At 39.9% G+C, this 72,089-nt stretch overlaps 1 long non-coding RNA gene and 2 pseudogenes across 1 annotated transcript; all 3 read left to right on the top strand.

The window, feature by feature from the left end:
* Positions 1-8,692, top strand: part of LOC140516002 (structural maintenance of chromosomes protein 6 pseudogene) — a 10,408-nt pseudogene extending 1,716 nt beyond the window's left edge.
* A 22,656-nt stretch (positions 8,693-31,348) lies between these two features.
* On the top strand, positions 31,349-36,804 carry LOC140516015 (uncharacterized). The gene is made up of 2 exons (XR_011971240.1): positions 31,349-31,823; positions 35,795-36,804. It is a non-coding gene; the product is annotated as an uncharacterized lncRNA (long non-coding RNA).
* Positions 36,805-53,982: 17,178 nt separating this feature from the next.
* LOC140516231 (structural maintenance of chromosomes protein 6 pseudogene) lies at positions 53,983-63,504 on the top strand (annotated as a pseudogene).
* The last annotated feature ends 8,585 nt before the right edge of the window (positions 63,505-72,089 follow it).

Here is a 72,089-nt window from a genome sequence, read left to right as displayed (position 1 = left end):
CAAATTGAAGATCTAAAAAACAACATAGAACAAGAAAAGTTTGAAAAACAGGAACAACTTTTCACATTGAGGGAAAAAATAAAAAACTTTCAGGATGAAGAAGAATCACTTGCTCAAGCGATGGGACACCTTCAGCAAGCTATCCAAAAAGACAATGAAGAACGGTCTCGACTTAGGGAAGAAGTATCCAATATACAACAAATACTGAACAACGAGCAGCAACAGCTAAACCGACTAAAAGACTGTAAAACTGATCCGCTGAAACGATTTGAACCACAAATGACAGCCCTTCTTGAAGCAGTAGACAATGCCCATAGTCAAGGGAGCTTTGCTTGCAAACCCATAGGCCCACTGGGAGCTTACATTCGTCTCCGAGATCCGGAATTTGCTTTGGCTGTTGAGTCCTGCTTAAAGGGCCTTCTTCTTGCCTTTTGTTGTAACAGCCACCAAGATGAGGAAGTACTTCAGGGGCTAATGGAAAAGTTTTATCCACCAGGCTCTCCACGACCACAGATAATTGTGGCACCATTTCAGCGTGAGGTACATGATGTAACACATAAAGCAGCCTTTCACCCAGAGTTTCCAACAGTTCTGTCAGCTTTAGAAATAAGGGAGGCAGTGGTGGCCAACGCTTTGATTGACGTGAGGGGCATAGAGTCAGTGCTGCTCATCAAAAATAACGCTTTGGCTCGTCGAGTAATGCAGGCTCAGAGGCCGCCCAAGAACTGTAGTGAAGTTTTCACTGCTGATGGTGACCAAGTGTTTGAGAGACGCTATTACTCATGTGAAAAATTGAGACCTACTTACTTGATTGATGCAGAAATAGAAATAAGTCATTTGGAGAAAGAAATTGGAAATAAAATGGCACAGTTGTCTGTATATCAACAACATGCATATACACTGGAGAATGATATCAGAAAGAATCAAGAAATTTTGAAGGATCATGATATACATTTAAAAGAAATCAAGATGAGAGTTAAAAAAATCAATATAGAAATGAAAGATCTGGAGAAGGAAGAAAACCAAGCAGGAGATATCTCCATTCTGGAAAAAGAAGCAGAAGAAATTAAAAAGCAGATAAATGTGGCTAAAAAAAGGGTGAAGACGAGAAAGAAAGAGATGAAGAACTTAAGAAAACAGAAAATGAATGCTGAACAGAGATACGAAAACATTAAGATAGCAATGTGCCAAGTTTCAGAATCAACAGAATCTTTGAAGCAAGAACTACAGAAGGCCAATTTAGAAATGGATACTGAAAAGCAATGCATGCTTCATTGTCAAGATAGGCTTAAACAGCACGTGGATTCTCTCCAAGTGACAAAGGACGAGTTGTCTACGAAAGAGAGGAATCTGGAGATCGAGCTTGCCCAAGCCAGATACCTCTGCTCAGAGCGAAAAGATATTAAGGAAAGCCCCTCTTTCCTTGAAAAAATACTTAGTGCGTTAAAGCTGAAGATAGCATCAGAAAACAAAATTTATGGAAGCAGAGAAGAAATAATACAGCAGTTCCAAGAAGTAAAAGACAGACATCAGAGTCTAGATGTTAAAGTGAAGAATTTGAAAGAGTGTGTTAAATCACTGGATCAAGCATCAAAACAAAAATATCAACTGTGCCAGCAATTTAGAAGAAGTTTTGCTTTACGATGCAAGTTATACTTTGATAACTTACTATCTCAGTGGGCCTACTCCGGGAAAATGAGCTTTGATCACAAAAATGAAACCCTTTCTATAAGAGTCCAGCCGAAAGAAGGAAATAAAGCTGGTTCTGGTGACATACAATTCCCAGCACGGAGTGAAAACTCTTTTGCAAACTTTGTTTTCATTCTTACCTTATGGTCCATCACAGAATCTCCTTTCAGATGTCTGGATGCATTTGATATCTACCTGGAACCTGTCAGTAGAAGAATTGCTATGGACATGATCCTCAAGATTGCACATTCCCAACAATATCAACAGTTCATCCTGCTCACTCCACAAAACCTGGGTGTTCTTCCCATAAATCCTCTGACTAGAATACTCATATTGCCAGATGCAGCAAGTGGCCAGAGAACCCTGCCTCTCCAACCAATTAGGCAAGAGGAAGAAGACTGAAGCTGATTTATAATTTTTACAAGTAAGTTTTTATTGATATTTCCTGTTTTCTGTTTGCATCACTATAGTGTTCAATGTATACTTCCTTGTCACTTCTCAGACAGCCATACCATATGACAAATAGTATGTTTTGTAGAGGAAAAAGAAGAAAAAAGGTAGCACAATTGATTGATGCATGTCTGCAAAAAGATGGGTAATATTTAGTACCTATACGCTTTCCACCTCCATGAAGGGCTGTCTCTTCATTTGAATCCCAATAGCTTTTTATAATTTTGATTTGTGTGTGTGTGTTCTTTCTGTTTACATTGTTGTAGTTGCTGTGTATATTGCTTTTTCTTACATCACTCTGCACATCATTTCTTACAGCATAGTCATATGCTATTACATTCAGGCATTCCCCAATTGATGGACATCTACTTTGTTTCCAGTTGTCAACAATCATGAAAAAATGTTGCTGTAAGTATTTTGGAGTATGTGGGGACAGTTTATTCTTATCGAAGGCTTCTTTGAGAAAGAAGCTCTGTGATCCTGTCTCTAGTTCAAAAGATATGGACATTTTAGTAACTTTATTTGCATAATTCCAAATTCCTTTAGAAGACTGCTGTATCATTTCACAATTCTGAAAATGTATTACTGTGCCTGTCTTTCATGGCCTCTATGACATTGACTTTTGCCACGTTTTGTCATTTTTGCCATTGTGCAGAGTGCGAGGTAAAATGCTATGGTTGTTTTAATTACATTTCTCCTTTATTAGTCATTTGGAGCGTTTTTCATGCAGTTGTGAACACTTTGGAGTTCTTTGGACAACTGTTCAAATCCTTTAAGCATTCATCTGTTGAGAAATGGAAATATGAGATTTAAGGTACTTACTCTGATCAGAGAAATTTGCTATAAATTATTTTCCTCATTTGACCACTTCCCTTCTTATCTTAGAAGCATTAATTTTGTCTGTGCAGAAGCTTTTCAGTTTCAAGTTTTTTCTTCTGCTGCAAACACAGTATTATGTTCTTTTCAGTTACTTTACTGCATTTGCTTGGAAACCTCCCTGTGTCCATGTTCTCCCACTCTTCCAGGTGCTAAATGACCCAGATGTCCCAGTTCCCCCTCAATCCCTCCAGCCCCTGTCCCAACGTAAGTGGCCATTTGAAGTACAAAATTCCTGGGCCTTATCGAGTGTAAAATGCTAATCTGCCTTCAGTCATCAGAGTATTCACCAGTTGAACCCCATCTCAGTTCTGAAATGAGGTTTCCTTCCTTTCCCCTTCCTTTTCCTTTTCAGTCTTTCTCCCCTCCCCTCCTCATCCCTTCTCTTCCTGAGATCATAGATGTCCCCTTCCACTCATTTCTAGCCCTTGATTTGACCTTGAGGTATCACTGTTCTCTTACCCCTGACCTCCTCTCCCTTTTTATGTACCTTCCCATATTGTAACCTAGTCACACTAAAGAAGTATTTATCTGACGACAGTGTTGCCAAGTTCTGTCCATAATGCCCCCATCAGCAGCTTCATTTTTACCTCTACAAAATTTCCACTTCACCTCTGTCTCCTTCTACACATTTAGAAAAAGTCTTGCTGATCTCCCTGTTGTCACTGAGTTGCTGTTACTATCTTTGCCTCATGCATTTATTCACTCCTGTATTTCTGTTGCTTGGGGTGTTGGAGAGGTAAATAATCTCTTCAGTTCTGATTTTCTTTCTCAAAATGTTTCATATTCCTTGTTTTTGTCGTTTTTTGCCTTTGCCATTTTCTTACTTGATTTCTCTGCTTAAGTTGAGATTTACAGTGTAGTGTAACTGTCCTACACAGAACCTCATCCAGAGTTCCATTACTCTTCAAAGTACAATAAATTATTCCATTCGTTTCTCGATTTTCTGTTGGGCACAGAATAATCTTGTTATCTTTGAATGTTTTTTCCCTTGTATTTGAAGGTCCTTCTTCTGATGACTTGCAGAACTTCTTATTTCTGAATTAAATGTAATTTAATCATTATGTGATTATCTTCTGGAAGCACTCTTTGAATTCTTTCAGCTGGAATTTTCATGTTCTGTGTTCAGAAGTTCTGGACATTTCTATTATTTTCTTCATTGAAGTGTTAAGATTTTCTGCCCTGTTTCATTGCTCTGGAGATGTATGATCCTTATGTTGTCACTGCACATCCTGCCTAGAAATCCATATTTTGCTGGCATAATGATCATGTTTTTATTTAATATTTGGACTACTTTTTTTTAGGTTGCTCACCTCTGTGTATTTACATTCCTAATTTATTGTTATCTCTTTTCTTTCTTTGGTAATGCTTGTTATTCATTGCACCTTCAACTTTTCTATTCCATTCATTGAGAAGGCTCTGGAGGAGAAGTGAGGCTGGTGACCTAGCACAGCCCTCCCTCACTCAAAACAAAGTCACGTGAAAGTCATGTCGTCATTTCTCTGATGGCATGGTCTTCTTCAGCTACGAAGGACAAGCACAGTCCTGTGAGTAGATGCAACTGCCTGAATGGGAACCCAGCTAGATGGGTAACTCAGCTCCTCCTCTCCTGTCTGCCTCCCCTTTCCCTTCCTTCTCCTCTACAAAGGAAGGTAAATTTGAATGGCCGAAAGATGCCTCGTTAACTTGGGTTTTACTGACTAGTTTCCTTCCCTTCTTTTCCCTTCTCTTCCCTTCCCTTTCCTTCCCTTCCTTTCCCTTCCATCCCTGTCCTGTCTTTTCCTTTCCAAAAATCTTAAACCCAGTGCACTCTGAAGCTGGGACGCCAATGTGCCCCTACTAAGGGCTCTTCTGTATGCTCCTGGCTTTACAGCGATTATCAGTAGTAACTGTGGCAGTTTCTTTCGCAGCCTAACATTTTTCTTTTTCTTGGTCTCAATAAAGGGGCCGTCTCCTGGCTAGATTCTCAACAGGCCTATTCAACGGACTCTTTGCATTATCCTCAAATGAATCCAAAATCCTCCTGCTATGTCAACATTCACAAGACAAGATGAAGCTGACCTGGAGCATTCTCCTGTTTATGATAAGGACCAGACACCTTGAACTTGACACTATCTTGATTAATAGCACTTCTCTTATCTTGTGGTTTTATGAACATTATCCTGTTGATATTCATGTTTTATGACATTCCCTTGTTTATGTCTTACAGAATGCCAGACTTTCTGGGGGCATCCTCCTTTACTATGGAAACCTTAATTTTTCTCTGAAACAGGCATCCTGAGTCAGCAAGGGAGTTGGGGGGAGGCACTTCCTTGCTCAGTGGGCATATGGTCTTTTCAACTGTCCTATCATTGAGCCCAGCAATCTGATTCCTATGCATGCATGTTTCCCCAGCTTATACACAATGAACTACATGCACATGACCTAATTCAGTTTGTCCCTTCTAAGACCAAGCACTGAAGATTGGCCTCTTTCCATTTATCTCTTTTATACCAAACTCTGAAGGTTGACAGTCCACCTGGAAGTTTGGTTAAAAGAGGCAAACAACCTGGGTATATAAATTCATACTGTTTATTCCCTTAAACCTAGCAAAGCTAGCTAACGTGTACATGGGTAGCCAGATTCTAATTCTCACTATCAGATTAAAGAATGAGAAGTCTTAAATACGTTGTGGAACAATTGCAACTCAGGATGTCTGTGTCACTCAAATTTATAAGGATGTATATGTTTAACCATGGTATAAGCTTAACTGAATAGGTTGTAAATATGATAAGATAAGAGAGTTGACAAAGTGTAAATTGAAAATATAACCCAGGATATTTGTATTTCCTTTACCATTAACATGACATGACATGACATTTAGTGTATGTCCATAAAATAGTAAGAGAACAAAAGTCCCATTATTCAAGATAGTGCCTTGGATAAAGGCACCTCAGCCTTTATGGCAATAAAGAGGAAAATCTTCTTAATTCCATCTGGCCTTGTAGCTATTGGCACAAGAAGAGACATTCTCTGGGTTTACCCAGAGAACAAAGAAGAACATGTCATTTATAACCCAAGGCATTCCTCCTGATTGATTATTTCAGGCTTTGGACCTTATTGGGGTTCAACTGATTTGAAATTATCATCAGCAGTTTTGATAGTGTGATGAGGATGGAACTGAATGATTAGAGAGGCGACACCTCACACCAACAATACTAGTGACTCGAGCACCTCAGGATCTATTTTCCTGGAGTATTAACTTTTGTGGAAGTAGGTAAGTCTCTCTCTTTTCACACCTTCCATTCTGGACTCTTACTTGTTTGGTCAAAGTCCTCATTTCTCTCTGAGGTAGCTCTGGGGACAGGGATCATATTGCTCTGCATTGTGTAGGTCTTCTCTGTAATCATGATTCTGCAATTCCATCCTTAAAACCCCCACCAAGACGTCTAAGAAAGGGTGAGATCCCAGAATTTAACCTAATTGAGAACTGTCCCTTTAAATCTGCACACTTACGGGTACTCTGAGGAATGTTTATAGGATCCAGTTGCTATCTGGCCCTCTTTGCCCTTTTCTCAACTAGGAAACCTGTATAGTGCCAACCCATTGCAGCCTTGGTGGACACAGGGTCTGGATCTTGCATCCTTGCAAATTCCCCACCTCACCCATTTCTTTGTAGTAATAATAGACTATTTGTGATGAGGGTTTCATGAAGCCCCTCTAGTTTTTCAGAATTCTCCTCTCCTTGTCATCCTAAGAATATTGGTCTCTGTCAGTGTCTATGTTGTAAAAAGGCTATGTTGTGTTCATGCTGTGAGCTAGATTCTGCTACCTTGAAAGATTTAAAATTCGGCCAATCAGAAAAACTGTTAAGGGCTGTAGCTAAAGAACACCTTGTAAAATGCTAATGTAGATTCTGGAGGCTTTGAGATTCCTCATTAAGGGGTTTGAAAATTCATCATTTTAATATTGCAATAGAAACCTCCTGGGACTTTGGGGTCATTCCTGGAATTTACCCCCTGCTGAAACACCTCTCCACAATCCAGATTACTCAGCATTCCCCACTCCCTCTCCCAATCAAGGGTGTATCTCCTTGTGGGAATAGTTGACCACTCACGTTTTCTTGTTAACCGCTCTCATCACAGATCAGACTGAGAAGAGAATCCTAGAGAATTATACGGGAAAATTTAATCACCCTTTCCCCCCTGATGGAAGGCGTGAGGGAGACAGCAGCCACAGTGGGAGGTTGAGGGGAGGCAGCACTTTCAGTGGTCCCAATGACCTTGTACCTCTGGGCACCCTGCAGCCCACCCCTGTAGTCAAAACATGGGAATATCAGTCAGGTATAGTATAAACTTCGGATCCTGCCCCAGCAGCACCAAACTGCCTCAGCCTCAGCAGCACTTGTATATGTGAGGAGGAGGAAAGGGGGACTGGTCAGGCCCCAAGGGTAGCATTCATTCAGCCCTGCCACGAAGAATTATCACTGTTGGGAAGGCCCTGGCAACAACGACCTCAGCCCCTAGGCAGTGCCCTGTGACACACTCCCCTCCTCCAGCTCCCAGCTGCCGCTTGAGAGGATCCAGATGTCACTGGTAGAGCGTGGTATAGCTCTACAAGGTGCAGGAGGCAACCAGCCTCTGCCCTTTGTAAGCCCACCCTTCTATGTTCCAATTGCAGAAATGTATCATTTTTGTAATTGATGGAAAATTCTTTTATCTCCATCTGCACCATTTCCTGATTTGTAAAGGGAAAAATAACAATAGTGTTTGTTGTGGGATCAAAATTATAAAACGATTTTAAAGTGATTAACGCAATGACTGGCACATGCTAAATGTTACATTACTGTTCTCTAATTTAATGAATTCTTCCCTACCTGGTAACTGTAAAGTGCTTTTAAAATACCAAAAAAAAAAAATTAGATCAATAATTTCTATATATGATCATTTGGAAATGTAACTGATGTCATTTGAAATTTATTGTTTGTGTTATATTGTATTTCTCAATTTTTCTGTTTCTAAATTTCCCTTATATTGTAAAACTTGAGAGACCAAACATTTCTGTTGTAAAATAGAAATGGTGTTAGACAAAGCAAATTTTCATCTGGATTTTGTGATATGTGAATTGATCTTTAAAAAAAGTGTGAAAAAATTACGTAATTGGAAACTGTTAAATATTTAATGAGGTACATTTAATTATAAGCAGATAATAGTAATGGTATTTACTATAATAGCAATTTTCGTTTGATAGTCTTCAATATTGTAAAAGTATATTAGATGCTTTAAAAATGTAGCTTCAATGTATTCGTAGTGAGATAAATGATTTTCTGTTCATGGTATTTGGGAAGTGCATTTACCTAAATTGATAATGGGTTTGCTTCAAGTTTTAAATATTTAATATTATTGAGGGTTTTGTCTTTCTAAATTTCTTACCTTGTGTAATTTGGTAAACAGTTGAATCAGCTATATTTGTAGGAAAGCATCGGCTCTTATAAACTGCATATTAGATTAAGAATTGTACTATTAAAAAAAGGAAGGAAGGGGCGAATGAATGAATGAATTAGGAATCTATTAGGTCGTTCTATCAGCCCTGCTGACCATGTGTTGCAATATTTTCATGAAGTGTAACTGAAATAAAATTATAAATCCCCAAGTTTTGTCTACAGTTAAAATGAATAAAGGAATTTAAAGGAATTAAACATTTTAAGCAGTCCTTTCAAGAATTTTCTCTGTTAGGGAATTTTTACTGGATAAATGGGAAACCTTGAACAAAATAAGGATGTGACTTTTAAGCCTGCTTCAGCTAGGGATATATGTGTGTGCATGTGTGTGCATGCGTGGGAGTGCATGTGAGTGTTTGTGTGTTTAGATAGATGTATTTCTGTGTGTATATGTATATATGTATCTACATATATACATATATGTATGTATATACATATTTATATCTGTGTACACACAGACACACACACACATCTCTGTGTGTGTGTGTTTCTGTGGTGAAGTAGAATTTGTTACCGCAATAAGCCCAATTCAATTGGGTATGTTCTTCATGGGTTTTTAAAAACTGAATCTCCTCCCCACTACAAACATCTTTTGGACTAAAGGGAGGTGGGAACTAGAAATTTTGTGGTAACTAGGAATTTAGTTTGCCATAGTACGTTGGGGATTTATTTATGTTACTTGAGGACTATCAGACAGATAAACACACAGGACAGCTGCTAACACAGGTTCACTCGATGTGGTCAGACAGGAAAGACAGGAAGACACCTTGGAGGGTTTAATGATCGTATTTTATTCTAATCTAATCTCAGTGGGATTTTGCTGATAATGAGAACACCAAAACTCCTACAGCATTCCGTAATCTCCATTCTTGCAGGGACCAATAAGAAGGGGGAGGCTACTACCTCTACCTCTTGACAGGGTCAATCCAGGTAGGCACAGCTTGTGCTTTCCCCTAAATCCTCTCAAGCTTCAGTTGGGGCCAGCTGAGGCAAAAACAGATTCCCCAAAAACCTTGATAGGGGCTGATCAAGCACAAACAGCATTCCAGGTTGTACATTCAACCCTAAGGATTTCCCACTCACTCAACAGTGACCACCTGCTTCATAGGTAAACAAACGTAGAAGTCATATTGCCAGCAACAGCCTCACAAGTTTACATTATCACACCATTATATCTCTCTGCACAGTTGCAGTGGATGTTTACAATTTAAGCACAAATGTTTATATAATTTATCATTACATAATGCTGCACAAGTGTGGTGGAGATGTTTACAAGTCATCAGTCTGGGAAATAAGGATTGTTATGTCTGTGGATTCTGGGTAACTAAGCTCTAAGAAAGAATAACAAGAATCCACCTTACACACAAAGCCATGCCATCAGAGAAATAATGACATGGCTTGCGCTTGACTTTGTTTTGAGTGAGGAAGGGCTGCGCAGGTCACCAGCCTCACTTCTCCTCCAGAGTCATCTGAATTCAGTGACCAGATATTCATCAGGATGACTGAAGATGTCCCAGGATGAGGCAATTGAGGTTAAGTGACTTGCCCAAGGTCACACAGCTAGTGAGTGTCAAGTGTCAGAGGTGAGATTTGACCTCAGGTCCTCCTGATCCTTGCATTAGTACTCTATCCACTGCATCACCTAGTTGCCCTCATTTCATATACGTATTAGATAAAAGAATTTGGAATCTTTATTTAGGAGAAGGTGAGATTTAGCACAGACACAGTCACCTGTGGAGAAAGGATCAGACTTCCTTTGCTTGGACTAAAAGGATAAACTTAGGAGCAATGTGTTTAAGTTGACTGAGCTAAGAAAAAAATTCCTAACAATTAGAGCTACCCCAAAGTGGAACAGGTTTTCTTCGAAGGTTATGATGTGGCTACAAACAGCGCCTGCAGGGTTGAAAATAATATTAAGGGTTGCTTTTGCAATACTTTCTGAATCCCCTAGTTTATTCTGTAATGTGAAGGTGCCCTAAAGTCCTTTTCCCTTTATCTTGACCCTGTACCAAAAGACTTGCTTTTGTGCCCCTTATCCTGCATTCCCTGGGTCCTTTAATTTTTAAACTGTATCCTCCTGCCCTGCTCTTAAATCCTTAAACCATAAAGAATTCCTTTTGTCTCCCTCATCCTACCTATGTCATTCTGTCCTATCTTTAATCTTTAACCTCCATAAAAACCTCTAAAATGCCATCATCATGCTAAACATAACTCCCCCAAATATCGAAGTCTGTCTTAGCTTTCTCGCTAAGGAGGCCCATGATGCTTTTTCACATAAAATGAAAAGCTCTCCTTGGCTAAAAGTGAAGGCCTAAGTGAATTCTTTCACACATGAACCAGTTCTCCCAATTCTAAACCTCATCAGTTGCGGCTAAATAAGAGTTAGTGAGGTTTCCTTCACTTGAGATATTTAAGCTGAGGATTGTTTGAGCCCCACAAAGCAGGACAAAACCCAGGTTAAGCAACAAGAAGCAGCACCCTCGTTGGCATAGCAAACATGCCTTGTGTGCTCTCTGAGTAAACGTGATGCTCTCCTGAATTTAGCTGACTGGGAACATTCTTCTGACAAGAACCAGGTGTCATCGGACATTTCCCTTATCTTATTATTTTAGGAAATATGTTTAAACATTATCTTGAGTGAAGAAACCCCTCTGTAGCAGATCATTTGCGTGTGTGTGTGTGTGTGTGTGTGTGTGTGTGTGTATTGCGTTTTGGTTTGTCAAATGATTTCTCTCCCTCATTTTAACTCTTCAACACAGCATGACTGTAGTGAAAATGTATTTAATAGGAATGTATGTGTAGAACCTACACAAAATTATATTCCGCCTCGGGGAGGGAGGGGAGGTAGATGGGAGGAAAGGGAAAATAATAGTCTAAGTTATATGGTAGTTATTGTAGAACATTGAACATAAATAAAATTAATTAATAAAAAAATAAAACACAGAGACACTCAAAAATTCCTGAACCCACTTCGAAGGTAGAGTTATGACAATGTTGTTTGTGTTCTGGATGACCTAATCGTGACTAGAACAATGGTTTGGTAAAAGAAAGATAGAATGCATTAAAAAAAAAAAAACACAGTATGCTTCAAATATCCCTAGTTTGAAATCACAATGAGTCTGACTCCCATAGGTATGATTCTCTAACTTAAAGAGAATAAACAGCACATATTCAACCTAATTCCGTTTTTTTTAACCAAACCTCTGATCAGGCTGACAAAGAAAAATATTTTTTCTTTCTATTTTTATTTAAACTTCTCTATGATTTCCCTTCCCTCATTCAGTCATTCATTTATTTATGTATTTGTTTATTTATTTATCTATTTACAGTTTCCAACATTCACTTTTGGAAGAGTTTGAATTTCAAATGTTCCCCCTTTCCTCCAAGCCCCTTCCCAAAATGGCATGCAATATGTGTTCATTCATATGAAACATAGTTCCACTTCAGTCATGTCGTGAAAGAAGAATCAAAAAAGAAGGGAAAACCAAGAGAAAGAAAAGAGAGAGAGAATTGTATGCTGCAATCTGCATTCAGATTTCACACTTATTTCTCTGGATGGGGATCGCATTTTCCATCATGAGTGTTTTGGAATTGTCTTAGATCACTGTATTACTGAGAAGAACTAAGTTTATCAAAGTCAGTTTCTCCACGATGTTGCTCTTACTGTGTACAAAGTTCTTCTGGTTCTGTTCACTTCACTCAGCACCAATTCATGCAAGTCTTTCTAGGTTTTCCTCAAATCTGCCTAATCATTCTTTCTTTTAGCACAATAATATTCCATTACATTCATATACCACAATATGTTCAGCCATTCCCCAATTGAGGGCATACCCTCAATTTTTAATTCTTTGTCATCACAAATAGAGCTGCTATAAATATCTTTATACATGTGGGCCCTTTTCTTTTTTTTATGCTCTCTTTTGGATATCTTGTAGTGATATTGCTGGATCAAAGTGTCTTTTCTTTGATAACCCTTTGGCATAGTTCCAATTGCTGTCCAGAATGGCTGGATCAGTTCACAACTCCATCAACAATGCACTAATGTCACAATTTTCCCATATTTCTCCAATACATATCATTTTCCTATGTTGTCATATTAGCCAATCTGATAGGTGTGATGTGTTTTAATTGTTTTAATTTGCATTTCTCTAATCAATATTGATTTAGAGTACTTTTATAGGAATATCAACAGCTTTAATTTCTTCATCTGAAATCTGCCTGTTCATGTTCTTTGACCATTTCTAAATTGGGGAATGACCTGTATTCCTATAAATTTTACTCAGTTCTCCCAGTGACTTCCACCTATGATCCTCAGCAATTCTAACTGGGCAAGTCTAATTGCAAACCCATAGTACACTGGCACTGTTGTAATGACTGTTACTGCTAGTCCAGCTGAAGGACTGCCCTTGCTCCCATGTTGTGCATACAAATGAAGCAGCCGTCATCATAATTTACAACCTTCAACAAAAGAGTGGGGAAAGTGGGCCCTTCTTGGATACTAGGAAAACTATGCTTTGTCATCACAAAATAATTTTTTTGAATGCATACTTTTTTATCTTTTTAAATTTATTTATTTAACTTTTAACATTCATTTTCACAACATTTTGGGTTCCAAATTTTCTCCCCATTTGTCCCCTCCCCCCATCCCAAAACACCGAGCATTCTAATTGCCCCTATCACCAATCTGCCCTCTCTTCTATCATCCCTCCCTTCCCTTGTCCCCATTTTCTCTTTTGTCCTGTAAGGCCAGATAACTTTCTATACCCCATTACCTGTATTTCTTTTTGCCTAATAGCAAGAACAGTACTCAACAGTTGTTCCTAAAACTTTGAGTTCCAACTTCTCTTCATCCCTCCCTCCCCACCCATTCCCTTTGGAAGGCAAGCAATTCAATATAGGCCATATCTGTATAGTTTTGCAAATGACTTCCATAATAGTCGTGTTGTGTAAGACTAACTATATTTCCCTCCATCCTATCCTGCCCCCCATTGCTTCTATTCTCTTTTTTGATCCTGTCCCTCCCCAAGATCACAAAATAATAATAATTTTAAAACGTTTAGTCCCCATTTAATCAAAATAAGGGATTAACAAAACTGAAAAGGAAAACAAATTTTATTACTAAACATACCTATGAGCTAGTTGTGTTTTGTTTGGGGGAGGTAGGAAGGGAATAAACCATTTGCTAATTCTGTTAAAAAGAAAAACACATTACCAAAGTCAAATTTCAAAGGAATTTTTAAAAATAAAGCAACAAGAGAAATTATTACAAAACCATTTCACCCAATCATCTGCCAATAAAATTCATATTGCAATGAAACGAAAGAATATTTTTAACAATAAAAAGGCTCAGATTAATGTAAAAAGTAAAAGAGTGTTTATAGTATCCATTTTTAGAAAAACAAATTAAACAAGACGTTCACAAAACAGCCTGAAGGATAAGATGGATTTAAAAGAAATTTCCATCAAACATTTAAAGAACAGTTAGTTTCAATATTACATTGGCTGTAAAGAAAATTAGGAAAAGAAGGTGTCCTACAAAATTCCTTCTGTCATGCAATATGGTCTTCCTATCTTAACAAGCGACAGTAAGAAAAAAAAGAAAATTATACCAGAAGAATATATGATGTAAAATTTTTAAATGAAATATGACAACCGCAACTTATCACAATAGTTATGAGCACTACAGGGCTGACTCAGTATTATAAACATAAGTGATGAGAACAACAACAAATCATATAGTGTATCAATATACCAAGAAAAAGCTTTTTCATGAGATACTACATTAATTCCTGTAAAAAACATAAGAAGCGCATGAATAATTAGTATTGATCTAAAACGAAGAGCTAGTATTTCATGTAATGGGAATAAACTGGAGTCCCTTCCTGTAAGATAAGAAGTATAACAAGCAGCTTTACTATTTGGTACAATGCTGGAAGTGCTAGAGCTTCAGCAACAAGACAGGGAAATCCAAGTGAGAGAATAAACACAGTCAAAAAGCAAACAAAATTACTACGTTTTCCATACCAATTGATGGTTTACTTAACGAACAGTAGGGAATCAACTAATAAATTAATTGAGACTTCAACAAAGCTAGAGAATTTTAAAAAAATTCACATGAATCATTAGCATGATTGTATATCATCAAAAAGCCCATCAGGAAGAGATAGACAAAGAAATTCCATTTAAATTGATACCAAATGTATGAAATACTGAGAAAAAGTTTATTTTATTACATTAATACCCACTTTTATATATGGAGCCCAAAGATCCACTTCTTGCTTGCTCATTCAAAGCCCTGTTTCTCAAGGGCATTTCTGACTTCGCTTGCAAATTCACCCCTCCAAGATCACGTTTTCTAGGTTGAATTCTTACTGAGAAACCCTTCCTCTGTTCAAATTCCAGTAGGACTGGATAGAGAACAGATTACTTTGTATAGAATGCTGTTGTAGGATGATTTAGGAGTGCCCACACGATCAAAGTTACATCCCTCAGTCACTCACTTCTCATGACTGTATTCATTCTCTCATTAACTGATAACCACTCAGAGTTAATTTTCACCCTCACGACACCCCCTTAGAAGTCTCTGGCTGCCTGCATTTTGGATCTTACAAGATAACAGACTCATTCAAAGAAGATATGATACAGACAGAGGCATACACTGACAGACAATTTGGCAATTAATGACAGGACAAATACACACAGAACTCACTACAACAGAGAAAGGAGGAATCAGAAGCTTGTGAAAAATCCCCGTCATGAATTGATTATTATTTTCCTAAGGAAAGTGGGTTGCAAGGATTGAAGACCTGACAGAATAAGGGTAGATCTTGCACCCTTTGCTCAGAGCACCCCTATTGTCGTTGGAAGGGTGGGGAGCCTTGATGCTCCCAAAGTTCCTGACTTTCTTAAAGGGACAGGCCCCATGGGAATATGATTAGGCTTCTAGTCTGTAGGTGAATTATAACTGTCCTCCTCAAGACCAGAGCCCTTAAAGGACAACGGGAGGGAGCAGGTGGAGAAAGCAACTGAGGCAGAAAAAAGTTGTCCTCCTCAGCGCTAAAGCAGGTAAGGGAACATGAGGAAGGAGGAGATAAAGGTTAGGTGCAATCACTCTCCCCAGATCAACGTCTTTAAGGGAAGGTAGAGGAAGGAAGGGGGTGAGGAATAGGGCAAGTATAGGCTGGGGCTCTTGGGGTAAAGGGAGCTAGCTAGTACTTGCCTGCTGCTGAAGCAGCTTTGGGAGCCTTAAGGGAAGAGAATCCTGCCTTTTATTCTTCCTCAGTTATGTCAACAAGCCCAAGATGAAAACATTTCCACTGCTGGCTAGATGTTTTCCTCACCCTTGAATTAATTTGGTTTAAGATAAAGTTACTTTGACCAGTTCAAAAAGGCTCTATCTTGCCCAACATAATTTAGCCCATCTTTATTTAATTGTCACTAGTACTAGCAATACTTGTACTAATTTTCCTAGTATTGACTGTCAAATTCAGTGTTCGACAGTGTTTTCAGTGTTCTACAATCACTTCCATAAATCTTAGAGTATTTCCCCTCCTTCCCCCTTTTCCCCACCTATCTCCCCACTCCCTCGCTGAGTCAACATAGAGTTTTATATAGGTTCCACACATACATTCCTATTAAATACATTTTCACCTTAGTCATGTTGTATAGAAGAATTAAAATGAAAGGTAGAAATTATAAAACAAACCAAAATACAAAACAAAAGGAAATGATCTGCTTCATTCTGCAATCGAATTTCACAGTTCTTTCTCTGGATGTGGAAGGCATTTCATGTTTAGAGACCACTGAAAATTTTTAAGTCCTTGCATTGCAATGAAGTATTAAGTCTAACTGAAAAATTCCTCGCCCACTGTGGTTGTTGCTGTGTACAACCTTCTCCTTGTTCTGCTCCTTTCACTCAGCATCAGTTTGTATGTCTTTCTAGGCCTCTCTGAAGTCTTCCTGTTCACCATGTCTTATAACACAATAGTATTCCATTCCATTCATATACCAAATTTATTCAGCCAGTGTGTCAGAAAGAAGATATCAATCAACACCTGATACCACAGACAAAAATAAAGAGGAACTTAATCTTTAGTCAATCCCCCCTTCTCCAGCTGCCACAAAGGGAAACTTAGCCTTTCAAAGTCTTATGGTCCCATTGATGCTTTATTCTCTCAAAGGAGTGAATTCTAAGCAACAGCGGACGGCTGATAAAAAGACATGAAGGCAGCAGGTGTGATGTTTAGAGGAACCACACATAGGACAGTTTGACTAGAAATAGGTTGCAGGGAGGAGAGAAATGTGTAAAAAATCTGAAAAGGAAGGCAGAAGCGAGAGTTTTCCTGTGCTTGCATATGTCAAACTCAGGAGTTTGTTTTTGACTCTAGATCCCACTGAAACTTTTTAAACGTCAGAGCTTCATGGTCACACCTATAACCAGATGAACTGAAGAGGAGAAAATCTTGAGCCAGGGAGACTAAATCTGAAGGCTTCAGTTCTGCAAGTAGTCTAGCAAAGAGGTCCTAAACTGTCTTTAATTTAAAATCAGTCATTTCCAGCCACACCCCTTCCTGCCCACCTCCCCAGTGAGCTTCTTCTGGTAACAGAGAAAAAGTTACAGAAGAGCAACTGATTTAGCAATAGCACACACAACATTCCAAACCGAAAGTTCCCCACCACTCCAATGGAAAGAATCTCTTCTCCTGGGCCAGCTATAATTGGCCATTATAATTAGCTGCTTGAATATTGCTTCTACACCCACATCATCTCTCACAAGACTCGGCAAATGATTACATTTTGGGGGTGAGGAAGGGTAAATATTCAAGGATGGTTCTTAAGCGTCAAACCTGAGGTGAAGAGAAGGATGGTGGTATTCTTGTGTGATAGAATGAAATCTGTTTTAGGAAATTAATCTATCTGGATTGAAGAAGGGATGAGATGGCTATATAGGGAGAAATGTGTTGTCTAAAGGGAACGATTATTTTAAATGAGTTACAACTTTTTTCACAATAGTACTTCTTTTTTCAATCAGAGAGGTAGACATGTCCCTGGAGATTTACAATCAATGTACACGGAGGTCTGCAATATCTATCACCCTTTTAAAAGACCCAGTGTTTCACAATATTACTAAATTGCTTAGTTTTATTTTCTAGCACTTATTTTCTTCATTTCACAACAGGCCACAACACAGGAAGCACTTTTGCAAATCAACATGGGGTGGCCAAGAAAAACTTAGTACGTCTTAACTTCCAGTCTCAAGTGTTCCAAGCTGCTTTTAAGAAAAATCATCTCTAAGAGAGAGACAATGCAAATGATGTTCTTTGGCTGCTTTCTTTTAAAAGACCAAGGGAAAGGTGACGTAAGAGCATTCACCAACTGATGAAAGGTCAGTGGCTGCAAGGAAGCAGTTTTCTGCAAGGGGCAGAAATCCAAGTAATCAATGGACATAAGAAAAAAGCAACACTCCAGCTCAGGAAGTGGTGAAACAGAAACCAAAACAAAGGAGAGTTCACCTCCCTGGCATGGACTGGAAAGATGAGAAAATTGGTTGATGACAAATGTTGGAGGGGCTGCAAGAAAATGGGCAAACATATATTATTGAGTGTGGTTGTGGCTTGCTCCAGCTATACGGGAAAATAATTTAGTATCAAGCCCCCAAAGTCACTCAACTGGGAATATTTAATATTCTATAGGTATTACCCTTAGGCCTACATTCCAAAAGATGTCAAAAAAATGGAGAAAAGTACGTAGTTTGTGGCAAGGAAGCAGAAAATAAGAGGGTGTTGACTAATTTGGGAATGGCTAAACAAATTTCTTTCATTTGTAAGAAATGAAAGGGGAGGTTTGAGAAAGTGGGAGGATTTGTATGAAGTGAGCAGAGTGGAGTGCTAAGTAGGTGAATCATTTACACAATGACATCATTATGAAAAAATAACTTTGAAGGGCCATTTTTCTCCCGCATTAGGCAATGCCCACAGTTCCAGAGGACCCATGATGACGTAAGCTACCCATCCTCTGGACGGAGATGCTGAATAAGACATACACTTTTGGATGTGGCCAATGCAGGTTGTTTCACTTGACAAAGAATTTTTTTCTCCGTTTCTTTCTTTCTTTATTGGGGAATGGGGACAGGTGAGAGAGAAAATGTAAGTGAAATGAATAATAAAACTCCAAGTCCTACAAAATATTGAGGGGGTAGGGCTGTGGACGCAATACCTCTGCCAACACTCCCGAATGCAGCCAGAACCATATTAATGTATAACTCCCATGTATAACTAGGAGATGTTTAACAAAATAAGTAAAAATACAATAAAACATAGAGGATGTTAATGTGTGGTGCTCTAAGTCAATAAGAGTCCCACGCGGACAGAGGTCTCGGCTTCTGTTTCATGCCAGTGAGACCACCCTCAGCCAGGGGTGTTCAAGGGAGGATCCTTCTCGCCAGTGCCCGAAGCCCCATGACAAGTACAAATTAGACCCTTCATAAATGCAGGAGAAGATGACAAAAGTGGCGGTGCAAGGGGAGCAGCTGGATACGACACTTCACCCCCTTCCTACTCTCCCTCCCCCTCCGCCCCCCGTGGCTTTGTGTCCTCATGGGGACAGGTGTGGGGTTAAGATGCTGGACAGCGACGGAGCTACAGTGTACCCCTAGTACATGGCCGACGACTTCCCGCCCACCGCGCTACCCGTCTGATCCCCTCCTAGGAAGTCCAGTCTCTCTGCGCGCACGGTGCTGCCTTCCCTATACCTTCAGGAGGACTTCGAGACAACGGGAACCCAGACGGCACGGGAACCCAGACGGCGCTGGTACCGAGGGCAGAGCGCCTGAAGAGGATGCTGAGCCTGCAGGTGACTAGAGCACCCTTGAGCAGGGCCGCCGCCCCGCCCCGCCCCAGGACCCGCCTGACTTGACCGGTCCTCGGACTTGGCCGCTTCCCCTGCTCCGCTGGGATTCTTCACTTGAAACTCTCCAGATGGCATGATGTGACTCCAGTGACGCACAGTCAAGGAAAGGATACTCTACTGTGGTATTCACTGTGATTCCCCACGTCTACTGGGGATTCTGCCAGATTGTCTCATTTGTCTTTGTCCCTGGTGTGTTTGATGTTTCCCACATTACCTTAGGCAAATGAACATCCCGAAGTAAACGTGTTTAGAATTTGAGGTTTAAAAGATCCTGAAATTCAAGGTTGGAACTGGATGGAGGCAGGGGAAATTTCTGTTCTACAGAGATTCACCCACTGACAAGAGGGTTGGGCTCGTCAAGCTGCTGTGTTAGCAGCCTGCTTTTCTGATGGTGCAAACTGGGTTTAAATGGAAAGTGCCTAATCAGCAATCCCACTAACTGCTTTGTGTTCTGATGGAGTTTATATATCACCTTCCTACCAGTTGTTACAAGTTAAGCTGGTGCATCCTATTCTGCACACTAAAGGGTATTTGTAGTGTTTTGCTTTTCTTATGGGTATAGGAATAGTACCCATTCATAGATTACATTGAATCAAAGTTTTTCAATCCCTCACTCCCTTTTTGGAGTACTCCAGAGATTTGGGACCTATGTGCTAATTTCCTGATTACAATTTGCTGACTGAATTTGAAGCGGGTGGGGATTTAATGAGCTAATAAACATTTTAAAAAGACCCCCACCCTTATCAGTCACAGTCCCTATAGACAAGAACCTTGTCCACATTATATGGCTAGTTAGAGAGCTGTGAGAGGTAATTGCCACAGTATTTGGAGCCCAATCCGAGGGTGTCTAAATAAAACTATTTAACCGTCAGACAGATAGATACAGAGCTGTATAGATAGAAGACAGATGAATAAAGGGCTAAATAAAAAAAAAATATGAGAATGGTATGCACATGAGTATCACTGATGCAGATATTGAACTTTCAAAAATAGTGTTCTACAGTAGATTGCATTTTTACTGTCAGACAATAGATTCAGGGATTCTGAGAATATGAAATGCTGTTTTTTTCTGTCATTCAGTTTTGTCTCACTGTATGTGACTCCACGGATTTTGTGCATGGAATTTTCTTCAGTGGTTTGCCAAATCCTTCTCCAGATAATACAAGATCCTCCTGCACTTTTGTTGTTTGCTATCTATAAAGGAAAGGATCAGATTTGGTAGATCCAAACCTCTCTTTTCATTAGGTTGTTTCCCATATATCTATCAAAACTACTGAAGAGTCCTTTGAATCATATAACAATACAGACAACTTTCATATCCCACTGACCATCAATGTCAGGTGAGGTCCAAAATGGGGAGAAATATGATCACCAAATGTGATCACCACTATGATTGAGGAAATTTATCTTAGAGTGTGATTTAAAGAGAGTATTCACGTGAAATGAAAGGACAGGAAATAAAGTCCCCAGAAAACTCAGAAGCTCCCCTATGGGGAAGTAATGGAGGACAGGGACCAAAGTCACCTAAGATTTTCAGAAAACATTATATATTTTTAACATTATTTTCTTTAAAGTGAAAAAAAGTTTTATTTTGAGTTCCAAATTTTTTCCTTCCTTCCCCCACCCTCTTTCACCCACTGAAAAGGCAAACAATATAACAACTGCACATGCCAAATCACAGGAAACAGTTTCATATTAATCATATTGCAAAAAAATGGAAAAAGTGATAAATTTATACTTAAATTTTCACTAGAGTTCATCAGTACTGTCTCGGGAGGTGGTTAGTTGGAATTGTCTTGAATCATTACATTGATCATCATTACAAAATTACTGTTACTGTGTACAATGGTCTCCCAGTTCTCATTTCATGTTGCATTAGTTAATGTAAACCTGGTCATCTTTCCATTTTTTCTAAGATCACCCCAACATTTCTTGAACATCCCCTCAATTTCCAATTCTCTGTCACCATAAAAAGAGCTGACATAAATATATTTTGTACATAAATGTATGTCCTTTTCTCACCTCCTTTTCTTCTGTCTGGGATACTGATCTGGTAGTGATATTGTTTGATCGAAGGGTATACGCAATTCTAAGACACTTTGGGCATAGTTACAAATTGTTTGCCAGAATGGTTGGATCAGTTTATATCTCCACTAACAGTTCACTAGTGTATCTATTTTTCCCTCATCCCTTACAGTATTTGTCATTTTTAAATAGTTTACATTGCTGGATGACTTAGTAAGTTTATGAGTAATAAAAATTAAAATCCTTGATATATTTTTACATCACAGATTCTGTGTCAGATCAGTAAGCAAAATTCAAATATTAAGTACACTGCAATAGAATAAGAAAATTTAAAACTGAAATAGCTTTTATGGATAAAATGCATCTCCAAATAAAAAAAAACTGATATTTATAAAACTGGCTATTCTCTCTAACGGATAACAAAACTCTACTTTTAGAATCATTTGGTCAGTAAAACGGCAGCATATTATTTGCACTTAAGAAGGTGGTTTAATGTTTTCATCCATAGCTTAATTTGCATATCCAATCAGAGAATGTATACAGATGATGAAATTATGCACTTGTCTCTAAAATATTAGTTCCATCAATTACTGAGAAGGAAGGAGAGAAAAATACATACATTTCTGGTCTTTCTGGTCACTTTCTAAACATTTAAAATTGGAAATATCAATTTTGTTGCCTGCCCACAATGGGAAGGCTACAATTTTCTTAAGGTGAGCCTTTATTTTAATGTCTATATCATTCTAGGTGGAATTCTGCGGTGGAAAAATATTAAATAATTATAGTATATGCTTCACTTTTATTTCCACAATTTTGTATAAAACAGCAAAATTATTAAAAGAGTAGGTTGAAACTAATTGAGGATGCCTAGTGATAATCACTTTCAAAAGATGCACCAGGACTTTAAGCAAGGCAAAATATGAAAGATATAAAAATCAGAATAATAGCCAACATTTTATGATTATATTCTAGTGACATACAGCACAAATGAAAATTTGCAAACACCTTCTTTTGTAAGTAAACTAAAAAGAATTTTTTTTATTGTTCAAAAAACCCCCTAAGAATTAAAATTCAGACTAATGGAAGACAGAAACAAACCAAAAAGAAAATTATGACTATCAAAGAAATAGACTAACTGTAAATTATTTTTTTAGCTTTTGCTCAATACAGATCATTGACTTTCTTTTTTTTCGATAAAGAAACTTTTATTGTGACATCTCAATAAGTGTTGACTCCTCAGGTCATGGCCTTTGGCATCTGTAGAAAGAAAGAAAATGCTTATAGTACTGACATGGACCAACACAAATGGGAAACAGTTGCAAATCAGTGAAGGAAACCGAGAAACCCATGACAAAATATGCCAGTATTGTCTTTATAATAGAACATACAGTCATGGAAATAACCGTATTTTTTCAAGGTTTTTTCAAAATGCTTTATACATTATCTTCTTAAGTCATCTCGTCATTTGACACACACTGAAAGTGCATCTCTTGTTTTGCCTTTTCCAACTTATTCATCAGCATAATGCACTACACCTTTCTCAGAACATAGATGCCATTCAAAAATTTTCTGATATTCTTGTTTTTGACTGTGGGGGCCTGTTGAATCAGGGTAGCTGAGTTTGAAACAATTTCAATATCATTTCCTTCAAGAATTACCTCATCTTTTGGGGCTTGAGCAAAAGCACAAGCAACACCTGGTCTCATGTGTATTCTTTGGATATATTTTTCACCCAAGTAATTAATGATTTCAACAAGTGAGCCATTCTCTCGAATAACAACATTGATGTGGAAGTGAGCACACACAGACTTCATCTCATAAGGAAAACTCAGAGTAATTCCTTTGACCGTGTTTTGTACATGACTAAAGACTGCCTATGGTTGCAAGTTCTTTCCAATTTCCCCACCGCTTGTCCAACAGGAGCCTTCTTTTCTCCTTTCCAAGGAGATTGAACTCAACATTGATATGGTTGAAGTCCCTGTGGAGAATTCCTGTGGGCCTCTTCACAATAATTGTCTGATCCTTGAAAGAGATGTCAAGATTTTCTGTGATGTCAATGGTCTGGTTGCTCAGAACGGTCTTCATTCTGGCAGCCAATGGGCCAAAGTGATCATTGAGTTTTTAAAGCATCATTCAGCAGTGGCTGTGATTTTTAAATTTACTAGTGATATCTTAGTGCTATATTTGCTTACTATTTGTCATTTCTGATAGATACCTCAGAGTTGTTTTAATATGTACTTCTATATTCCAGAGGGATTTTGAGCATTGTTTTTCATATACCTAGATTGATAGCTTTGACTTCTTCTGAAAAGTACCTGCTCATATCCTTTGGCCATCTATAACTTGCGGAATGGATGTTATTTTATACGAATTTGAGTCAATTCTCTATATGTTTGAGAAATGGTTGATTTAATACCTATTTATTAATAAATACATCAGAGAAACTAGCTGCAAAATTTTTGTGTTATTGTTTCACTGTCTAGGGTATCTTCTAACAAAATATAGTTCGCCAATTTTCTCTTTTGGTTGGATACATATTTACTTTTGCTTTGTCTCAGATCATGATCGCTACTGCTGTAATTTTATTTCTGCTGACACATATTAGATTCTGCTTCAGTCCTTTAACTTCATGTGTGTGTTTCTGTTTGAAATGTGTCTCATGTAAACAATATATTGTTGGATTTTGTTTTCTAATCCATTCCATCTGGCCAAGTTATCCAATTCTGTTTGATGGGTGAGAGCTCATCCCATTCACATTTGTGATCACTAACTGTGCATTTCTCTTCATTCCATTTTCTTCTATTTCTTCTTCTCTTTCTCTTTTTATCCTGTTCTTCCTCAAAGCTCTATTTTTCTCTAACAACTGAATCTCTTATTCCACCCTCCTTCTTTGTCTTTTTCCCTTTCCCTCAAATTTCCCTATTGGTTAAGATGGATTTGCATACACATCCAAGTGTGTGAGTTTGTCAGTGTGTGTGTGTGTGTTTGTGTGTGTGTGTGTGTTTCTCTATCTATACATTCTGGCTTTCCTGGAGAAGGAAGAAAGGAGAGGGGGATTCAAGGATCTACTGGACTCTGAGGAGCCTGCTTTCTGTCTCCCAGGACCTGTCTCATTGAGTAAGCAGTCTCCTTGCCTCACACGTAGTCTGTGAGGAAAGTGCTTTGTAAAGCTTAAGTAGATTAAAGAAATGTGTGCTGTTAATCAGAAATAAAAATTAATCCTAAAAAAAGAGAGACAAAAACTTATTTTCACACTTTTAAATTTATTGTTGTTGGGGCGGAGCCAAGATGGCGGAGTAGAAAGATGCACATACACATAGCTCCGAACCCACAACCCACAGAACGGCTAGAGGGGACCAACTCAAGGTGAATTCTGCACCCAGAGGCCACGGAATATTGGAGCGAGGGAGATTTCTGTTCCAGAGAGACCTGCAAACCTCTCGCGGGGGGTCCTTCGTGCTGCGGACTAGGCGCCGGGACTGGGAGCTGAGTGCAGCCCTGCAGCGGCTGTGACACCGAGAGGAAAAGACCCGAGCGGGCTACGGGGACGGGATCTCCAGCGGCCACGCGGGTCCCTCCACCCACAGAGGGACCTGCAAACCTCTCGCAAAAGGTCCGTCACGCTGCAGACACGGAGCCCAGCCCAGACCTGTGGCGGCCGCGGCTCCAAGAGGTACAGATCCGAGCAGGCTTCAGGGACGGGATCTCCGGCGGCGGCACAAGTCCCGCCACCCACAGGTGATGGGGGTCGGTGAGAGAGTCTCTTTGGCGGGTCGAGAGGGGAGTGGGGTGTCCCCATGGCTTGGGCCCCCCCGGGAGGTAGAAGCTGAGAGGTGGCTGCAGACAGGGGCTCCCCAAGTGGGCGGGAGCCTGGATCCATTGTGGAAGGTCTGTACATAAACCCCCTGAGGGAACTGAGCCTGAGGGGTGGCCCTGCTCCGACCCGACCACCTGAACTTAATTCTCACACTGAATAGCAGCCCTGCCCCCGCCAAAAGCCCTAAGGCGGGAAGCAGCATTTGAATCTCAGTCCCCAAACGCTGGCTGGGAGGACCAGGAGGCGAGGTGGGAGTGAGGAGAATATTCAGAGGACAAGTCACTGGCTGGGGAGAATGCCCAGAAAAGGGAAAAGAAATAACACTATTGAGACCAGACATTTCCTCCCTTCCTTTCTGATGAGGAAGAACAATGCTTACCATCAGGCAAAGACACAGAAATCAAGGATTCTGTGTCCCAGCCCACCCAATGGGCTCAGGCCATGGAAGAGCTCAAAAAGAATTTTGAAAATCCAGTTAGAGAGGTGGAGGAAAAACTGGGAAGAGAAATGAGAGGGATGAAAGAAAAGCATGAAAATCAGATCAGCTCCCTGCTAAAGGAGAACCAAAAAAATGTTGAAGAAATTAACACCTTGAAAACTAGCCTAACTCAATTGGCAAAAGAGGTTCAAAAAGCCAATGAGGAGAAGAATGCTTTCAAAAACAGAATTAGCCAAATGGAAAAGGAGATTCAAAAGCTCACTGAAGAAAATAGTTCTTTCAAAACTAGAATGGTACAGATGGACGCTAAGGACTTTGTGAGAAAGACAGATATCACAGAACATAGCGAGAAGATTGGAAAAATGGAAGATAATGTGAAATATCTTATTGGAAAATCAACTGACCTGGAAAATAGATTCAGGAGAGACAATGTAAAAATTTTGGGACTACCTGAAAACCATGATCAAAAGAAGAGCCTAGACATCATCTTCCATGAAATTATCAAGGAAAACTGCCCTGAGATTCTAGAACCAGAGGGCAAAATAAATATTCAAGGAATCTACAGAACACCGCATGAAAGAGATCCAAAAAGAGAAACTCCTAGGAACATTGTAGCCAAATTCCAGAATTCCCAGGTGAAAGAGAAAATATTGCAAGCAGCTAGAAAGAAACAATTCAAGTATTGTGGAAATACAATGAGGATAACACAAGATCTAGCACCCTCTACATTAAGGGATAAAAGGGAATGGAATAGGATATTCCAGAAGTCAAAGGAACTAGGACTAAAACCAAGAATCACCTACCCAGCAAAACTGAGTATAATACTTCAGGAGAAAAAATGGTCTTTCAATGAAATACAGGATATTCAAATTTTCTTGATGAAAAGACCAGAGCTGAAAAGAAAATTTGACTTTCAAACACAAGAATGAAGAGAACCATGAAAAGGTGAACAGCAAAGAGAAGTCATAAGGGACCTACTAAAGTTGAACTGTTTGCATTCCTACATGGAAAGACAATATTTGTACCTCTTGAAACATTTCAGTATCTGGGTACTGGGTGGGAGTACACACACACACATGCACACACACACATACATAGAGACAGAGTGCACAGAGGGAATTGAAGAGGATGGGATCATATCTTAAAAAAAATGAAATCAAGCAGTGAGAGAGAAATATTGGGAGGAGAAAGGGAGAAATTAAATGGGGCAAATTATCTCTCATAAAAGAGGCAAGCAAAAGACTTATTAGTGGAGGGATAAAGAGGGGAGGCGAGAGAAAAACATGAAGTCTACTCTCATCACATTCCACTAAAGGAAAGAATAAAATGCACACTCATTTTGATAGGAAAACCTATCTCACAATACAGGAGAGTGGGGGACAAGGGCACAAGCAGGGGGGGGGGAGGATAGAAGGGAGGGCATGGGGAGGAGAATGCAATCCGAGGTCGACACTCATGGGGAGGGAAAGGATCATAAGAGAATAGAAGTAACGGGGGACAGGATAGGATGGAGGGAAATATAGTTAGTCCTACACAACACAACTATTATGGAAATCATTTGCAAAACTACACAGATTTGGCCTATATTGAATTGCTTGCCTTCCAAAGGGAAGGGGTGGGGAGGGAGGGAGCTAAAGAAGTTGGAACTCAAAGTGTTAGGATCAACTGTAATGTTATTACCACTAGGAAATAAGAAATACAGGTTAAGGAGTAAAGAAAGCTATCTGGCCCTACAAGACAAAAGAGAAGATGGAGACAAGGGCAGAGTGGGAGGATAGAAGAGAGAGCAGACTGGTCACAGGGGCAATTAGAATGCTTGGATTTGGGGGGGGGAGGGGATAAAAGGGGAGAAAATTTGTAACCCAAAATTTTGTGAAAATAAATGTCAAAAGTTAAATAAAAATAAATAAATAAATAAATAAAATAATAAAATATTAAATTCAAAAAAAAATTTATTGTTGTTATTTAGGTGGCTAATTTGCAAGGACTGTAGACATGGAATTTTGGTTAAAATTTAAATTTTGGTTAAAAAAAGCAAAGAGGCTAAATGCATATTGTTTATTGCCTTAAAGTTACTGGATACATGGCCATGGAGCGAGAAGAAAAACCTCTGACTGCCTGATGAAAGAATGACCAGGCTTAAATATACTTTACCATCAGAAAGGAATTTCTTACTTGTACAAACCGCAAATTCTGTGAGACAAGACAATTAACAAGATAGAGTCAGGTGTAAAATTTAGATCCTCGGATGTCTGTTTTCCTCTGTCTCTGCATATTGAGAAAAGAAAAATCCTATCATTCTGGTTGTAGGCATTCTGTAGGCATCTTTGAAGTTCCTGGCACAGGAAAGGGCATTTTTAGAGCAAAACAAAGCAGTCTCATTGATGAGTTCAGGCTTTGATCCTTATTAAAAGTGTTATCATTTCCTCTTTTTGGTCAAAGACAAGCTGAAGGCTTGCCCTGTAAACCAGGAAAGGTATGGAAAACTTCTAAGCCACAATTACTGGGCATGCAAGGGGCTCTGATAGATAGGGAAGTATTCTCCATGCAGGTCTGATCCAGATTCTTGCGAAAGTCGTCAAAGTCTGATGTCATCTTTTTTTAGGCCCCTTTGGAATTGGAGAGCATGGTCTCTTATGGGCTTGGATGTCTACTCAACAGCAGAGGAAACAGACGTGACAGATGGATCTGCCATGAATATACATTAAAACTGCAAGCCATAAATTTCTGCATCCCATTACCGCAACACAGAGATGTTCCAACATCCATCTATTGCTTAGGAGATTTAGACTTGTACTTACAGAACTTCTTGATTATAGACATTTGCTATAAAAGAACAATAGGTACAATGTCATATATCTTAACAGAAGGAAAGGACTTATTTGGCTCTGTTTGTGTCCAGGAAGGAGCCATTATCTCATATACAATCACGTGTTCACTAGGAACTGAAAACAAGGCTTAGGTGTAATCAAGTGGGGAATTTGCTTTTTCAGAAAGGAAATAGCACATTTGGAAAAAAGAGTTTGAAAGATTCTATCCAGGATGTGATCAAGGTCGTCCTCAAAACCTTCCCAGGCATCCACCTTTAGCATTTCTGAGTCCACAGTGCATGCAAATTGACTTAATGATAGCTTAGACAAGTAGTCCTGAAATCAAAACTAAAACCAATAATAAATTGTAGTCCCAGTCTTAAGGAGCATTTACATGTTGGCTGGTATCCTTCAGATAGAGCCATTTCCAATTTGATTGAGTTATTAATTATCAAATCAAGTTACATAACTTTTCTTGTCTTCTTAAAATACTTCCTCATACTCTCTAAACATACTTAACCCATCTCAAACTGACACGAATGTGCCCATAACAACTATGTAGGAACAAAAGGACTTTGGATAACCCCATTTATTCTGAAACCCTATTATCTGCCTTCCATATTTTTAATCAAAACTTCATTCATCTTCCCAAATCTCTCAATCCGATTATTCAGATTATTCCACTTTCCATTCAATTTTAAGCACAAAACAAGTTAGCTAATAAGATACTACTTTTTACTAACGTAACTGTGCTGGAATCCCATTCCAGCTTAAACAGAGCAAAGAGATTTGTGCCTAACCTTACACATTGATGGGTTTATGTCTTTGTTTCACAAGTTTGTCATTCTTCTCTAAATATACTCACTCTGGAAGAATATGGTACTTCAGAATTTAAGTCTTTTGCAGATGATTAGTTCAGACACAAATTACAACTCTTGCTTAGGCCATGGAGTGGCTACAAATTCATATAAAAATAGCAAGATCTCTTCTGCTTTCTAACTCATCACATTAAATTAGCAATAAATTATCTTGAAAATTTAGCAGGCCTTCAAAAATTCACAGAAAATTTTTTTAAACTTTTCTTCTAAAAATATTTCCCCTTCTTTAAAAACAGTTTCAAATTTATTCTGATGTTCACCAAACTTTTATGAAGAAAATTATTTGGAAACTTTTAAAATGATAGATATCTCTTTTTTCATCCTTAAAGCAAAAATGAATTTTTAAAACTCATTAAAACTAAGTTGGTGTAAAGTAACACAGATTTAGAAAGTATTATAGCAAAACTAAATTCTTAGTTATTACAGAATTCCTACATATCACAAAGTTCCTTAGTCAAAAAGGTGTTTGTAATGGGCAGGAGATTTAGTTTCTGTAAGTGAAAAGTGACATATCCAATTAATGTACCCTAATCAGGTTACAGATTTTCCTTAAATATATCAGTAGAAACTAAGTACATTTGCCATTTGATATAGCTAGTCCATAAACCTTCAAATTAATATACATAAATATATCTGTTAGATGAAATAGGCTTGAAAATCACACCCCTATTTTTTTTAAGGATTCTCATTTGTTGAATAGAAATTCCACAACACAGAAACTTTTATACACTTTTATGAGAACTTTAGCTCAATACATATCTAAATCACCTTGCATAATATGTGGAAACTGTGACTTTAAACCACGACATATTTCCATAAGAGTCAAGATTTCAAATGGAAAAAACTGATATCACTGTAAAATTCAAATTATCTAATTTCATCATATTCTTTTAAAAGCCAAATTCATATGCAACAAGATGCAAATGAAAATTGCTTTAATGATATTTCTAACTCACACTGCTCTCTCCAATTTCACAAATCTAACAGAAATTCAGAAATACAATACAATTTTAGATATAACATATTAATACATTCAGATGGTATCATTTGGTTTTCCAAAATTGTTGAGCTTATTACTTTTGATAATTAAAACAACTTAAAATTTAACAATTACATTAGGGAGAGAAAATAATAATATTGTGTGTAACGTATGCCAGTCATTATGTTAAGCACTTTGCAATCACTATAACATTTTGATACCATAAAAACATCCATAATTATTTTTACAAATAAGAAAACATGCCAAATAGAGATAAAATACATTTTTTTGCAACTGGAACAGAGAAGTGTAAAGTTTACCAAGAGCAGAAAGGCTGGTGTCCCAGTGGTGATAATTCTTGGAGGCAGGGCTTAGCGAATGTTCTCCACGGACATGATCCATCCACCCATTCCTTGCCCCAGAGCTGCAGAATTTCCTGAGCCTGGGGAGGTTTCAGCTGCTGGGACAGCATGGGCAGAATATATAGGACCTGAGGAACATTTTCAAGCTTTTCCTACAAGGGTGGGCTACAAGGTGCCCAAGTGCACATGACTGTTAGAATCACTACCAGCCTGTGAATTGCTTTCCCTACACTTCTCCTTAATTCTCTTCCCTGTAATTTGATCTTAAATGACAGAGGTTAACTTGAACCTTTGTAGCTGTTAAAAATCCCCATTCTGAGATACTCTCTTAATTCTGGGAGGGAGTGGAGAATGCTAAATTATCAGGATTGGGAAGGGGTGTTTTAGTGTAAGGGGCGCTGACCGCCACACCATCTGGGACGCCACACTGATGGACATCAGGTGAACTGAGTCCGGAGCAGGGAAGGGTGAACAAGATGGCGCTGGAAGGGACGGCCCCATCCCTGGTTTGTTGTTGTCACTATAGTTCCAGCTTGTGTTCATTTCTATAGTTTCGGGTTTGTTTGTGTGTGTTACCATGGTTCACTGGGCTGGCTGGCAGAGACTATATAATCAGAGTGCTTGCTGGAATAAATCGGAGTTGCTTACTGACCCGCTCTCCCGCCTCATTCTTTTACTCGCGAGCTCCACAGGAGGACAAGCAGCCTGCTGGTCAGGCATAAGAATTGCTCCTCTCAGTAAGCTATGCTGTCACCATAGCAACTTGGCACCCACCAACGTGGGGCCACAAGCAGGGGGAAGGAGCAGGAAGCTCAGTCAAGGGAAATTAGGTCCCTTAAGAAACTCGCCCAAGGGAGATTAGGTCCCTTAAGAAACTCAGCCGAGGGAAATTAGGTCCCTCAGGAATCTCAGCTGAGGGAATCAGGTCCCTCAGTACCCTCCGGGTGAGTCAGGCTCTCCAGAAGCCTAGACAGTGTACAGGAGCTATCAGGACAGGGTCAAAGGCTGATACCTGAGGGCGACAAGAAACGGTAGCCTGTCTGCCTCACCGAGTCCTCCGGAAAGTGGATCCAAGAAGCGGACGCAGGAGAAGACGTACACATTCAGCTCGGTGAGATGAGGTGTAATCGTGAGTAAGATTGAAATGGGGCAAAGCTCACAAAAGTTGAGTCAGGGTCAGTACACATTCTTTCTATATAACATGCTGAAGAATGTGTTCATAGAAGACGGCGGCAAGGCAGTGCAAATGAGAACATTCATCACATCCTCACAGACAGCCCCGTCAGAGTCAGAGAGTAGTACAAGGGACAATAGCCCAGAAAGGCAGCCAGCACTCATATATCTAAACTTAGAAGAGAGATGGAAGAACAGACAGATGGTGCAGAATTTGCAGGACAGTGTTAAAGAGCTAACTGATAAATTGAGAAACCTACTGAAGAAAGAGAAAAGACACCTCAGAGATAAGGCTTTGAAACTCCCAGGTGAAAAGGAGGAGACTTGGCACCACTGGACTTTGTTCCAGAGTCTCCCTCACTTCCACTTGCAGTTTCACAACTTTTTCTTTCAAAAACATTTTTAAGGAGAGGCCACAGATGTGAAATTTTCTTGAGTAAAAGTTAGAACCATCAAGATTTTTCTTTTACTCTGTAATCCAGAAATGATGTTAGAGAAAGCAATTTGTAATTTGAATTTTGCTGAAACGAAAAGATGTTGGAAAAGTTATGTTATTTAGAAAACCAGGTATTTTCACCTTTGCCTGTTATTAATGCTAAACCTAAAATTGTTAATGGATTACTATGTGTGGAAAGAAATGAATGCAGTAATAATTTATTTAGACTGGTTCTGCCCATTCAGAACAGTCCTCCTATATGTTTGGGGTTGTCAGGCATGGGATCCATGCCAATTACTTTTATTTTGTAAAACTGCCAAGGCTCCTTTCATGTGAACACGGTCATCAGTCCTAAGAAAATTGTTTGGCTTGTATAATTCATAAATAATGATGTGACTTGCTCAAAAATTGTAACAATTGGCTTTTATATCAGGACAAGTTTTAAATTTGAGAAAGAAGGATCTGAAATGAAATCTCTTATGTATGTGAGTCCTGTTAATCTTCATTGCTTATTTCAACTCCATGGGAATACAAATAACTGTATTGGGCTTTAAGTTGGGATTAGTGAAATTTGCTGTTTAAGGTAAAAGCATTTGGGACCATAAATATTTTTGTTTAAGTTTGAAATTGGGCATAGTTATCTGCATTGAATCAGTATCTGAAAGGATATGCCACAAGTTGTCTGGCTATAATACTGATACTGCATGATTGGAAAATTTCACTCCTATCTGAATTCAAACAGAGTCAAAGATGTTTTATATTTAGGAATTCTTTAATACCTAAGAATCTGGTTTGTTATCATCTATTCATTTGTGAGAAGATGTAGCAGAGTACTTGCATAGTGGCTAAATAAAATTTCCCTTCCATAACGTCTCTCTCCTTAGATACCTGAGTTTCAGGTATCCAGGGCTTGTGGACGGTCGGTTGGTTCCCCGCCCCCCCTTACCAGCTACCAGCTTTCTTTGTGAAAGTGCTGTGGGCTGTAGCTGAAGCTTGGAAGGTACCCAAAAGATACTCCAATCTCCCCTCTTTTCTAAAGCCACATGAGCAATTAAGTTGGATTCTCTGTGTTAGGGTATAAAAATTGTGCTTCAGTTTTTGTAAGTTGCCTCCCTCCACCAGGTGGAAGGACGTCCCTTTCTCGAGAATTGTAATATCACCTATCACCCTCTGAATCGTCAAGTTCCTCATACTGGTTAAATACCTAACCCCTCCAATGTTGGGACCCTGTGAGGCAGGGTCAGCTCTACGTCCAGTCTCAGCAAGAAGCAGTTTCAGAAGCCGAGACCTTCATCCCTTATCCCAAAAATATGTTGGGTCCCATCTGCTTAAAGGGAGACAGGGTGGAGTGCTTGAGTACATGTACTTGGACCCCAGAATTCAGGCCGGGTAGAAAGGATGAATAGAACCCCAAGGAATGAAAAAGTCCCACAATTTGTCTGTGGTATGTAGACAAGACATTACACCCAGTCAGGAAGAGATTTCCCCAGGTGTTGATACTCCATTATATGGATGATATCTTAGGAGCTCATGATAACATTGAAATTTTAGAAATGACATTACAAATGACAGAGAGAGAATTCCTCAAAGAGGGCTTAAAAATAGCATCTGATAAGATACAGAAAGATCTGCCTATACATTACTTAGGACACACCATATTAGAACATCAAATCCATATTAAATCACCTGTAATAGATGTGTCTAAAATCAAGACTCTCAATCATATGCAAAAGGTGATAGGAGAGCTTCAGTGGATCAGACCACAATTAAGAATACCTACAGGTGAATTACACCCATTGTATGACATGCTGAAAGGAGATCCTGACTTAAATTCACCACGAGAATGGACTCCTCAAGCGTTGGAGTGCATCTCCAAAATTCAAACAAAAATCATAGAGGCTAGCACCAGGAGATATATACCAACAGAAAATATGTATATCTCTATCCTTTCCACTGTGGAACTCCCCACAGGATGCCTTCACCAAGAGGAAGGGGTATTAGAGTGGATATATTTGAAGAGAGTACACAATAGGCTTGTGTCCCTTACTGTGTACTAGTTGCACAAGTGGTTTACAAGGCAATTCAGAGAGAGAGGAAACTGATAGGAAGAGATCCTGATGTCATCTACTGTAGATACACTAAAGAACAAGTAGAGAAATGCTGTACAGAATACCCAGAATGGCAAGTCATTATTAATCAAAACTTCAAAACAGGGAACATAAATAAGGCTCTAAGCATATACCAGGAAACACCATGGACATGGGCTGAGAAACACCATGACACTCCGGTCATAGGAAAGAATGTATTTACTGATGCCACAAAATTAAATAGAGCAGCCACATATGTATATCAAGATAAATGGTTGCAGGTATATGATACTCCGTTCTCATCCACCCAAAAGAACGAACTATTTGTGGTCTGGAAGGCTTTAGAAATTGATGAGCCTATCAATGTCATTACTGACAGTAGATATGTAGCCACACTTATACCAGACCTAGAGACTGCCTGCATATCAACTCAATTAGAAATTAGACAGTTGCTAGTGTAATTCCATAACACCATAAGAGGACGTATGTTCCCATTCCACATTTTACATATAAGATCACACTCCAATCTAGCAGGGCCTCTAGCAGAAGGAAATGAGGTTGTGGATCAAGTAGTATCAGGAGGTGTATACCTAGAAACCACTGAGGAAGCTCAGCAGGCTCACAATAAGTTTCATATATCAGCAAAATCATTAAGACATTTATATAAACTTGCTAAGAAAGAGGCCCGAAAGATTGTAAAATCATGCACAGCATGCATTCCTTTCCAGCCACCGATGCCATGCAGAGTGTACAATCCTAAGGGATCACATCCTAATGATATCTGGCAAATGGATGTGACTCACATAGCTTCATTTGGGAGGCTTAAATATATCCATGTGTCTATAGACACTTTCTCTGGTTTCACCATGACTACTCTACGCGCCAGAGAGGCAGTCAAGGATGTGTGTAGTCATATGCTTCAATGTTTTGCCGCCCATGGCGTCCCACGACTATTAAAGACTGATAATGGCCCAGCATACACTGCTTCGGCCTTTCAAAAATTTCTCTCAGAATTCGGAATCTCTCATGTGACTGGGATCCCCTATAACCCCACAGGACAAGCCACAGTAGAACGTGTGAACCACACCATAAAACAATATGTCCAAAAACAAAAAGGGGGAGCTTCGGGACCCAGGTCCACGGCACATGATCAATTAAAATTGGCACTTTACACTACCAATTATTTAAAATTTGATGAGCACGGTCTTACGCCTGCCATGAAATACATGGTCAGATCAGGCAGACCACCAGATGATTTTAAGAAAAGATTGGAATGGACGCCTCAGGCCACGGGACAGACAGCCATGTGGCGAGATCAGGAAGGGCAATGGCATGGACCACATACCATAATAACTTGGGGCAAGGGTTATGCTTGTATCTTTACAGGTGACAAGGAGATTTGGGTACCAGTGAAAAGACTACAGGTTGTACAGCACCAGGAAGAAATCACAGGGAGTCCGCAAGAGAAAGCAGAAGAAACTACAACGCCTGAGCCATGAAATTAGTCAGCTGCATCTTACTGCTTCTAACAGTGAGCCAGGCCGAGGACCAGTATTGGACTTTTGGACATTAGTAGACATTTCAACTTTACAGGACTGGTGAAGGGCTATCCTTGGTGTTTGTCTATCAGGCAATTCTAATGTTATAAAATGATGTAATAGCAATTGGGGATGGACTGCAGGCCATAGAAACACAATTGGCTTTAAGATGTGATTACAGATATTGTCATTTTTACATGATGAACAAATTGTATAATGATACTGAATTTTATTGGGAAGAAATAAGGGCTCAGTTGCATGGTTTGACACTTGCCAAAGTTTCAAGTGAAATGAAACTGTTGGAAAAATTGGCATTGGATATAAATACTCAAGGGACAAAAAAGTTAATACCTGAAAATTTTGTTTCAGACATGATGCAACTTTTTGGTCATTCCACCTCATTGTTTAATTGGCTAGGTCCATTGTTGTCAGGAGGTATTGTTATCCTGATTGTTATATGTCTTATACCAGCATGTCTCAAATATGCCCTATGAACTGTAAAAGATACAATGAAGATGCTTACTGAAAATCAGTTCAAGCTGAGAGATGTACAAACCCGTGAAGGTCATCAGGTCTAAAACAAAAAGGGGGAGTTGTAAGGGGCGCTGACCGCCACACCATCTGGGACGCCACACTGATGGACATCAGGTGAACCGAGTCCGGAGCAGGGAAGGGTGAACAAGATGGCGCTGGAAGGGACGGCCCCATCCCTGGTTTGTTGTTGTCACTATAGTTCCAGCTTGTGTTCATTTCTATAGTTTCGGGTTTGTTTGTGTGTGTTACCATGGTTCACTGGGCTGGCTGGCAGAGACTATATAATCAGAGTGCTTGCTGGAATAAATCGGAGTTGCTTACTGACCCGCTCTCCCGCCTCATTCTTTTACTCGCGAGCTTCACAGGAAGACAAGCAGCCAGCTGGTCAGGCATAAGACTTGCTCCTCTCAGTAAGCTATGCCGTCACCATAGCATTTTAGCAAGGTGAACTCCTGAAATTCTTTTCCAATAATTCCAAATGATCAGTTTCCAAATTTTGAATGATTCATCTCACAACCTACAAAATCTCCTGAAATGATTTTTAGCTGTATCTAACTTTCCATTGTAGTTCCAGGTTGGCCAGAGCAGAACAACAAGGAAAAGTTGTGTTTGTTGGTTTGTTTGTTTCCCTAGCTGAAGCCCTTAGAAATCTCTGGCTTCTTGCGTTTTCAATCTTACAAGACAACAGACTTGTTTACAACACACATGATATTGACAGAGACATACACTGACAGACGACTTGCCAACAAAGGGCAGGACAAATACAGAGCTCACAATTAACAATAGAGAGAGAGGTAATCAGAAGCTGGTTAGAAATCCCCATCATGAATTGGCTATTATTATTCCGAGGAAAGGGGATTCCAAGGATTCAAGATCTGATAGAATAAGGGTGGATTCTGCACCCTTTGCTGGGAGCACCTCTATGAGTTGTTGGAGGTGGGGAGCCTTGGTGCTCCTTATGTTTCTGACTAACTACCTTAAAGGCATAAGCCCCTTGAAAACAGGTTGAGACCTCTAGCCTGTGGGCGGGTTGTAACCGTCCTCCTCAAGACCAGAGCCCTTAAGGGAAAGTAGGAAGGGAGAAGCAAGAGGAGGCAACTGAAACTGAACAAAGTTATCCTCCTCAGGGGTAGAACAGGCAAGGGAAGGCAAGGAGGGAAGAGATAATGGCTAGATGCAGGCCTCCTTCCCAGAACAAAGCTTTGAAGGAAAGTGGAAGGTAAGAAGGAGGTGAGGAATAGAGTAGAAGGAGTGAAACGGAAGGGCAAGCTGGGGCCCTTGAGGTAGAGGGAGCAAGCCAGGACTTGGCTGGTGCTGAAGCACCTTTGGCAGCCTGAAAGGAAGAGACTCCTGTATTTTGTTTTTCCTCAGCCATGTCAGCAAACTCAAGCTGAGAACATTCCCACTGCTGGCGAGAAGTTTTTTGACCTTAAACCTTCATTTCGTTTTAAGACAAATTAACTTTGACAGGTCAAAAAAGTCTGATCATGGTCAACATAATTTATGTTACTTTTAGTTAATTGACACTAGTGGTAACAATACTGGTACTAACTTTCTTAAGACCGATCATCAAAGGAGAAGTAGGTAATGCAAAGCGATTTAACCACAATTGGGTCCCACTCCAAAGTTAATTTAAAGGAAATTTTCAGACTTCAACCAAACTAGTGGGAGTTCTTTGGAATCTAGAAATAGGAGGACTTAGCTGACCCCTTCAAGGCTGAAGACCTCAGGAAAAATGAATTCTGAGGCACAGAAGTCTCTTGCTTTGGCAAGGTGGGGAATTGTTTCTTCCTTGTCCATCAATTCCACTCCAAGTCATGGCACCATAACTGTCGACTGAGAAATGTGGTTAAAAAAGGCAAAGAGACTAAATACATATGATTTATTCCCTTAACGCTAGCGGTTACATGGCCATGGAGGTGGAAGGAAAATTCTGACTGCCTGATGGAACAACGATCAGGCTTAAATACACTTCACAACAAGAAAGGAATTTTCTTAGTTGTATAATTTGTCAATTCAATGAGACAAGACAATTAGCAAGGTAGAGCCAGTTGGAAATTATGATCCTAGGATGTCTGTTTTCATCTGTCTTGGTATATAAGAAAAATTCTACCATTCTCATTGTAGGTATCCTGTCATAAACAGGTGTTTCAAGTTGCTGACACAGGAAAGGGCATTTTTAGAGACAAACTAAGCAGTCTGATTGATTACTTCAGGTTTTTTTCCCTTATTAAAACTCAAAAATAATATTAATTGTTACCAGGACAGAATACTATCAGACAGCAGGGAATTCTAAAATCTGGGTAGGAGATCTTGTTCCTAATAGTTCACTGATGGATTTTAGGAATAAGAAGGAATCAGGAAGTAAACTTACACAGTAACTGGTAGTTCTGTGAGTTACGATGAAATTTATTTCCACACTCAGCTTTAGTTAATCAGTTAGCCCTTGTTAAATGTCTGCTTGGATAATTACTCTTCCTTCTCTTTTTCCTTGTCCTCCTCTTCCCCCTGCTGTCTTCCACCCGCAAAACCTGTCTTTTTTCCTCTGGATTTACTGGCTACTTCTCTTGCTCAAAGATCAAGTCTCAAAACCAATTCATTTTGGAGCTCATACACTGGACAACAAATTCACAGCAACCTAGCACAGAGTGAATTTAAATGCTAAATAGTAATTGTTTCTCTTTTGCCTAGGAACCCTGAAGGTTTCTCCTCCCAATTTCACGTTATTTTATTTTTTTTGTTAAAGGGGCCATCCCTTGTGCAACAACTTCTGCTGAGAATGTGACTTGATCATGAGCCTCAGTCACCTCCCGGAGGCAGCTACTTGGTGCAGTGGATAGACCACCAGTGCACGAATCAGGAGGACCTGAGTTCAAATCTCACCCCAGACACTTGACACTCACTAGCTGTGTGACCTTGAGCAAGTCACTTCACCCCAGTTGCCTCATTCTGGGTCATCTCCAGTCATCCTGATGAATATCTGGTCACTGGATTCAGATGGCTCTGGAGGAGAAGTGAGGATGGTGACCTGCACAGCCCTCCATCACTCAAAATAAAGTCACATGCAAGTCATGTCATCACTTCACTGATGGTGTGGTCTTCTGTGGCAACAGAGGATGAACACACACACAGTCACCTCCAGCAATTCAGACAAAGACTCCATCTTTACCTAGACCGCTCTGGTTGATTTTCTCCTTCATTAGCACAGTTCCTCTTGACTGCAATGGTGGGTTGCAAAGGCACAGGGAAGGGGGGTTGAGGGGTGTGCACATGCTTGACTGGGGGATTCAATGCACCTGGATTTGATTCTCTTTAAACCCTAAGCAAAAGTTAGGTCTTCAGGTTGGATGAGATGCCAATTGAGATCAAGACCATATAACCCAAGTATTAGACCAAACTCATCTAGGAGCTGTATCCTTCAGAGATTGGCTGAATGATTTACAGAGACTGGTCACTGAATAAATAAACAGAAAGAAAAAACATCAACGTTAATTTAATAATTAATTGTTCATATAATAGAAAATTAATTATTTCTCTCAATAGGGAATTTTTTCATTGAAAGACCATTTTTTCCCCTGAAGTATGATACTCAGTTTTGATGGGTAGGTGATTCTTGGTTTGAAACCTAGCTCCTCTGACCCCTGGAATATCACATTATAATCCCTTCTATCCTTTAATGTAGAAGCTACTAGGTCTTGTGTTATCCTGATTGCATTTCCACGATACTCAAATTATTTCATTCTGACTGCTTGCAATATTTTCTCCTTGACCTGGTAACACTGGAATTTGGCTACAGTATTCCTAGGATTTTTCCATTTGGGATCCCTTCAAGAGCAACTGGTGAATTCTTTCCATTTTAATTTTTCCCTGTGGTTCTAGAATATCAGGGCGCTTTTTCTTGAAGGATGATGTGTAGGCTCTTTTTTTGATAATGGATTTCAGGTAGTTCAATAATTCTAAAATTACCCTTCCTAAATCTATTTTCCAGTTCAATGATTTTCCTAGTGAGATATTTCACATTGTCTTCTACTTTTTTTCATTCTTTTGGTTCTGTTTTGCAATTCCTTGATGTTTCATAAAGTCATTAGCTTCCATTTGCTCCACTCTAAGTTTTAGAGAATTATTTTCTTCAGTGACCTTTTGGACCTCCTTTTTCATTTGGCTACCTCTGCTTTTTAGGGCATTCTTCTCCTCATTGGCTTTTTGCATCTCTTTTAGCCTTAGTTTAATTTTTTAAAGGTGTTATTATCTTTAGTGTTTTTTGGATCTCCTTTTAGCAAACTGTTGACTCGATATTCATGATTTTCTTGTATCACTCTCATTTCTTTTCCCAATTTTCCCCTTACTTCTCTAACTTGATTTTCAAAATCCTTTTTGAGCTCTCCCATGGCCTAAGTTCAATTCATAATTTTCTTGGGGGCTTTTGATGTAGGAACTTTGACTTTGTTTTCTTCTTCTGGTTGTATGCTTTGTTCTTCTTTGTCACCAAAGGAAGATTCTACAGTCTGAGTTATTTTCAAATGTTTACTCATCTTCCCAGACAAACACTCGACTTTCTATCTCTTTGTCAAGGAAGAACTCTGCTTCCAGTGGGGGTGGGGATAGGGGTGGGAACACTGCCCCAGGCTTCAGGGGTTTTGTCTCACTGCTCATTCCCCTACTGTCTGTGGGCCCAAAGCTCTGGAGGCAGCTTTTGCTACTGCTGCTGTTACCACTGCCATCCCCCACCACCACCCTGAGACTAGGGCTGAACTCAGGCTCCTCTTTCACCTAGTTCCCACAGAGTTTTCCCACTGATCTTTTTGGTGTTTGTGGCCTGAGCCATTTGTAAACTGCCACAGCTCTCAATGATTCAATCCCCTGAGGCTTGCTTTGGCCAGTCTGTGCTGGTGCCGCCTATGCAGAATTGTGCTCTACTCTGTGCCTGGGTGTGATAGACCCTTCCTGTCGATTTTCCACATTGTCATTGGCTGGGGATTTGTTTCATTCTGTCATTTTGTAGATTGTGTAGCTCTAGAATTTGTTTAGAGTCATTTTTTGCAGGTGTTTGCAGGTCTTTGAATGAAAACTCATTGAAGTGCCTAGTTTTGCTCTGCCATTTTGCTCTGCCCCCTAGAGGTCCATTTCCAAAAGAAATGGTTTTTTGGTTTGTTTGTTTGTTTGTTTGTTTGTTTTGCTAGTGACAGTGCACTGCCATTGAGAGTTACAAGAATCAGAGTGAAACTTGTGCAGGACTCTTTATCTTTCACCTCTTTGTCCTTCTCCTTTCAGGTTCATCTTTTCATGGCATCCAGGTGACTTGCCTTAGTTGGACGTCTCATTAAACTTTTATTATAGCCTCCACTGCTTGTCTCCCTGTGAGAGGATAAATGAGCATTCATTTATCTGAATTTATGGAGAATATATGAGTATTCACATCTAGGAATATTTAGAGAGAGAATTTGTAGTTGCATGCACTCACACAAATGTATAGAGAGAATATATGAGTATTTATAGAGATATCTATGAATATAGGGAAAACATATATGAGTAATATATAGATATCAATGAACATAGAGAGATTGTAATAGAATATATATATATGTGTGTGTATATATATATATATACATATATATGTATATATATATATATATATATATATATATATAGAAAGAGAGAGAGAGAGAGAGAGAGAGAGAGAGAGAGAGAGAGAGAGAGAGAGAGAGAGAAGTGATTATTCATCTCCAAGGTGATAAGGTGATATGAGGTTTCACAAAGAAGTTTAACTGTTAAATCTTTTTCATCCCTTTTCTATGGCAAATCAGTACAAATTCCATATGAAATGATAGTTGTTGGTATATGCATTCTTTCATCAATTCACATCACTTTTTCAACCATTTACAACACTTTTGAATAGATAAAGGCAGAGGAATATTAATTGCATGCCCTCAGAAGTTTGGTTTTCTTGTAGCTTCATGTGTGGGGTCCAGAGTGGTCCAATCTACAAGACTGTAAAAAATTGAAGCAGAGATTCAAGTCATTAACCCTTTATTAAAGGGTCTGTGGCTCTGTCTAATGCAGTGGATCTCAGGTTCTCCTCATGATCTGAGATGCTCCTGGTCTCTAAGACCTTCTTTTTATAAAGTTTGATACCAGGTTCAATACCTGGACCCTTTGGAGAGGTAACATAAAATACTACATCCCATTGGTTGATAGATCATGTTCTGAGGGCCAAAAATTATGCATCAGCCAGGGACATCAGTGGTTGGACAAAGCATAGGATATCTCTGCTGACTACATGACTCTACTGGTTATGAGATGAATGGATTTCTCGATGGTTCAAACAGTACAAAATACCAAAAATAAATTGGAGGACACTTCATACACTGGTACCCAAGCTCACCTTGGATTTGAAATTTGAGCAAAACAAGGAAGAGATATATCTTTGTCACTAGTCTTGCGGTCATGCATAGCTGGTAAACAAATAGTGAACATTGCATTAAAGTTTTGAGGTCTACTGTAGATGCCTGCTATAAGAACCTATTCTATCTAGTTATTGCTTTATGATTTATTTAAAATGTGCACTAGTACATTTTTATTCTTTTACTTATTGTTAGACAACTAACTAGATGAGCATATTCCCTAATAATTGCTATTAATTGCTGATGGTCATTACTCCTTATGCAGTCACACCGAACAGATTAATGCTAATGAGAACTGAGAATTGAGTAGGGATCTGAATGAATATGATCTTATATACGAACTTCTGTCTTTGGTCCAATAAGAAAATAGCCTGACTCGACATGTTGATGAAGCCCTTGTTCTTGATGAAGGAGCTGTTCTAGAATCGTAGCATCATTGTTGGAGACAGTTTTTTTCAGTTCCAGCCTCTTATCTCATTGTTTTTCTTATCCGGTTGTTTGCAACAGGGAAAATATCTTAGTGATGTCCATGAGACTGACCTGTACAGACTGAAGAAGAACCTCTTTCCTTCTGGGTAGTAGAACATACCAGATATGCAAATGGTGGAAGAAGACAGGACGCAGGAGTTGTGTCCAAGGAGTTATGCCAGGTGTCTTCCCCACCCTGATGCCCATAGTACCCTCTGTGACCTAGGCAGGGTCCTTTGTTTTGCCTAAAAATCCCATGTTGCCATAAAACTAGGCCTGGTCTTCTTGAGATGACCATGATAGCTTTCCCTTTAGGGACGCTGTAGTTTATAGACTCTCAGGGTGGAAATCATTGTTTTCACGTTAGCCCAAATGATTTTGAGGCCATAATGAGTTTCCCGTTAAGGAAGGCTATAGGCTTACAGAATTTATTCTGAGAAAAATACTGAGAATAACAGTTTTGAAGGTTAGTCCTGCTATGTCCCCCAAACAATATTTTGTCTGCCACCAGCTATTTTTTCCTTCCCAATAGCAATCGGCCACACAATTTGGCCCTGATCTGACAACATTTTGTCTGATAGGCAATGTGTCTAGCTACAGGGAAGCCAACCAAAACCATTATATCTCAACATTACCCTCAGAAAAGCACTTTGGAGCACACAACCTCCTCTAACAAGAGACATACATACCTCTTCTTGTTGGAACCCACTCTCCATTGTATGGACCTCATTGCCATGTGCCTGTGAAACCTGGACAGTATACCAGTTCCATGCCAGGAAATTGAATCATTTACATTTGAATTGTCTTAGGAAGATTCTGAATATCACCTGGCAAACACTGAGGTCCTTTCTCAAGCTGAACTGCCAAGCACTTAAGAATAGGTAGAATTACTGCAGAAAAAGCAACTCTGATGGGCTGGACATGTTATTCAAACGCCAGACATATGAAGTAGATTTACTAAATTTTCAAAATAATTTGCTGTTAGATTAAGTTGCAAAGCGGAAGAAATCTTGCTGTTTTGATCTGAATTTGTTGTCATTCTATGGTCCAAGCAAGAGTTAATACTTGTATTTGAACTTATTACATGTAAAAGATTTAAGTTCTGAAGTGTCTTATTTTTCCATAGTGAGTGCAATTAGGGAAGAATGACAAACTTGTGATACAAACACACAAACCCATCAATCTTTAAGGTCAACCATTAACCTCTTTGCTTTGTTCAAAAAGTAATAACTTATGAGCTATCGTGTCTTATGGCTAAAATAACAAGGAAAGCTGGATAATGTGAGGAATTGGATCAAGAGACTTGGACAGATAATTAAAAGTTTGATTGAAAATGCGAAAGGCAGATAGTAAAGTTTGGGGACAAATGTGGGTTAGCTCTTCCCCTCTTGTCCTTAGATAATTGTTCTGCATTCTTTTTCATCAGTTGCCAATGATTTAAGTATGTTTGGAGAGTGTGTTATAGCTTGATTTGAAAATTCATAGCTCAGTCAAATTTGAGATGGCCCTATCTGAATGATACCAGTTAATATTTATTTGCGATTTAAGACTGGGATTGCAATTTACTATTTTTTGAAGCTCGGATTACAGGAATAGTTGTCTAAGTTATCATAAAGCCAACTGGCATATGCTGCAGGTTGAGAAGGGTGGATCCCTGGGAAGGTTTGGGAGATGCCCTTGGACACAACTTGGGTAGGATCTTCCTAAATCTATTTCCCAAATGTGCCATTTCCTTTCTGTAAAACGAAATCCAAAACTTGATTAAGAAATCTTAGTCTTGCTTTCAGCACCTAGTGACCACACGATTGACTGTCAGATAATGCCACTTTCCTGGAATCAAACAAAGCTAAGGAATTCCTTTCCCTCTGTTAAGATATATGACATTCTCCTTCTTTTTCTTCTATAGCAAATCTCTACAAACAAGAAATTGTGTAAGTACAAAGTTAAATCGATTAAATAATAAATGAATATTGGAACATCTCTGAGTTGCTATATTGACAGGCAGGAATGAATAGCTTGCAATTTTACCCTAGTTTCCTGGCCAAATAAATATAATATGGTGATAAGATCCTCCAAAGGTGGGAATGATTAGATCAGGTAAGAAGAAAAAGATGCAATGTGATAGATGTCTAATAAAAGAGAATAGCAAGTTTTGAGAAAAGCAAAGGTATCAGACTGATTCGTCTATGAATTATATACAGATGTATATGACTATATAACAATTTGATAATAAGGTCTCATATTTTGATTTTTGCACAAAATTTTTATAAGATAGTGAAAAAAAAACAAGTGAAATTATTTCTTCTTTTTAAAGTACCTGTCCAATAATTTGAAAAGGGTGATGAGTTAATTTTATGACTAGACCCTCACATTTTAAACGATTCTTATGTCAGGTATAGGATTTAGGTAAGAATAGAATATCAAATGATATACAAATTGAAATTCCATGAAGTTTTTAAAAAGAGAGAACCAATTCTAAGGGATTTTGCAAATTTATATTGTCAGAATTATCTGAGAATTTCAGAACTGAACCAGAGAAGCAGAATTCCCTTCTTGAACTGTCCCAAGAATAAAATCTATTGTAAAAGAGAGGATATCTAGGCATCAGATAACTATATGAGACATTTGGAATTCAAAAAGTGACGTTTAAATGGACATTAAGAATGGATCACTGGGATTCCAGGAACTTAATGTTACTTAACATTGGTAATTGGGTAGTTAGCATTAATTTGTATGGTTCATGTTTAAGTTTTCTTGTTTATATTGGTGACGTGTAAATCTCCCTTCTCAGAATTAGTCTATTGTGAGACATCAAAGTTTAATCTGTACTGAAATTAATGTAATTATGCAATTTTATGTATTTTGAGAAAAAAAACCTTATTGTGTTGTTTCAATTCACCCCTGCGCATCTGGGAAACTGAACTAGTTTTATGTCACTTTAGCTATGTTTGTTATGTTGTAATATTTCCTCTCAAATATCAAATCACGTTTTCGGGGAGCCCCTGTCAGATCTTTCTGTACGGACTCTTGCATCCGTCTGTCACATCCTTTACCCCTGCCCCTGAATTCACATCTGACCCCACAGGAGGCCTCGTCCTCCAATTTTTAAGGGGCCTGAAAAAGAAGACATCAGATGTAGACAGCTTTCCGAAGAGTCCACCCCAGACCATACACGAAGAACAGCTCTCTCCCTACCTGAGCCCCTCGCATGCCCAGAACTGCTTATTTAGAGATTTTTCCATACCTTTCTTCATCTATAGGCAAAGTCTATGGCTTGCCTTTGACCCAAAGGAGAAAATGGTAATATTTAATATCATTTTTGGACTTTAATAAGGGCAAGAACTTGGATTCAGTCAGAAGAGCCTGGACCTAACTGTCTCTTTCTTCTCTGAAGTAAACTTAGAGAATACCTCTTCTTATGTCAACAAGGTAAGATGAGGCTGATTTGGCATAACTCGTGAGACCGTTAACCCAAGACATTACCTTGAATAATGGGATTTTCCATATATTAATATTTTGTGGAAATATACTATGTTATAGCATGTTAATGGTAAAGAAAACACAGATATCCTGGGTCACAATTTCAATTGAAACTTTTTCAACTCTGTCATCTTATTGTATTTATGATCTATTCAATTAAGATGTTCTGTCCCATGCTAGAGTTAACTACATACGGAAAACTCAAGACAGCTTGAATGCCACCTACCATGGCAAATTAGATAGGCTAAAAGAGTCCATATTCTAGCTTGGAAAACAGGTACAGGCTATAGAAGAACAGTTTTCCTTAACTTGTCATTTTAATGTATCACAATACTGTATAACTCCTATAAAATATTGTTCAAGCCTATATACCTGACCCTACATTCGAGCTCAGGTTCTAGGAGCCTAGGGGAGGCACAATAGCATATTGATCTACTGAGATTACATGATGAAACGAAGAAACTACAAAGAGCAGCCTTAGATTCAGTCACTTCCTCCATTGCAGAGAAATGGTTAAATGGGATGAAATTCTTGGATCCTGGAGAAATTTTTGACTTAAGAAATGTGCATGGTCTTCTGGGTTTCTGTATAATAATACTTTCTTTATGATCTAGACAGAGAGGGTAAAGAGAGAAGAGAGGGAAAGGTCACAAATAGGGAGCATAGGGGAAATAGGGAAAATCACATAAAGAGAGGACAGAATCAGTAGATGAAAGTACATGGAGAGACATATGCATGTGAGGAGCAAAGTAGGAACGAAGGATAATCCACTTAAGAGTGAGGAAAAAAGTAGGGAGGGAGAAACAGAGACATAAAGACAGAGACAGAGACAGAGAGAGGAAGAGAGAGAGAGAGAGAGAGAGAGAGAGAGAGAGAGAGAGAGAGAGAGAGAGAGAGAGAGAGAGAGAGGGAGGGGCAGGGAGAGAAGAAGAAACAATAGGTGAAGGCAGAGAGGAGAAGAACCCAGAAGAGATGTGCCCATTCCAGGAGCCAGGCACATAGAGAAGGAAGAGACATGCAAGGAGCAGTATGGTGGGATAATCACATGACTATCACCATGGAAGAAATAATGAAGAGAATCAGCAGGAAACTCTCCTTAAAATATTTGAGACCCTTTGGATAAGTTATCCTCGAAGTCAGATACAAGAATAACTCTGAACTGGAAAGGCTAACTCCTTGAGGAGGTAAGATACCCCACCTTGGCAACCAGAGGCATTATGAAGAAGCTGGTGATTGGCAGGGGCAAACCCCTTGCTCAGAGAACTTGTTAAGATGGCCGATTTTCCAGTTAGGGCTAGTTTAAAGGACCATTTGTGGTAGACTTGACACTCTTGTTAAGGTAAGTATCCCAGCTAGTTATAGTGGCAGGGGCTATAGGAACCTGGGAGAGAGTGATTTAGAATATATCATTTCCATTTAGCAGTAGAAGTTGCCTGTCCTACACACCTTGTTCTACTGGGAAGCATCATTCATCCCCTAACTCCTCATTAACATGTCTGAATGAAGGGTAATTGCCCCACCATAAGTAATCAGTAGCAACTACAGCCTAGTAACAGTTGAATAAACTGCTTTCCAGTTGTAGAGTAGGGATGAGAAATGCCTTAGCTTTATTTCCTTTTGCCTTAGGTCTTTTACATTCTCCTACACAATGAATCAGAAAATGCACCAAACCAAATGCTGGTTGGTAAATTCAAGAAAAATTCACAGTGAGCCATGTTTTTTTTTCAGAAACAGGCAACTTAAGAAGACAGAAAGAGATATTTGAACACTGGGGTGACAGCTGGTCAGGAGTTCACCACAGCTGGAGCACAGCAGGAGGTAGAAGAGGCAATGGGGGAAGCAACTGCTTCAACTCCAACCTACTTTGATTTCACAAGCATCACAAGCAGGAAAAGTCGTATATGAGGCATATGTCTCCTGCATCAACAGGAACATGACTGTGAGGTCAAGCACGCCTCCTTGGGGACCCAGCTGGGCAGAAAATCCCCTAAGTAAATTGTACAGAACTATATGTCATGAAGACAGGACAATGAGTCATAAAAGTTAAATACTGTAAGCATCATAAAAGTTATGCGATGCATATCTCTTCAATCTATACGTCCTCTGCCAGAAAATGTACTTTTACCTCTCCTTTTCTTGGAATGTAACCATGATGTCAATTTTTAAGTAAAAGTTGACTCCTGAAGAGGCTCAGAGCAATCGTTTGTTCTCAAGCCTGCCCAGGCTATGCCTTGAACAGTTTGGTGTATGTATTCTCTTCTATTCTCGCATGAGATCATGCCCTCTTCCAGGTGATCCCTGTTGAAACTCTGTTGCTCGGGACATATCACACATAGCGTTCAGAAGAAGTGATGCAAGGACACTCTCAAGGTCTTTCTGAAGAACTTTGGAATCAGTTGTGAGACATGGGACACAAGAGCACAAGAATGCCCAGTATGGCCTGCATGCATGGAAGATGACACTGTGCTCTCATAGAGAGTGGAATTGCAGAAGCTCAAAAGCAACATAAGATGCATCAGTTTTGAGATATCTTCATTTCAAAAGTTCATATGGACTATTTGTGACTAACCTGTGATAGAGCCTTCTGTACTCCTACTGATCTGATCAGCCACATTTAAACACACTGTATATTGACCCAAACACAGTGATGTCATTTCTTCAGGTATGAAGGAAGGAAACCAGGCCAGGGTTGTATCGACTCTGTCATAGTCCTACAGCTCTAATAAATGAGGTTGCCTGGAGATTTAAAATGTCAACAAAAATATATGAAAGTATGGGGGGAGATGAGAATGGGTGAATGGATAAAACAACACCTACACTAAGTGCGTACTCTGTGGAAAGTACTGTCCTAAGCATTGGGGATAGAAACAGAAAAGAAACACAGTTCCAGGTCTCTAGGACTTCACATTCTAATAGACAGGACAAATAGAAGGGTGCAAGTCATGTGGAAACAAACAAACAGCAAAGCACATGTTGATGCATCTTTTTGGGTCACTCATTGAGTCAACAAGCAACAATTCCAGGTAATGTGCTAAGTTCTACCAACAAAGGGATAATCAACAAATGTCTTCTCTCACAAATCTTAGTCTAATGCAGGACACAACATACCAACAGCTCTGTACAAACAATATATTTATGGAAAAATGTGAGAAGACTCTGAGGAAAGGGAGTAAAGTGAAGGATGACTGGAAAAGACTTCATGCTGCAGGTGGGAATTTGTGGTTGTGGTTGTGTGGTTTGTCCTTCATTCTCAAAAAAGACCATGACATCTTTCACTCTTGAAGAGGACCATAACATCATCCTCTCCTCTCCTCTCTTCTTCTCTCCTCTCTCCTTATCAGGTATCACTCCCTTACATGAGGGTGTTCTTCCTAAAGAAAGATAAATTTTGATGGCTAAAATCTACATATGTTTGGGCTTACTGGATATATTTTTTTCATAAAAGTCTTTTCCATACCTTAAACTCAACTCATTCAGCTCTCATTGATTGGACAGGTTGCTTCACAAGCACCATTTGATGCTTATTTTGGGCCCCCATTTTTCAGAATGAATGTCAGTAGTAATTGATTCTCTTTTGTCCAGCAACCCTGAGGGTCTTCCCTCACACTTTGATTTAAATTGGGGCACAAAACTCGCGATTCAATCACCTGGAGAGAGTGGAACACAAGGGATTCTGATGGCTAACTTTGGTCTCTGTGGTAGTAATGGGCAATCATCCCAAGCCCACAATACCATAACACTTCTCACACCATTTAATTAGTTGGCAGAATAATCAATCGGAGTACAGCGTCTGAGTGAACAGATGGAATGAATTTGAAGTGCAAAAATGGGAAACATTTATTCGGCTAGTACAGCACACAAATGGTTGGAGAAGAGAAAGAACTTAATCTGCTTTTTCAAAGATTGGGATTTTAGGGAGTGATTTGTGTGGTTTCACAACAAAGGGAGACAGGAAAATACGAGGGATACAGAGTAACTGGAACCAAGGTATTTCTACAAGCACTGTCTGTTTACGGCCAGTATGAAGTAGTGTAAGCTGGCCCTGAGGTTGCTGGCACAATAATGGTGATCTGAGATCAACCAGTGGACATAGAAAAGGATCACTGGGATGTCAAAATTTGACTACACTCATTCTGCCTACTGATTGGCCGATTTTGATTACCAAGTTATTTCAGACTCTCCTGGTTAATACAAATATTTCAGACTCTCCTGGTTCAAGCAAATTGAGGTGACTAGTAAACTCATTACTGTTCCATTTCTGCACTACAAACTTTAGCTTTGGAATTCGATTAAAACTGAATTCATCCAACTTTTGAGGAACAAAAAAAAAAATCCCTGTTGCCAAGTCGTTTCTTAACTTAGCTTTCCCTCTTCATCCCTTGCTATCTTCAGATTGCTTTGCCTAGACCTTTATCAGTTGCTAAATCCGAATGGAAAAAAAAAAAAGAAACTTGGCACTTTTAAGGAGAGATACATTCTATGATTCTGTTTAGGTGTAGGGTTGCTCAGGACCCTAAGATACCGACATGCTGGATCCTGCCAGAATGAATTCAACCCAAGCGTTCTTTCAGCCAGAGAAAAACAAAGTTTCTTTAAGATTCACCATACTGGGTAGACTTTTAAGGAATCTGAGCATTTGTCACACTTCTATTGATTGACAAGTGGGCCAGCTTGAATCTCAGCACGTTCACAGAAGAAAGATGGCTCTAATATGCACAGAGACTGTGGGAGGGGTCTAAGGGTGGCCAACGAGTCTGAGGTGACGTGAGGTGGGGTTTAGGAAGAGTCTTTATGGGAACAGATAACGGAGGTCTAGGCTACGTTAAGGGTAACAGATTTGGGACTTTAAAGCCAAATCAAGTGGGAAGATTCAAAGAGAGTTCAAGGAGGTTCGCAGAGCCTGTACCCCATCAATTCCCCCTCCAAAACTGTAAACTCCTAGTTTTGTCCTGCTTTTCCACTTCCCCCAACTAGAAAATATGCGCCACATCCTAAAGACAAAATGCATAGAAAAACATACAAAAATAAAAGTTAAGGTAAGGCCAACTACCTTGGTGGTGACCAAGAAGTAGAAATTGAGGGGATGCACATCACTTGAGGAATGCCTGAACAACTTATAGTGTATGAATATAGGGGAATACTATTTTGCTATAAGCAAAGACAGTCAGACTTCTGAAAAAAAATTGGACTTGTATGAACTGATGCTGAGTGAAGTGAACAGACCCAGGAGAAGATTACACACGGTAACAGTCACAGTGTGTAAGAACTGTTTTTGGTATTTAGCCCTTCACAGCAATGCAAAGACCTAACACCCTTCCGAAAGACGCATGATGCAAAATACCATCCACATCCAGAGAATGAACTATGGGGTTGGAAGGAAGAATGAAGTATTTTCTCCTTTGTTGTGTTTCGTTTTTCTCAAGATTTCTCCCATTCATTTAAATTCTTCTATGCAACATCACTAATGTGAAAATGTGTTTAATAAGAATGTCTGTGCAGAACCCATATAAGACTTCATGTTGTCTTGAGGAGAGAGCGGGACAAAATTTGGAACTTGTGGAAGCTATTGTTGAAAACTGAAAAAAATAAATTAATGAATTTGGAGAAAAAACTGAAGAAAAAAAAAGCCTACTTCCTTGGGAAAGCTTTCTACCCAGCTTTTGTACTTACCTGTCTGCCTCCTGCTGCTGCTCAGGGTTGACTTTTTTTTTCCTTCCACACCCATTCCTACATTTTGCATAGTTCCTGGGGGCACATCTCTGTCTGAAAACCCGAGGAGGGCTTTTCCTTCTTGGGCAAAATATTAGGCGTGCTTAATCCTAATCTGCTCCTCAAAATTCCTCCTTTTTATTAGAATTGGTACTCTCACAGCCTGCCTGTTTCATCAAATCCTCTTAGAAACCTGGGGTTCTCAATGAAACTTTTACCTGCAAGAAATTTTCTTTGGCCATGTCTGCATATTAAGTCTTTAAAAGTAACAAGAAGCCTGGAATGACCAATCTCCTATCCCAAAGTGGACTCCAAAATTTCTCAGGTGCTTCCCCACATCTCTGATGGATTACTCCCTGAACACCCCCAAAAGTCAATTTAAAAATAGAACTTCTTTTCAAAGTCCTCTGCGGTAGACGTTTTCATTTGCTAGCTTTCTGTCCCTGTAGCCTGTTCCAAAGGACTCCATGTTAGTGAAAGTGAAAAATTAGAGATCTGAACCATTAAAAAGAGATAAATAGATATAAAACATACAGACTTTCCCTACATAAAACTTAATTATTAGCGAAATTACTAGTGAAAGGGAGAGTCAGATCATAGCCAGAGTCCTAACAAAAACTCTCCTCGAGGACCCAATACATGTATGGAAGTTTTTGGTAAGAATCCAGAGTGCAAGGCTTTGATCCTTCCTTGGTTGCAGTGACGGTGGCATTTAAAAAGATCCAAGAGACACCATTTCTGGAGGACTTAACAGTGTTGTTAATAATGCCAACATTTTAATAGAAACATGGTCCTTTGGCTGTCTCTCTTAAACCAAAGATGACCACAGTGGGTGGGCACACACACACACAACAACAACAACAACAATAACAACAACAACAACAACAACAACAACAACAACAACAACAACAACAACAACAACAACAACAACAACAACCACGTTACAAAGGGCAATAAATAATAGCTGCCCACCCCAAGAAAGTGCTCGAAGGAGCTGCTAAACCAAATGTCCACCATGAAAAAATCCCCGATCTGAATTTCAAATATTTGCCCTGTCAGAAAGGAGACACACGGAGGGAAACAAGGAGGGAGGAGAGATGGAGGAAGCAGAAAGAGGACTGGAGCCTAGGTGGAGAGCGAGGAAGGCCTGGAGATGGAGGAGAACTCGGAGTTTTCCGCCCCGGGGAAGCCATGGGAGCTGACAAGGGGAAGGCTCAGGACAGACAGGTGGACAGAGAGCCACCAGATGCATCCTTTCGATATTGCCACTGGAAACCTCTTTGTGACCTTGGCATTGCCAACGCGGAGGTAGACGACTGGGGAGGGAGGGGGCGAGGCCGCCGAGAAGGGGCGTAGTTTGAAGCTGCCACACAGGAGGACTGGGAGCTCCAGCCCCGCCGCTAGCGTCTCTCGCCCTGAGCAGACGCAGTCGGAGGGCTACTCCAGAGCTGTTTCTCCCTCCCCAGTGAGGGGGCGGGGTCGAGAGGCTGTTGCGCAAACTCCCGTCCTATCCCAGTCTCCAGGGTGGCCGCCCAGACCCCAGATGTCACTTGCGGGGGGAGATGCCACTGCAGATTGGGATCTGGGCCTTGCTGCTGCCGGGCAATTCGGGCTGAGTGGTGAGGGCACCCCGCTGCACGGGCTCGCGTGGTAGTGAGGGGGAGGGGGTGTGCGGGGCGGAGGGGGTGTGCGGAACGGAGGGAGGTGGGGAACGGAGCCCCGGAACGGAGGCTGAGCATCCATGCCCGTTGCCGCCGACCCTGCTGGCTTCCTTGGGGCCCACAGTTGCGCAGCTGCGGCTCTCGGCGGGTGGGGTGCCTGGGGATAGGGGCTTCCACCTTGGCCCTGTCTGCCAAACTAGAACAGGGAGTGGGGCCTGTGCCGGAGCTCTAAGGGAAAAAGAGGAGCTCTCCAGGGCTGCAGGGAGGCACCCTCGGGTTGAGCTTCCTTGGGGAGGAGGAGGGGGAAGGGGAGAAGCGCTAGAAGGTCCTCCCATCCACGCAGGTTTCTTCTGTCACTGAACCAATGGCTGAGAGGAAAGAGGATCACATCCCCCCAGCTGCAGAGGGGCAGCCAAGTGCAAGGCCAGGGCCGCAGGGCGAGGCGAATGAGGACAAGGAGAGGGTCCTCTTCCAGACTGTTTCTCAGGGAGCTGCTGCTGCTTCTCATTGGGCCTCAGTGGAAGCCGGCATCATTGAGAGTATCCAGCTGGAGAACTTTATGTGCCATGCCAAGCTGGGGCCAGTGAAATTTGGGTCCGGTGTCAACTTTGTGGTGGGACAGAAGGGCAAGAGTGCATTGCTGACAGCTCTAGTGGTTGGTCTGGGTGGACAAGCGTTAGGATCATCTTTGAGAGAGTTTGTGAAAGATGGAGAGCTTTCAGCCAACATCTCCATCACATTGCACAACAGAGGGGAAGATGCTTTCAAATCTGACCTGTATGGGGACTCCATAACGGTGCAGCAATGCATCAGTGTAAATGGTTCTGCAAGTTACAAACTAAAGGACCACGCAGGCAGCCTGGTTTGTTCTAAGAAAGCAGAGCTTAGGGCCATTCTTGATCATTTTAACATACGGGTAGATAATCCACTGTCTATTTTACAGCAGGAGATGGGCAGGCAGTTATTGCATACCAGAAATGATGGTGACAGATACAAATTCTTTCTGAAAGTGACCCAACTTCAACAGATGAATGACGATTACTTACACACTTTGGAGAGAAAGGCCTGGACTCAGAATCAGATAGAACAAGGAGAAGCCCAGCTCTGGGAACTAAACTGTCAGGTCAGAGAGATAGAAGAGCGCTTCCAGAGTATGGTTGCCTCAAGGAAGAGAATAGGGCAATTGAAAGTAGAGATAGCCTGGGCAGTAGTGAATGAATCTGAAAGACAAATTGCAGATATGATAGCTAATATAAATACTGGAGATCAGCACACTATCACATTAAATCAGGAATTGGAGACCTGTCGGGACAAATTTAATGAAGCATCCAAGAAGTTTAAAGACATTCAGGACAACTTGCACCAACTGAACAAAGAAGCCTCTGCATTAGAGACCCAATGTGTTCAGGCAAAAGAAGATGTAAATAGAAAAGAAAAGGCTTGTAAGAGAGTTGAAGTTTTATATAATGCTTCCCAAAATGAATTGAAAGGGTTAGGAGGCAAGACCAAACAATACTGCAACCAAATTGAAGACCTAAAAAACAATATAGAGCAAGAAAAGTTTGAAAAACAGGAACAACTTTTCACGTTGAGGGAAAAAATAAAGAACTTTCAGGATGAAGAAGAATCACTTGTTCAAGCGATGGGACACCTTCAGCAAGCTATCCAAAAAGACAATGAAGAACGGTCTCGACTTAGGGAAGAAGTATCCAATATACAACAAATACTGAACAACGAGCAGCAACAGCTAAACCGACTAAACGACTGTAAAACTGATCCGCTGAAACGATTTGAACCACAAATGACAGCCCTTCTTGAAGCAGTAGACAATGCCCATAGTCAAGGGAGCTTTGCTTGCAAACCCATAGGCCCACTGGGAGCTTACATTCGTCTCCGAGATCCGGAATTTGCTTTGGCTGTTGAGTCCTGCTTAAAGGGCCTTCTTCTTGCTTTTTGTTGTAACAGCCACCAAGATGAGGAAGTACTTCAGGGGCTAATGGAAAAGTTTTATCCACCAGGCTCTCCACGACCACAGATAATTGTGGCACCATTTCAGCGTGAGGTACATGATGTAACACATAAAGCAGCCTTTCACCCAGAGTTTCCAACAGTTCTGTCAGCTTTAGAAATAAGGGAGGCAGTGGTGGCCAACGCTTTGATTGACGTGAGGGGCATAGAGTCAGTGCTGCTCATCAAAAATAACGCTTTGGCTCGTCGAGTAATGCAGGCTCAGAGGCCGCCCAAGAACTGTAGTGAAGTTTTCACTGCTGATGGTGACCAAGTGTTTGAGAGACGCTATTACTCATGTGAAAAATTGAGACCTACATACTTGATTGATGTGGAAATAGAAATAAGTCATTTGGAGAAAGAAATTGGAAATAAAATGGCACAGTTGTCTGTATATCAGCAACATGCATGTATACTTGAAAATGATATCAGAAAGAATCAAGAAATTTTGAAGGATCATGATATACATTTAAAAGAAATCAAGATGAGAGTTAAAAAAATCAATATAGAAATAAGAGATCTGGAGAAGGAAGAAAACCAAGCAGGAGATATCTCCATTTTGGAGAAAGAAGCTCAAGAAATTAAAAAGCAGATTAATGTGGTTAAAAAAAAGGTGAAAATGAGGAAGAAAGAGATGAAAAATTTAAGAAAACAGAAAAGGAATGCTGAACAGAGACACGAAAACATTAAGATAGCAATGTGCCAAGTTTCAGAATCAACAGAATCTCTGAAGCAAGAACTACAGAAGGCCAATTTAGAAATGGATACTGAAAAGCAATGCATGCTGCATTGTCAAGATAGGCTTAAACAACACCTGGATTCTCTCCAAGTGACAAAGGACGAGTTGTCTACGAAGGAGAGGAATCTGGAGATAGAGCTTGCCCAAGCCAGGTATCTCTGCCCAGAGCGAAAAGATATTAAGGAAAGCCCCTCTTTCCTTGAAAAAATACTTAGTGCGTTAAAGCTGAAGATAGCATCAGAAAACAAAATTTATGGAAGCAGAGAAGAAATAATACAGCAGTACCAAGAAGTAAAAGACAGACATCAGGGTCTAGATGTTAAAGTGAAGAATTTGAAAGAGTGTGTTAAATCACTGGATCAAGCATCAAAACAAAAATATCAACTATGCCAGCAATTTAGAAGAAGTTTTGCTCTACGATGCAAGTTATACTTTGACAACTTACTATCGCAGTGGGCCTACTCCGGCAAAATGAGCTTTGATCACAAAAATGAAACGCTTTCTATAAGAGTCCAGCCCAAGGAAGGAAATAAAGCTGCTTCTGGTGACATACAATTCCTAGCAGGGAGTGAAAACTCTTTTGAAAACTTTGTTTTCATTCTTTCTTTATGGTCCATCACAGAATCTCCTTTCAGATGCCTGGATGCATTTGATATCTACATGGACCCTGTCAGTAGAAGAGTTGCCATGAACATGATCCTCAAGATTGCACATTCCCAGAAATATCAACAGTTCATCCTGCTCACTCCACAAAACCTAGGTGTTCTTCCCATAAATCCTCTGACTAGAATACTCATATTGCCAGATGCAGCAAGTGGCCAGAGAACCCTGCCTCTCCAACCAATTAGGCAAGAGGAAGAAGACTGAAGCTGATTTATAATTTTTACAAGTAAGTTTTTATTGATATTTCCTGTTTTCTGTCTGCATCACCATAGTATTCCATGTATACTTCCTTGTCACTTCTCAAAGAAGCTTCCCATATGAGAAATAGTATTTTTTATAGAGGAAAAAGAAGAAAAAAGTTAGCACAACTGATTGATGCATATATGCGAAAAGATAGGTAATGTTTAGTACCTACAGACTTTCCACCTCCATGAAGGGCTATCTCTTCATTTGAGTCCCACTTTCTTTGTATAATTTTGATTTGTGTGTGTGTTCTTTCTATTTACATTGCTGTAGTTGCTGCACATATTGCTTTTTCTTACATCACTCTGCACATCGTTTCTTACAGCATAGTCATATTCTGTTACATTCGGGCATTCCCCGATTGATGGACATCTACTTTGTTTCCAGTTGTCAGAAATCATAAAAAAATGTTGCTGTAAGTATTTTGCAGTATGTGGGGACAGTTTTTTCTTCTCGAAGGCTTCCTTGAGAAATAAGCTCTGTAATTGAGTCTCTGGTTCAAAAGATATGGACATTTTAGTAACTTTATTTGCATGATTCCAAATTCCTTTGGAGAATGGCTGTACCATTTCACTATTCTGAAAATGTATTACTGTGCCTGTCTTTCACGGCATCTGTGACATTGACTTTTTCCACGTTTTGTCATTTTTGCCATTTTGCAAAGTGGGAGGTGAAACGCAATGGTTGTTTCAGTTGCATTTCTCCTTTATTAGTCATTTGCAGCATTTTCACGCAGTTGTGAACTCTTTGGAGTTCTTTGTACAGCTGCTCAAATCCTTTAAGCATTCACCTGTTGAGAAATGGAAATATGATATTTTAGATACTTAACTCTGATCAGAGAAATTTGCTATACATTATCTTCTGCATTTGACCACTTCCCTTCTTATCTTAGAAGCATTAATTTTGTCTGTGCAGAAGCTTTTCAATTTCAAGTTCTTTCTTCAGCTGCAAACACAGTATTATGTTCTTTTCTGTTATTTTACTGCATTTTTTTGGAAACTTCCCTGTGTCCATGTTCTCCCACTCTTCCAGATGCTAGATGACACAGAGGTACCACTTCCCCCTCAAGCATCACCACCCTGCCGCCCCAGCATATGTGGCCATTTGAAGTACAAAATTCCTGGGCCTTCTGTAATGTAAAATGCTGATCTCCCTTCACCCATAAGAGTATTCATCAGTTGAACCCCATCTCACTTCCAAATTAAGGGCTCCTTCCTTTCCCCTTCCTTTTCCTTTCCAGTCTTTCTCCCCTCCTCCTCACACCTTCTCTTTCTGAGATCATAGATGTCACCTTCCACTCATTTCTAGCCCTTGATTTGACCCTGAGGTATCACTGTTCTCTTACCCTTGACCTCCTCTCCCTTTTTGTGTACCTTCCCATATTGTAACCTAGTCACACCAAAGAAGCATTTACCTGATGGCAAGGTGTTGTCAAAGTTCTGTCCATAATGCTCCCATAAGCATCTTCATTGTTACCTCTACCAAATTTCCACTTCACCTCTGTCTCCTTTGACACATTGAGAAAAAGTCTTGCTAATCTCCCTGTTTTCCCTGAGTTGCTGTTAATATCTTGGCCTGACGCATTTATTCACTCCTGTATTTCTGCTGCTTAGGGTGTTCGTGGTAAATAATTTCTTCAGTTCTGATTTTCTTTCTCAAAATGTTTCCTATTCCTTGTTCTTCTCCTTGTTTACCTTTGCCTTTTTCTTTCTTGATTTCTCTGGTTAAGCTGAGATTTACAGTGTAAGGTAACTGTCCTACACAGAACCGCATCCTCAGTTCCATTAGGTTTCAAAGCACAGTACATTATTCCATTGGTTTGTCGGTTTTCTATTGGACACAGAATAGTTTTGTGATCTTTGAATGCTCTTTCCCTTGTATTTAAAGGTACTTTTTCTGATGACTTGCAGAACTTCTTATTCCTGAATTAAATGAATTTTAACCATTATATAATTATCTTCTGGAAGCACTCTGTGAATTCTTTCATCTGGAATTTTCATGTTCTGTGTTCAGAAGCTCTGGACATTTCTATGATTTCCTTCATTGTGGTTGTAAGACTTTCTGTCCTGTTGCATTTTTTGGGGAGACCTATGATCCTTATATTGTCACTGCACATCCTGCCTAGAAATCCATATTTTGCTGGCACAATGATCATATTTGTATTTAATGTTGTTTTGGACTCTTCTTTTTCTAGGTTGCCCGCTTCTGTGTATTTACATTCTTAATTTATTTTCATCTCTTTTGTTTCTTTGGTAAGGCTTGTTATTCATTGCACCTTCAGCTTTTCTATTCCATTCACTGAGAAGGCTCTGGAGGAGAAGTGAGGCTGGTGACCTAGCACAGCCCTCCTTCACTCAAAACAAAGTTACATGCAAGTCATGTCATCTTTTCTCTGATGGCATGGTTTTCTTCAGCAACGAAGGATGAACACAATCCTGTGAGTAGATGCATCTGCTTGAATGGGGACCCAGCTAGCTGAGTAACTCACCTCCTCCTCTCCTGTCTGTCTCCTCCTCCCCAACCTTCTCCTCTACAAGGGAAGGGAAATTTGAATTGCCAAAAGATGCCTAGTTGACTTGAGTTTTACTGACTAGTTTCTTTTCCTTCCCTTCCCTTCCCTTCTCTTCCCTTCCTTTCTCTTTCTTTCCCTTACTTCCATGTCCTGTCTTTTCCTTTCCAAAATTCTTAAACTTCCTGCACTATGAAGCTGGGATGCCAACATGTCCCAGCCTAAGGGCTCTTCTTGACACTGCTAGCTTTACAGTGATTATCTGCACTTACTGTTGCTGTTTCTCTCCCAGCCTGATGTCTTTTTTTTTTACTTGGCCTCATTAAAGGGGTCATGCCCTCGCTAGTTCATAAACAGGCCTACTGAATGGACAGGTGTTACCTCACCCTAAGTGAGTACCTGAAAAGGCTTTGGCCTAAAGGGAAAAAGGTCTCCCAGTGTATCCTGGGTCATCTCCAGTCATCCTGATGAATATCTGGTCACTGGATTCAGATGCTTCTGGAGGAGAAGTGAGGCTGGTGACCTGCACAGCCCTCACTCACTCAAAACGAAGTCATCTGTAAGTCATGTCATCATTTCTCTGATGACGTGGTCTTCCTTGTCAAAAAAGGATGAACACAGCAACAATTCCATTAATTATTTTGCTGTTGCAGACATAAATCCTATTCCCATAATTCTCATTTCTCATGTGAGCCACTGAGGAATAGAATGTTGTGGTTCCATGTTCTCAAATTCCACAGAGTTTTCTGTCTTATCAAGTGCTAAATCGTTTTCCGTTTTGTTTCTTCACTATTTGTTCATGAATTGGTGCCTGAACTTGTTTAATAGATATGAAGGCCATATTTCCTTGTGTTGTTATCGCTTTTCCTTTTGATTTAACTGTTTACGTTGAAATTCTTTGAGTTTTCTTCTTCCCAGTATCTGTGAAACTTCCATTACTTTTTACTCGTCATTTTTCTAATCCCTCATTTCCTGACTCCCTAGCCTCTGATTGTAGTTCCTCAGGGGATGGGTCTCAAAGCCTCTCAGCTTCCTTCCATGCTGCCAATTCATTGTTCACTAAACTACGTCTCTGCGTCCAAATGACTTTTGGATGATCAGACCTGGTCCCAATTAGTTGCTGTGGTGAAATGTTGTGATACTATGTGAAGTGCTGAAAACCCCTCACATGTCCATTTCCTGTCTTCCTGACGTGTGCCACTCTCTGTTTTTCAGGTCTCTGGCCTGCCACAGGCAGCTTAGAACTTACTTTCCTCAGCATCTGCGGTACAGAACTTTGCAGAGCAGGTTCTTCTAGGTTGCTACCACTGACTGGCTTTTTTATTCTTGAAGGACTCTAATCAAGCTGTCTATGAAGGACTGAAGGAACTTTCACAGGCTGGAGCTAGGCACTCCATGACATTAAAAAGGGGAGGGGAAATCAGGGTTTGGGAGGTGAACTTTGATATGAGTCTGTGTGATGTACTTGTTTCTACTAATGCAGCCCCACCTCTACTTGCATGCGATGTACAGAAAGTGACCTTGATGGATATTCTAATGTGATTGTGTTGTTTATTTATAATGCGGTTTTCTGTGTGTATACATGTATAATTTTCTCCAAGTATCTGCAGTCATAAATATTTCAATGTGTTGAAGGAATAATATTTAATAAATGTCTTTCAGAAATTAAAAAAAAATACTTTGTTCCCCCAAGTGGTAGAAGTGGTAGAATAATAAAACTAAACCTTGAAAGGTGAAAAGAACCTTAGAATATATTTCCTGTATTGTATTGTTTTGAAAAATTCGAGTGTTCATAGGTGTAATCCGATTTTAAATCATCCTTCATAAACTCGTCTCTCTTAGGGAAATTTATATAACCGGGCTTTGCCCATGTCCAGATCACTTAACAAGTAGGCTTCCTCTTGGGAGGAGCTAAGGGTGAGCTTCTGGGAGAAAACATTCTATTTACCCACACTACATGTGTTGGAGCAGCCTCTTCTCACTGACTCTGTTGCTAAAATAGGTTGAGTCCAGATAAGGACAATCTTACTTTAATTCTCTTTACTTACTCCTCCTTACTTAAATTTCCAGGAGTCCTGTTCCCTCTATGAATTGTGTCTTAACTCCCTCTATGAATGTTCCCATGCAAATGTATCCCCATGCCAATACATGTAAGGCCTTTACTCACCTGCCCCACACTGGCATCTGCCTTTTCTTTTGTCTTTCTTTCTTCGTATACATAAACAAAAAAAAACCCAGCAAATTTTGAATTTGGGGGACCTATTTCACCTTCCTATCCTGACTCTTGGGGAGCCAAATTCTCTGTCACTTCACTGCTTAACTAGCCCACTGGAGTGGGGTTGGGGGGTTAACTCTAACCTTCTTTCAGGAACAGCCTGAATGCCAGCTAGTGCTGAGGGGGCAGGCCCTCCCAAATTTAGAGTGAAAATTGAATAAACACCCCTCCTCCCAAAAAATCAACAATCTCCTGACTGTTGCTTGCCATGTGTTGAAAGAACCATTCTTCTTTTCTGCTTTGTGAACGTTGACTTTGTAATGCTTGTACTATCAAATATCTATTGAATATGCTGGAGCTTCCTTTTTTCACAGGGTAACGAGACAATGATACAGACAATTAAAGAACCAATCAATCAGGAAGACTTCTGATGCCTAGGGCTGCTTAATATACCAGTGATCCTTTGTGAAGTAAGCTTTAGCTGAACTCAGAGATGCCTGCAACTGCTGAAACCAGTCTTGACCAGCTCAGAGAGAAAAGAAAACCTCTTGGTTTCTAAAGAGCAGAAAAGATCCTGCTTCCTGATTTATCATATTTAGAGACATCTTATCATTGGACATCCCCGCTTCCTGCCTGACTTCCTAATTTATTATGCTGCTTCCTTAATCCTGACTTAGCTATTAATACCTCTAAAAGTCCTAAATAGCTCAAATATGTATAAATCCTTTCACACTACCCTTCAAGAAGATGAGAACAGTGACTCATTGTGGATTATTCCAAGATTTTCACAAGGTGATTTTTCACAAGTTATGCTGAAGTTGTCTTAATTTTTTGTTCTTCATATGTTTAATATGTATGTCTATATATTGTTAAAGCAAGAGTCATTTTGCATAATGGATGGAAAAAAGTCAATAAACATCAAACCACAAGAGTTGGTTCTCATTGCTGGAGGAAGGCTGCTCTATTCGACCTGAGCACAGAATCATTGAAAGATTTCTACTTTAAAAGTGAAAGCAAATCAGCCAGCTTTGGCTTGCTGCTCATAACAGGGGATGGAATGTCTTGGGGGTCATGGTCACCAGAAGTCTACACTTCTTCCAAGGCCGCTCTTTGGTCATCCTCCAGGGTTTGTTATGAGACAAAACGGCCAAAGTCAAAATTCCTTTTATCTCTGTTGCTTCTGCACTAGGAGACCTGTACCAGGACCAGCAAGGTAGGAGGCTAATCATATGATAAAAAGTCAGAAAAGTCCTTCTCTACCCACCTGTGAGTCAGTTTTTTAATGTTTCAGTGTGGTGAAAAGAGAAGAATATTTTTGTGGGGATTTCTTATAAATGCTGTGTAAGTTTTCATTTCTTTTCCTAACTCAGCACCTTGATATAACCTATTGACTCTAAATTGGGTCTTTGGGTCATATACAGTCTTTCCCCTTTTCAAGTCCTCAGACAAATCAAAGCCTTGAGTTAAGGAATAAAGAAAGCATCTTTAATTGAGAAAGCAGGGTAGCAAATATGCCACCCTAGGGGATTTTCCCAACCAAAGGGACACATGAAAAAGTTTTTATATCTTTAGGAGGAGGAGAGAGTATGAGGTGACTATTTTATTTATAAGGATTTATTTAACAGGGTGACAGAAAGTTGTTAATATAGTGTCAGAAATTGTTAACATGAAATGTAATATGGACTGCACCTCCCTTAAATGATCCTTGTAATATCAGAATTTCAGTGATGTTCTTACATTCCTACTCTTAAAATGTTTACTCTTGATTGGGTTGAACTGAACCAAAACTTATGTACCCCAGCACCAGGATTATGCCTTGTGGGGAGGCCGGATCAAGCTGTATAATGGATTCTGGTGTCCTTCGCCCCTTCCCCTGAGATTCACACACACACACACACACACACACACACACACACAGACACACACACACACACATACACAGACACACAGAGAGAGGCAGAGACAGAGAGAGAGAGAGACAGACACAGAAAGAGAGAGAGAGAGAGAGAGAGAGAGAGAGAGAGAGAGAGAGAGAGAGAGAGAGAGAGAGAGAGAGAGGAAAGAATCTACATTGAAATAATTGAAGCTCAAGGAGATGGTTAGAGAACAGTAGTGTGTAATGGTAGAATCAGAGAAAAGAAGACGATCCAGAGGGTCCAGGAAAGAGCCTTGGGAGGCTTTGGAGACAGACAGTGGATTGAATCTGATGGGTATGAAAGCTTTTGTGGAGCACGGTTGACAATCAGAAAGAAGAAACAACCCCCCCTCAAAAACACACGAAAATTTCTACCTACTTTCGTTTACATGGAAACATTACATGTTAGGAAAGGAAAAAAGAGGTGGAAAATCTGCCTCAGACATTGTGAAGGTTGACCTAACTGTATTCACAAGGAGAGATGGTGCTGTGTAGAGAACCTTTGATGGGAGATATATTTTGGTGTGTGTGTGTGTGTGTGTGTGTGTGTGTGTGTTGTGTCTGTGTCTGTGGTATGACAACCCATTCTATTTTCTTTCCTTAAGAATCATGCCTTAAACTCAAATCACTCTGGCTCAATTCAGTTCTCCAACAATGGATCCCAGTTCAAGCCTCACTTAGTGGTCATTCTATGGTCCCTGACGCCTCTTAGTGAGTGTAAACAGCAATTGTTTCTGTTTTGGCCAGAAACCCTGAGGGTCTTCCCCTCCCAGATTGACTATTTTTGAGTAGGTAAAGGAGGCCATTCTTTCCCTCACTTTCCTACCTAGCATTACTCACTGAATGGGTGCTGCCTCAGTCAAATTGAGACCTGGGAAGATTTTAACTTAAAAAGGCCAAGGTTTACCACTGCATTCAGGACATTTTAAATGGTGAGTGCTTATTGATATCTTGTCACTGCACTCAGATAGCATCAGTGGAGAAAGAGAGACTGGTACCATTGCAAAACCTTCCCTCACTTTCTTCATTACAACTCATTTGTACATCATGGCATTACCTTGCTGAGGTCACAGTGGTTTTGCAGAATGAAGGAAAAACAGCAACAAAATGTCCAGTGATTTTGGACAACAAGGGAGAATGGTATTGGAATACATTCTGTAAACCAGCTTGAGCCTCCCTTGACCTGAAAAAGGTCGAAATCCTGGACTGGGCAATCAGGAAAACCACATCTTGGCTTGCTCTGAGTTAATATATCATAACGCTTTGCATGAAACTCCAATGAATCCAAACTCCTCCTGCTGTATCAACATTCACAAGACAAGATGAAGCTGACCTGGAGCATTCTACTGTTTATGATATGGACCAGACACCTTGAACTGGACACTGTCTTGATTCATAGCATTTCTTTTTCCTTGCTTTTTTATGAGCACTGTTCTGTTGACATTCATATTTTATGAAATTTCCTTGTTTATGTCTTACAGAATGCCAGGCATCCTGGGGACATCCTCTTGTATTGTGGAAACCTTAATTTTTCTTTGAAATGGGCATCCTGAGTCAGCAAGGGAGTGGGAGGGCATTTCCTTGCTCTATGGGTATATAGTCTCCTTCAACTGTCCTCTCATTGAGCCCAGCAATCTGAGTCCCATGCATGCATGTTTCTCTAGCTCATAAGCAATGAACTGCACGCACACCACTTAATTTAGTTTGTCTCCTGTAAGATCAAACACTGAAAGCTGGCCTCTTTCCACTTATTTCTTTTACACCAAACTCTGAAGTTTGATCGTGTCCACCTGGAAGTTTGCTTAAAACAGGCAAACATCCTGGGTGGTATATAAATTTGTACTGCTTATTCCCTTAAAGCTAGCAAAGTAGGCTAACGTGTACATGGGCAGCCAGATTCTAATTCTTATGTTCAGATTAAAAATGAGAAACCTTAAATGCGTTTTAGAATGATTCCAACTCAGGATATCTGTCTCATTCAAATTTATGTTTAAGCATATATATGTTTAACCTTAGTATGAGCTTAACTGAATAAACACGGTAATATAAGAGAGTTGACAAAGTGTCACTTGAAAATACCACCCAAGATATCTGTATGTCCTTAACATGACATAACATAGTATACATCCATAAAATACTAAGACAAGAAAAACGCCATTATTCAAGATAGTGTCTTGGGTTAAGGCACCTCAGCCTTAATGGCAATAAACAGAGGAAAATGCTTAGTTCCATCTGGCCCTGTAGCTGTTGACAGAAGAACAGGCATTCTCTGGGTTTACCCAGAGAACAAAGAACATGCCTTTTAGACCTCAAGGCAGTCCTTTCATTATTTCAGGCTTTGGTCCTTGTTGGGGTTCAAATGATCTTAAATGATCATCAACACTTTGATGGAGTGAGGAGGATGGAACTGATGGAGTAGAGAGACGACCCCCCACACCAACAATACTAGGGACTTGAGCACCTCAGGATCTAATTTCCTGGAGTCTTAACTTTGGTGGAGGTAGGTAAGTCTCTCTCTTTTCCCAGCTTCCATTCTGGACTCTTACTTGCTTGATCAAAGTCCCCAATTCTCTCTGAACTAGCTCTGGGGAAAGGGGTCATATTGCTCTGCATTGGATAGGTCTTTTCTGTAATCAGGACTCTGCAGTTCAGTCCTTAAAACTCCCACCAAGTCGTGTCAGCAAGGGTGAGGTCCCTGAATTTAACCTCATTGAGACCTGTCCCTTTCAATCGGTAACCTTAGGGGTGTTCTGAGAAAAGTTTACAGGATTCACTTCCTATCTGCCCCTCTTTGCCCTTTTCTCAACTAGGAAAGGCATATAGGACCATTCCATTGCAGCCTTGATGCATACAGGGTCTGGATCTTGTATCCTTGCAAATTCCCCACCCCTTTCATTGTAGTAATAATAGACTATTTGTGATGAGGGTTTCAAGGAAACCCCTCTGGTTTTTCAGACTTCTCCTCTCCTTGTCATTCTAAGAATATTACTCTCTGCCAGGGTCTATGTTGTAAAAGTCTATGTCGTGTTCATGCTGTGAGCTAGATTCTGTTACGTCGAAAGATTTAAAATTCGGACGGTCAGAAAAATTTCTAAGGGCTGTAGCTAAAGAAAGCGTTGTAAAATAGTAATGTGGATTCTGGAGGTTTTGAGATCCATCATTGAGGGGTCTGAAAATTCATCATTTTAATATTGCAGTAGGAACCTCCTGGGACTTTGGAATTGACACCCTGTTGAAAACCTCTCCACCATCCAGATCACTCAGCATTCCTGACTCCCTCCACTAGTCGAGTGTATCTCGTTGTGGGAATTGTTAACCACCCACATTTTCGTGTTAACCCCTCTCATTACGGATCACACTAAGAAGAGAATGCTAGAGAATTATAGAGGAAAATTGAATCACCCTTCCCCAACTGGTGGAAGGGGTGGGGGAGATACGAACTACAGTGGGAGGTTGAGGGGGGCAGCACTGGCAGTGGTCCCAGTGACCTTGTGCCTCTGGGTACCTTGCAGCAGACCCCTGTAGGCAAAGCCTGGGAATATCACTCAGGTGCAGTATATACTGGGGATTCTGCCCCAACAGCTGCAAACTGACCCAGACCCAGCAGCATCTGTATATGTGAGGAGGAGGAAAGGGGGACTGGTCAGGCCCCAAGGCTAGCATTCATTCAGCCCTGCACCTTCAGGCCCTGGCACCAACCACCTCAGCCCCTAGGCAGTGCCCTGTGTCACACCCGCCCCAGCTCCCAGCTGCTGCTTGAGGGAATCCAAATGCCACTGGCAGAGCGTGGTGCAGCTCTACAAGGTACAGGAGCTAACCATCCTCTGCTCTTTGTAAACCCACCCTTCTCTGTTCCCGTTGCAGAAATATATCAGTTATGTAATTGGTGGCAAATTCTTTTACGTCCATTTGCACCGTTGCATAATTTGTGAAGGGAAAATTAGCAATGGTTGTTGTTGTGGGATCAAAATGATAAAATGATTTTAAAGTGATTAACACAATGACTGGCATATGCTAAACATTATTTTATTATTCTCTAATTTAATCAGTTATTCCCTACCTGGTAATTTTAAGGTGCTTTTAAAATGCCAAAAATAATAAGATCAGTAATTTCTATATATGATCATTTGGAAATGTAACTGATGTCATCTGAAGTTTATTGCTTGTGTTATATTGTATTTCTCAATTGTACTGTTTCTAAATTTCCCTTATATTGTAAAACTTGAGAGACCAATCATTTCTTTTGTAAAACAGGAACAGTGTTAGACAAAGCAATTTTTCATCTGATTTTTTGACGTGAATTGAGCTTTTAAAGGGTGAGAAAAAATTACATAATTTGAAACCGTTAAATATGTAATGAGGTATATTGAATTATAAACAGATAATAGTAATGATATTTAGTATAATAACAATTTTCATTTGACAGTCTTCAATATTATGAAAATATATTAGGTGGTTTAAAGATATAACTTCAGTGTATTGATAGTGAGGTAAGTAATTCTCTGTTCATGGTATTTGGAAGTGCATTTACCTAAACTGATAATGGGTTTGCTTCAAGTTTTAAACATTTAATATTAATGAAGGATTTGTCTTTCTAAGTTTCTTATATTGTGTTATTTGGTAAGTACTTGAATCATCTATGGTTGTAGAAAAGCATCAGCTCTTAGGAAGTACATGTTAGATTAAGAATTGTACTATCAAAAAAAAAGGGGGAGCCAATGAATGAATGAATGGATTAGGACGCTATTAGGCTATTCTATCAGCCTTATTGACCATGTGTTATAATATTATAATGAACTGTAATGGAAAGGAAATTTTAAAAATCCATCAGTCCTGTGCAAGAATGTTCTGTCGTGTGGAATTGCTAGTGGGTAAATGGGAATCCTTGAACAAAATAGGGGTGTGACTTTTAAGCTTGCTTCAGCTAAAGATATATGTGTGTGCATGTGTGTGCGTGCCTCTGAGTGCTTGTGTGTGAGTGCTTGTGTTTTTCGATAGATATATTTTGGTGTGTATATATGTATTTACACACACAGAGACACACACACATATATATACATATTTATATCTCTCTCTGTGTGTGTGTGTGTGTGTGTGGTCTGGTAGAATTTGTTATTGCAATAAGGTTAACTCAGTTGGGTATGTTCTTCATGGGTTTTAAAAACTGAATCTCCTTCCCACTACAAACACCTTTTTGACTAGAGGGAGGTGGCAACTAGAAATTTTGTGGTAAATAGGAATTTAGTTTGCTATAATACTTTGGGGATTTATTTATATTACTTGAGGACTATAAGACAGATAGACACACAGGATGGCTGCTAACACAGGGTCCCTCTTGATGTGGTCAGACAGGAAAGACAGGAAGTCAGTTTGGAGGGTTATTGATCGTATTTTATTCTAATCTAATCTAATCAATGGGAGTTTGCTGATAATGGGAATACCAAAACTCCTATAGCATTCTGTAATCTCCATTCTTGAGGTGGACAATAAGAAGGAGGAGGGGGGCGACTACCTCTACCTCTGAACAAGGTCAATCCATATAGGCAGAACTTGTGCATTCCCCTAAATCCTTTCAAGCTTCAATTGGGGTCAATTGAGGCAAAAACAGATTCCTCAAAAGCCTTGATAGGGGCTGATCAAGCACAAACAGCATTCCAGGTTGCGCATTCAACCCTGAGGTTTCCCCATTCACTCATCAGTGCCCACCTGCTTCATAGGTAAACAGATGTAGAAGTAACATTGCCAGCAATAGCCTCCCAAGTTTACATTACCTCGCCATTATATCTCACTGCACAGTCGCAGTGGATGTTTACAATATAAGCACCAATGTGCATATCATTTATCATTACATACTGCTGCACACGTGTGGTGGAGATGTTTAGAAGTCATCAGTCTGGGAAATAAAGATTGTTATGTTTGTGGATTCTGTTAAAATAAACTCTAAGAAAGAACAACAAGAATCCACGTTACACACAAACATCCACCTGATTCGAAGGACATTTTACACCAACTTGTTTCAGCTTTTAAAGACCTATCATTGCTTTAACTTGGAAAAGAGAGAGATCTATCATTTTAGAGGATTCCAACTAATTTACTTAAAAATAACAGTGATTTTTCCTTTGAACATCAGGAGAAAAAAATGCTTAAATATGTAATTTATGTATTTTTCAGTTTTCAATATTCACTTCCACAAGAATCTGAATTCAAAATTTTCTCCCCATCTGTCCCACCTGCCACCCCAAGGCAGTGTGCACCATATGCATCCTTTCCCCTAGTCAGTCCTCCCTTCCATTACACCACCTTCTTCCATCTCCTTCCTCTCTACTTCCCTGTAGAGCAAAATAGATTGCTATACTTCATTGCCTGTACATCTTATTTCCCATTTGCGTGAAAATACAATTTTTAACATTCGTTTTTAAAACTTTGAGTTCCTTTATCTCTCCCTTCCTCTCCCCACCCCTCATTGAGAAAACAAGCAATTTGATATAGGTCATACTTACGTTGCTATGCAAATCACTTCCATAACTGTTTTGTTGCAAAAGACTAACTACATTTCCTTGTGTCCTGACAGGCTCTCCTTTTATTCCATTTTCTCCCTTGACCTCTCCCCTCACAATAGTGTTTGCTTCTGAGAATTCCTTTCCCCAATTTGTGGTTCCTTCTACTGTCTTCCCTCTGCTATCCCCTCCCCCTGCTTTCCTGCAGGGTAAAATACATTTATGTATCCAATTGAGTGTGTGTTATTCCCTCTTTAAGGCAAATCTCATGAACGTAAGTTTCACTTATCCCTTTTCATCTCCCACTTCTGTTCTCCATTGTAAAAGCTCTTTCTTTCCTCTTTCATGTGAGATGATTGGCTACATGCTACCTCTCCCTTTCTCTTACTCCTACTGCATTCCACTAAATAGCAAATTTTAAATTTTACGTATTCTCTCTTCATATTCAGCTCACTCTGTTCCCGATATCTATATGTGTGTGTTTCTCTGTGTGTATACCTATATCTATCTGTATTTTTATGCATATGTATATGTATATGTGTATGTATACACACACACACACACACACACGCCCAGACAAACACCCATGTATATATACATACTTACAAAACTTCATACACATATGCAAAAGATACCCCGCCTGCCCCGCCCGGCTGATAGTGCTGATAGGGACTGATTCTGAAGTTGTAACATGCCTGCTTTCTTGAATGGTCTTTGGTTCTTGAAGTCAAGAAGTCTCTGCTTCACTTGGCATCTTGTTCCATCATCTGAAGAATCAGGGATTTGTAAGCATCAGAATTAACTCACTCACTGTGCTGAGTGTTACAGCACTTACTAGCGATCTGTCTGCCTTGCAAACAAACGATACAGGAAAGAAAAAGTTCTTGACTTGGGAAAAATGTACATAAAGCCTGACAGAGTAAAACATTCTCTTCTGCTTCTGGGTCAGTATTTCTTCCTGCTAAATCAAATAACACAATTTATTATTATGCACATCATGGAAAAGTTCAGATTGACATGGAAGGTGAGAGTACAGTGCCTTTCATGGATTATTTGATCTGAGCCCTGTCACAAAATTTTATCTACACTTTTTCTTAAAATA

Source organism: Notamacropus eugenii, chromosome X (genome assembly GCF_028372415.1).
Source record: "Notamacropus eugenii isolate mMacEug1 chromosome X, mMacEug1.pri_v2, whole genome shotgun sequence".
Classification (NCBI taxonomy): domain Eukaryota; kingdom Metazoa; phylum Chordata; class Mammalia; order Diprotodontia; family Macropodidae; genus Notamacropus; species Notamacropus eugenii.
Note: the sequence above shows the minus strand (reverse complement) of the source record. Positions and strands in the feature narration are given on the sequence as shown.